The sequence below is a fragment of the Bidens hawaiensis genome, unplaced genomic scaffold (genome assembly GCF_021521415.1).
Source record: "Bidens hawaiensis isolate Kalapana, Puna unplaced genomic scaffold, B.hawaiensis_p1.1 tig00030894_1, whole genome shotgun sequence".
Lineage (NCBI taxonomy): Eukaryota > Viridiplantae > Streptophyta > Magnoliopsida > Asterales > Asteraceae > Bidens > Bidens hawaiensis.
The window spans coordinates 28,409-100,497 of record NW_027495181.1 but is presented as its reverse complement, the minus strand read 5'-3'; the positions used below and the strand labels follow the sequence as shown (position 1 = coordinate 100,497).

Sequence of the window (72,089 nt, the reverse complement as noted above, 5' to 3'; positions counted from 1 at the left end):
TTTGGGAATTTATTATTTGTCGTTTTGGACTTCCACAGACTTTGGTGAGTGATAACGGCACCAACTTTGCTGAAAAGAAGCTACAAAAGTGGCTAGAAGAACTTCAAATCACCCACACCTTTACCTCAGTGGCACACCCGCAAGGTAACGGTGAGGTGGAAAGAGCAAATAAAAGCATCGTCGAAGGCATAAAGAAAAGACTCCTGGAACACAGATCCGGCTGGGTAGACGAAGTTCCACACGTCCTTTGGGCAAACAGAACGCTGAAAAAGGCCAGTACGGGAGAAACCCCGTTCAGCCTCACTTATGGCACTGAAGCCATGGTCCCAGTCGAAATTGGTTTGCCCTCACCAAGGGTCTTGATTCAGCCAGAAGACAATGATGCGGAAAGACGGTTAGACCTTATGCTAACCGAGGAACGCAGAGACTTAGCCGCAGCGCGTGAAGAAAACTACAAGCGACAAATGCAAAAGTACTACAACACGCGGGTAAAACTCTGCAACTTCAATGTAGGAGACTACATATTGCGTAACAACGAGGGCTTCAAACCAAGAGCGCCCAGGAAAACTGGCACCGGTCTGGGAAGGACCATACATTATCAAAGAAGTTTTGGGAAAAGGCGCATACCGGCTCGAAAGGCTCGATGGCACTCCTATCCCAAGAACATGGAACGGAGCTCAATTACGCAAATGTTACATGTAGATCAATTCCAAATTTGTAAAGAAAAGGCCTAGAGCCACTTCTAATGGAAATGATTCTCCTTTCACATTGTGTTGATAGCCTTAACTTTATACTTATGAACTTCCCACGCTGATATGCCGGTATTCACCGCATAAATATGGGAAGAAGTAAGTCGTTGCGTGTGGAAGGCGGCAAAACCCGCATAAACACATAAAACGGTAAAAATTTCTAAGGAAAACCTTCACGCAGGTCAGCTATAGGTGAAGTTTGGTCATCCCAATAAATGAAAGTGATGGTCCTACCCGCATAATCATGATAAAGGAAACTGAACATTGACCTATTGGCAACCGCGCATCGAAAGGTTAACTTATTCAAAACACTTAGAAAATTTCAAAGGAAAAGATGAGGAAAACTTCCACGCAGGTCAGATATAGGTAAAGTTTAGCCATCCTACTAAGTGCAAGTGACGGTCTTATCCGCACAATCACGAAAGAGGAAGCAAAACTTTAACTTATTATCTGCCACGTTGAAAAGTTAACTTATCTAAGTACTAAAGAAATTGCTAAGTTAAATCAAAATATGCGTGAAATAAACAAGGCAAGGCATTAGCAAATAATCTTTATTCCATCGAAATTCAAATATTACAAAGATTGCTGGGTACATACCCGCATACAAAAGAAGCTATACAAAAATAAAAAACTACTCTAATGGTGGAAAGGGATCTTAAGGATCAAGCTTCAGGACCACTTCCACTTGGACCCGCACCATCAGTAGAGTGTGGCGGTTCAATGAAAGCTTTAAGGATAGCTAGCCCATCATCAGCAGCAGCAATCTCGTTCACCTTCTCCACCACCGGATGCGGGAAGGCAGCATACTGATTCACTGCTTGGTCATACGCAGCTTCAGTATCCACATTGTAAAGAGGGAAGTTGGAAGGCGGGATGCCTTGTTCAACAAACCCTAGACCAAGCAGGAAGCCAGCCTTTTCCCCATCCTCATGAGAAGCGTTGAGGGCTGCGCTCATCGCATCGTCATATGATGTGTTCGTGAACACCCGATGCACAACCTACAAAACAGAAGTTTGTCAACTCAAGAGTAAGGAAAAGCGTAAAGAAGTTAGAAGTTAGGAAGCTGCGTACACCTGCGACAACGCTTCTCGAAGAAGCCATTCCTTGGCAACCAGAGCCTCCTGGAGGGCAGCTTGAGCTTCATTACGGGCGCGTTCGGCTTCGTTCTTTGTGAGGTTGGCAAGCAACACATCTTTGGCTGCAGCCTCTTCGACGCCCTTTAGCTTACGCTCAGTGTGGTCAAGCACCCCCCTCTGGTCCAAGATCTCTTGGAGCTTCTTGGCATCTTCCATGGCCAAGGCATCATGAGCCTGCTGGAGCCTCTCTAATTTGGCTTTAAGTTCCTCATTTTCGATGCGCAGAGGCTCAGCAACAGCTTCAGCCTTGGTGGCCCTCTCGGTTGCGTTCCATGCAGTTTCCTTGGCCAGCCGAAGCTGTTCGTTAACAGCTTGGGCAGCCTTGGAACGGGCCTCCAGACGAGCCTGAACGTCAACCTCAAGGGCCTTGAAGGCCTTCTCCTTTTCCGCAGCAACGGCGGCAAGCTTCGCATTCTCTTCCCGGATGGCCCGCGCCTGAGCCACTTCAAGGCTACGCGCCGTCTTTAACTTGTCGTTTTCACGACACAGTAGCTCGACGCGCGGCTGCATCCGGGCGAGAAGGATTCGGAGCTCGTTGGACAGCCTACCTTCCTGGTAGCTGGCCATGGCCTCCCCCAGCGCACCGCTTGGGGCGGCGTGACGCGCCCATTCGACGCAGTCCTCAGCAGTCCGGAGGGTCGTTCCCCGGCGGATCTTCCACCGAGGAGCGTACACCTCGTTGGAATCACGAACTGCAATAAAACAAAAAACAGTTAAGAGAAAGAAATGATGAAAGGGATATAGGCCAAAATAACCCTACGCACCTGTAGGGTTGACAACAGGCCGATAGCCACCAAACCCATCACCTGAACCTAAGGGATATCCATCCAAAAGGTCAAGGAGACGGGAAGGAGGCAAGGATTGGCTAGACGCCCCAACCCCAAACGTACCTGAAGGACTGGCCATAGTCGCAGGCGCCGGAGGAGGCATGGTGGAGGCTGCCGCGGTGGAAACCAACGGAGGTGAACTCACCGGAGGTGAACTCACAACCGTGGCCGCGGCTGCGGAAGAACCCGCAAGAGAAATCACCGCCGGCTCAGTGATGGATTCTGTGAAAATGGCACTGACAGCCGGCGGGGATAAGGTTACAGCTGGAACAGTTTGCTCAACGGGATGAGCAACTGAACCAGTACTGCAAGCAGGCCTAGCCGCCTGGGTCATCGCCTCGGGTAGGTTGACCAAACCTACCTTCATGGGTCCAGAGCTGCTCCCTCCCGCTCCACTTTGGAATGCCGTAGCATCCACGCCTGCACGAAGACAAGATATATAAATATAATAGCAGAAAGATAAGAAGTTAAAGTTATGAACACTTACGGGTCTTTTTGAGCCTGAAGGTGCGAACAGGCGGGGACGAACCCGATGGAGCCGGCCTCTTCGTACCGGTTACCGTCGTCGTCCTGGGCTGCTCGGAGGTGACAGCCGTTTCAACCTCCGGAGCGGTGGTCTCAACACCACCTGGGTTCCCCGCCGCCTCTTCACTCTCGGTCTCTGACTCAGACCGGTTCACCGGGTCGGCGGTGGAGGCTACCTTCGCCTTGCCCTTCCCGCCAGCAGCCTTCTTCCTCGCCAAGAAAGGACCATCTGCGGATTCCTCATCAGAAGATGACAAAATTAGAGGAATTCCCGCAGAGGTTTGAGCACTGAGAGGGCGAGGGTCAAAAAGTTCTTTACCTGGCCGCCTGGCGCTCAGGATCTCGTGGCCTTGCGGGTAGACCTCCACGAACCGATCCGCCGTTTGCTCAAGGATGGGCAACTCGTTCTCATCTAGAGCACGAGTACCCATCCGAGCGGGACCATCACTCTCCCGCGGCTGCAGGAGAGACTGCAAGTCGTTTCCCTCTGTAAACAAAAAGAAAACGGTTAGAACAAAAACCCTAAATTAACGGATAATATGAAGCATACCGTAAGGGACAGAGTTCAAACCGTATTCAAGGACGATGGGAATCTGTGACGCCTCCTTCCACACCCGGCTCATCCCGAGCATCACCATCCCGGACTCCGCAAAGCGGTACACCAGAGTTTGGATCCGGGAGATCTTGGCGAACCATTCCGCCTCCTGGTAGTTGGGGGCGTGAAGGGCGGGGAGTGCTCTCCCATTCTTAAACGTCATCGCAAGGGGGATGACGCGAGCGGAGATATAGAAAAACTCCCGCTTCCACGACCGAAGACTGCGCTGGGTAGCGCAGATCTTCACACCCTTGATCCGATTGACCAAGGTGTACCACCCCTGGATGCACCTCCAGGAGTAGAAGGTCATCAACCGATCAACGTGGGGCTCCACACCCAGAATGAGTCACACCCACTCAAAGTGGCGGATCTTGGCGATCGCCATCGGGTGTACCTCCGTCAGATGCACACCGTGCCTCTCCAAGACACGGTATACAAACTTCGTCAATGGGAACCTGAGATTCCCATAAACGAAGAATGCAGCATACACCCTATTTTGCCCTTGGGGGCATCGTACATCGTCTGGTGTGGCTCCGGAAACTCAGGCTCGAACGGCTCGAGCATGAACTTCCGGACGATGTACCGATAGAGCTCGATGGGAAGAGCACACTGGCATTCGCCAGCAGTGCTCTTATCGTCCTTATCGGAAGTGGACGACGGATTCTCGACGAACACGTCAGACTCCTCGGCAGTAGCCTCAACATCATGGGAAGAAGACATTCTGGAAAGATGAAAGGCAACGATTTCAGAAAGAATATTCGCCGGAAATCGCTTAGAAGGAGAAGATAGAAGTGAAAGTGTGGATTACAAAGGACCCTCTCCCCCTTTATATACTCATCGCAATGAATGCGATGAATTTAATGCGGAGGAGAGAGAAAAGAGCTGGTGCAATGAAACTATGACACGTGGAAAAAAGCAAGCTGGCAACAGCTGTTGACGGGACGCGCGCCGTAAAATCCGCACCCACGCGCCCAAAAAATCGCGCCCACGCGCCTGAAAAAGCGTCTGGAATGACCATGTACTGTCACGTCGCCATAACTTCATGCACGTCCTGACACTGTCAGAAGAAACCGTCGGACGACGTTTCAACAGTTTGGACTGTTCTTATCCTTTCACCAACTCTTCGAATTTCAAAAAGATTCAAAAATAGGAGGGAATATACCCCCCTTACCTGGGCAACCAAGTAACTATAAGACAGGTGCGGGTACAGTGTCAAGGCAAAACCCTTCACATACTTAGCACCCGCAGGGAATGGACGCCAAGAATACCTTGGAAGTAATATAACTATAAGACGAGTGCGGGTACAGTGTCAAGGCGGAACCCTTCACATACTTAGCACTCGCAGGGAATTGAAACCAAGAAGGATCTTCTGGGCAATGCTTGCGGAAAGGGAAATAACATCCCCGCATAGCGGGAACGTTGAGAACTAGATTGTTTGAAGCACCAGGATGGAATTAGTTCTTTAACATAATTGATCACTATGTTTAAAACTACCAAAACCTCGTGGAAAATCTACACAAGTGAAACTCAACGCTCCTGACTTGCGAGGAGGTTACACACCTACCTGCATCATACCCAAAGATCAAGCAGAAAAGTCGGGAATTTCTGCACGTGACATTAGGGAAACCGCGGGAAGAATCCCCACGGACAACCTTAAAACTAGATCCTTTTCAAAACCCCTTGCTTAAGTCCAAAGTTCACCTCACTTATTAGCAATTCATGAGAAGAACATTGGACTGGGGGGACTTGAAGAGGTAGGTCCCAGCAGAGCCCAGTTGGACCCGCAAGACTCACCTTGAAGAGGGACGTCTGCGCAAGGACCAACTGGTTCCGCAGGACTCACCATGCTCAGAGATGAAGACCTTACGCGCAGTACGCCAGCTGTTACCGCAGGGAAAGCCTCCCAATGGTGAAGTACCCTGCCTGTCCCCGCAGCTGCGGATACAAGCCATCAGGGAAGGCTACCCGCACTAATAGCAAGGCTACACGCACAAGGCACTCAATAATTCAGTGTCACCTGAAGGAATGAGCAAGGCGGGAATATTCCCGCCCAAATGAGCCAGTCCGTATGCTTCTGGAAGATCTTTTGTACTATACCTGCCAAGGTATGGACAAAATAGACAAGATCTGACCAAAGCAGCCCATGAACCAATCACAGGGTGACAGCTCACCGACAAACAGTACGAGGAGCATGCTCTAGTACTGTTTGTCACTATTAGCCGCTGCCTACTCACCAACCCTTGTCGTGGCACGCACATAGCCTGCAGTTGGTGGAAAAGGAATAGTACACAGCCGGCCTGGTCACTATCAGCCGCTGCTTACCCACCAACCAGCATGGCACGTGCGTAGCCCGTAGTTGGTAGAACAGGAATATTATACAGCTGGCTGTACCTGCTTGGAAACCTACCTTCGGCTATAAATACTCCAACACCTTGGAACGGTATGACCATCTGGTATTTTACCTTCACTATCTATTTCTCTCAATATACACTTATATTCAGAGTAATCTAGTCTGATTCTCACGCCGGAGGGTGGTCACAAGGAGGAACCCCCCCCCCCCTTCTCAGTGAGGAGCTCACGGTGTCTGTTTTGCAGGTCATCTGAAGAACATCCTTCTTTGCCGGACCTAACCCTCGTGGGAAACATTACTTAACCCCCAGATTATCCGTAATCAGCCCGGGGTCACTTAGTGTTTCTTCATTTCTAGTTTTCTCAGATAAGTTTTTTAATTGTGTTTTATAGCATTATTAAAAACTATGTCAAACTTTTTGAAATTACTTCCTAAGTTCATTAAAAATATAAGAAAGAAAAACTCGCATAGTATTTTTATATTTCTGATTAATAATGGATAGAACTAAATAAATTATAGAAACTTATATATTGTTACCCGTATCAACTTGCACACACAAATTTGTTACTTTCACACGAAAGTTCATGTTTCGTTTCAGTTTAGCATGTACAAAAGTTGGTTTTGTATTAGATAGTTCGTTTGCTTTGCTTTGTATATAAACCGTTACAATCTTATTTTCAAGTTAACGAATCAATACAACAAAAGTTTCCTCAATTTCTTTCTAACACAAACATGCGTGTAACTAGGGATATAAGCTTTCTAATCTTGATACTCGTAAAGTTCATGCTTCTCTACATACTTCTGATCCTTCGTTTGTTTTCCCATCTCTTAATGATATCATTTATTCTCAGGATCCTATTGTTGGTCATTATTCCTCTTCTCCTTCTGTTCCTCATTTTGATACGTTGTCACAAATTCCTTCCAATTCTTCATCTTCTCATTCATCTCCCGCTCATGTTGAGGTCAGAAGGTCTACCAAAACTTATGTTCCTTCTTATTTGCAGGATTGTGTTGGCAATTCTGCATCTACTTCTTCTATTGATTGATTCTGTTCTCACACTCACCACTCCAGTGCATGCACTATTACTGTTTTTGTCAATCTTATCTTACTCCTCCTATATATATTAAGGGTGTTTAGGCAATAGGTGTGAAAGAATCAAAGAGTACGTGTTAAAAGTCCTAACTCGGTCATAATTTTCCAAGATGGATACAACATTATAATGTTATCATGTGTGGTTAAATATTGTTCTTCCTTTGAACGTGTGGCTTTAGACTTAAGTTATGTCAACGAAACATCTTTAATGTATGCTTGATTACTGATTAGACGAACATACACAATTTGTTAAAGACGCGCGTGTCGTAATTATGCATATAAAAAACAAAGCTTTTCGGTCTGAAATTATGCAAGCCCATTATTTAGGCCATGTGTAATGGGGCATTATAGATGCGGATAATACACTTACACCATCCCCAGGGCATTATGGGGCGTTATAAGGGCATGATCGTTTCTACAATAAAACCCATAAGTATGTTGAAGTGGTAATGATTGAAGTTAAGGAGCATTATCCATTATATATATATTTGACTGAAAAAGGATACTAATGATGATGTGATGCAAAATGAATCTCAAGAGGCATTAATCATTACGCATGTTCTTGGAAGCTCTCGTTTTGTATAACGTGATGTAACTTAATTACACACACTTCAAGATTTCTTCATACAAATACCCTATTTTTTTATTATTAAATTACGAAAGTAGGTGTATCAAAAATCAGCTGATTTAATATAGTAGATGCAATCATGTAACTACGACGTTTACCAAGGTTTAGTCACATAAATAACAAATCTTTACCAAGGTTTAGTCACATAAATAACAAATCTTTATGTCCTTGTACATTGTACGAATTGGAATTGGAAAAAAGTAATAAATAAAAAAACAAGATCGAAAAGTCATTCATGACAAAAGACAAATGCCGTTCAAAAAAAAGAAAAGAAAAAAACAAGCATACAACTTTCATTCACAATTACGTGTATTAAGAGAAAACTGCAAACAATCTACATAGGATAAATGATATTAATAGCTAGTGCGAGAGGCGCTCGCCTATGAAATAATAAGCTTAGGCTCATATAGGATTCATAGTTTTAGATTTATATTCGTTTAACTTTCAAGCTATAATATAAATATCAAATAATTAGGGTTGTATTTTCACTAAAACTCATTATAACTCTACATGTGTAATTACATGAATTTTATAAGCTTGTTTAAAATCCTCTTTAGACACTCTATATGGGTGTTGTAAACTTGTAATTTGGTAAGCTTGATGTAAAAGATTCAGATATGCATCCTAGAAAGATGAATATCTACACCGTAACTTTAGGTAGAGGTGTACAAAGCCGATTTTAAACCCAAACAGCGCCGGTTTGGTCAACGGCTGGTCAAAACCGGTTTGACTCAAACCGGTTTAGAAGCAAGATAGGCCGGCCTGTCACGTAGGTTCGGTCCAGTTTATAAACCGGTTTAGTCGTTTTTTCTCAAACTGGTTCGGTTTTAAGACCTGTTTGGTAGATCTTAAGGGGAACCGATCCTAAAACTGACGGTTTGGAACTGGTTTAGGTGAAACCAGTTTTAAAACCAAACCAATTCGGTTCGCTTTGGTTCAGTTTACCTAAAACCGGTACCAAACCGGTTTTTTTTACACCGCTAACGTTAGGTGCGTTGCCAAACATTTTTCTTGTTAAATAAGTGTGAGTGACCATTAAACTATAAGGCTTAAGCCCAATAGACAGCACAATAGTCAAGCCCATATATTTGATAGCCACCAAAGCCCTGTTACTTTCTTTATGCTTTAAATTGGCCCATCAGAAAAGAAATAAAAAAGACCCAGAAAAAGACATTTGTGAGTTGTTTCTTTACTCGCATCCCACAAAATGTTTCTTACTTTCTTATGCCATGGCCAAAAATGAAAGATTCGAATAACAGCTTATTTGACAAAACATTGGGTTCTGTTTAGGGGTGTGAGCTTTACTCACGACATGATAACATTATTGGACCAATATATTTAACAAAATATATTTGGTATTATTAATGTAATTATTTTGTATATTTGAATTGTAATTTATCTTTCCTAATTTTGAGGACAGTTCATTGCGTTGGCTCCTCTCACACCGTTGCTCAAACTGGAAAAATGGGATTAGACCCATTGCCGTAGGTGCCATTTGAAGGAGATTGATCTCTAAGGTGGCTATGAAGGGTGTTGGAATGGAAATGGCCAAATACCTTTGTGACTTTCAGTTTGGGGTGGGAGTCTCTAGTGGTGCGGAGGCTGTGCTTCATAGCGCAAACAAGTTTTTAAATAAGTTTCATTCTGATGGGTCATTAGCTATGCTTACCGTTGATTTTTGTAATGCTTTCAACTTGGTGGATAGGACTGCCCTTCTAAATGAGGTTCGTGCTCGATGCCCGTCTATTTCCTTATGGGTAAACTTTTTATATGGGCAGCCGTCCAGGCTATATGTGGGGGATGACCACATTTGGTCCACCACTGGGGTTCAGCAGGGGGATCCCTTGGGACCTCTTCTTTTCGCCTTAGTTCTGCACCCACTTGTTCATCTTGTCCAGGATTCCTGTAAGCTCCTCTTCCATGCTTGGTACTTAGATGATGGTACAATTATTGGAGACACTATTGCTAAGGCTTTGGATATTATCAGATTAGAGGGCCCCCGACTGGGCCTTGAACTTAACAGTAAGAAAACAGAAGTATTTTGGCCGTCATGCAATGGGGTTATGGTGCAGGAGGGGATGTTTCCCTATGAGATTGGAAGGCCGATGCTAGGTGAGAAACTCCTTGGGGGAGCCGTTAGTCGGGATGCAGAATTCATCAACGGACTTGCTGTGAAAAGGGCTTCGCAGGCTGTAGAATTGATGAGCCATCTCCCACGTTTGCGGGACCCTCAATGCGAGCTTCTTTTGCTTCGATCATGTATGGGAGTAGGTAAGTTGTTGTTCAGCCTCAGAACGTGCCAGCCCGAGTATGTAGGGGAAGCTGTTTCTGTTTTTGACAATGGCCTTCGGGGGACAATTGAGGATATCATGGTTTGTGGTGGTCCCTTCTTTGGAGATTTTCAATGGAGGTTGGCATCACTTCTGACTCATTTTGGAGGTTTGGGTTTATGTTCAGCTTCAAACGTATCTGCATATGCGTTTGTGGCCTCGAGGGCACAATCTTGGAAATTGCAAGACCACGTTCTTCGAGATTGTGGTATTGATGATTTTGGCTCCAATTATGGGAGTGTGATAGATCGGTTGCATATTTCACTTCCTGATTTTGATATTAGTGGTTTCTCTAATAAAGACACCGCCCCACCTAAAGCCCAACATGCTTTGGCGAGTGCCCTTTATAGTGGAATCATCCAGAGTTTGGAAGTGAAGTTTGATTTATCTCCTCGTCAAAAAGCGGTGTTTGAGTGCCTTCGAGCTCCACAGGCCCAAGATTTATTAAGTGTTATCCCTATTGAAGGACTGGGCCAACATATGTCGGCTTTGTAGTACCGGACCATCCTTAAGTATCGGCTAATGATTCCTTTGTTCCCGGTAGATGAGCCATGCCCAGTTTGCCGCAAGGTTTGTTTGGATTCTTTTGGCGAGCACGCAATTCATTGCAAAGAGTTACCTGAGTTTAAGTACAGACATGATTTGGTGAGGGATGTTCTATGCGATGTTCTTAAACGGGCCGGAATTTCAGCTAAAAAGGAGGCTCCCGTAAACTTTTTTATGGATCCTCTTGAAGGAAGATCTACGTTATGACCGGCCGATATTCTTGATTTTGGGTGGCTAGGGGGGAAACACGTGTGTGTGGATCTCACAAGAGTGTCCCCCTTTGTTGGGCTAAGGGACAATGGGTTTGTAGCATGTTAGGCAGCTTTGAAGGCGGCATCGGGCAAGGTTGTTAAACACGAGAAAGCTTGTTTGGATAATCAACACGTGTTTATCCCATTTGCCTTTGACACTTTTGGTTACTCCGTGGACCTTCTAAATAGAGTTCAAAAAGTCATGCGTAGCAATTTATCGACCCATAAGAATCAAAACTTTGTTTTTAGTATGGTTGGGTTTGCTATCCAAAAGGGGGTTGCGGCGCAGCTTGTTGCCCGCTTACCTGCCACTTCATTGTAAATCGTTTGGTTGTTTTTGATTATTAGTGTATATATCACCTATTCATGGAATGGAAAGATTCATGGTTTGTTACCAACTAATAAACATGACACGAACGTAACACGAAAATTCACGGGTTATGAGTTAGTTTTTTTGGTCAAACCCCCATTTCGTTACATTTGTGCGCATTATCTTATATTTGGGTTATCATGATGTGAATAAAAATAGAAAATTGGTCATGGGTGTCGTCAAATTAGTTTTGGTCTCTATAAAAGATATAGACTGATAACACAATTCAGTTCGGTTAGTTTAAGTTGTAAATGATAGTGAAATAAGAAAACTTAATTTTAGAAAATTAAGCACCGAACCAATTATTTGATGGATTTGGATAGACCGGTCACAATGGTTTTGTTGATTTGTAGAAGTTGAAGTCGTTAGTTGTACATGTTAGGACAGAGATTTGGTGACTGGTTCTGTTTTGTTATGTGAGATCAAGAGAGACGGTTTATACTTTATAGGGACTTTTGAAAAACTAAACTATATTTAATTGTAATTTGGGTTTCGTTATGATAGCAATTTGAAATTTGTCTAGGCACCTGACGTGAGGTCGAAGACTCACTCAAAAATAAACCAAATACAACTAAATAGATAGCAATAAGTGGGTGTCGAACACAGAGAGTTTGTGGAATGTGTGTTTACCAGTAGCTTTAACAGACTATGAAATTAAACTACAATTGCATAAAAAGTAAATTCATATTTTATTGTTTGGTTTTGAGATTAACTAAAATGAAATAGAACACTTGCAACAACTATTAAGGTTTGTAAACTGATTAAGAGAAAGCGGTCATCTTAGATTTCAGGTTTAAATCAACATAATATTCATGCTTATTAGAAAGAACCACATAGACATAGTTCATGTTTGATTACTTGATTGTGATAAAAGGGAACTAAGTATTTGGATTAATATAACGCAAGGTTGTTACCCAATAATCAATTGACTAATATTTAACCCTAATTCTTCCCATGATATCTCAATTGCCAATGACACCAAGAACGTATGGTTTAGATCATGATCAAACACAAGCAACAATTTACAAACAATTAATCAAACACCATAACAACTAAACTAACATTGCAAAGTCATTGTTCTAGCAATCAAAGCATAACATAGTGTATCAATTAAACCTTACATCCAAGATGATCACCAATGGAGTTAGCCAATCATGGTTTGATAAATCATCATAGCTTCAATAGTCTTGATCATAAGAATCAAACACTCAATATAATTATTAGAATCACCAAAAACAATGTCTTGGACTCTACAAATCGCCCTAGGGTCATCCCAATTGAAAGATATGTTAAAAGACAACCAAAAACGACCTAAAAAGTGGACCAAAATCGGCAGTTACGAGTCGGACCGTGGTCCACGGTCCAGACCATGGGCCACGGTCCATCCACGGTGCATAGAATGACACGGTATGGTGAAAACTGTCTGATTGGAGCTGGGTTGACCGTGGTCCACGGTGTTGACCGTGGGCCACGGTGGAGCCTTTTCTCATTTTCTTGTTTTCTTCATATCTTTCTCGTTTCAACTCTGTTTTCTTTGCCGTTTTCGCCCACGTTCTCGTAATTTCATCCTCTACCTCCTGCTACCTGCAAACATATCAGTAATCATAGTCAACCAATTCCATGAAATTAAGTTGGTTAAGCCATTGCATTTATATATTTTAACTCGATTAACGACTTCCCTACTCGTCACTCGTCACATCCCCACACTTAACCGTTGCCTGCCCCCAAGCAACACCTCAAACAACCAACTGTTTTTAAACTACAACCACCATACATACCAACAATTCTGGTTTAGTCAAGGTCCCAAGTCATACCCTATTCCCTCGTTACTATAGGTTTGCACTAGTATCCTTGATAATATATTTTAACCTTAGAATTCTAATCAAACCTTACATGATTTCGGTTTTTACCCACACATAACACACCTCCACACATTAACTCTCTTCTTGGTGATCATTCACATGTATTCAATCATAACCAATTCTCCTTACATACGCTTGTACTACCATCAAATCTCCACTTATATATGTTTTGACACAAATACAAATCAAGAGGACTTAAAACGGGTTATAACGGGGCTAGGTGTAAGGGTATGGAATGGGAATATTGAAAGTAGCTCAGGCGATCCGATCCGGCTTATTACATCAAAACTAAATAAACAATAATATAAAAAACTACAAACATTACTAACTTGCATCTCAACACTCACTACACCATACTTCGAAAATTGACTCACAACTTTTTCTTTTTTATCTTTTTTTTTCTTTTTTTCATGTTTTTCTTTTTTTTCATTTTTTTTCATTTTTTTTTATTTTTTTTAGTAAACATAATACTTAATACTTCCTATTGATTAGTATTATAACAATTACAAATACAAAGAAATACCTACTAAGTCGGATCGTCTCGCAACATAACATCGGGGTTGATTAAATAAAAAGAATAAGTCCAATAAAGTTTTCTAAGGGAACCAACCCCCCGCCCCTCTCATTGCCCACGCTTATATGTGTAATGTATGAGTCCCAACCCCCCAAAACCCACACTCACGCTCATCCAGACGAGGTTTAAACCTAATTGCCTCTATCACTTTTGCACTTATGCCAAGCTAAGGTCTCAAAATGCATTGATAGCACAAGTTCTAACGGAGAATAACCAATCCATCACTGCTCTTCACTTTCCCAATAAACAAGTGGATATGGACATGTTATGAAGGTTATTGTACCGAAAGCATGCTAACCTTGACTAGAATACTACACAACCTCGTTTTTTAAAACAACTAAGAAAACTTGACCTTTAGGGAATTATGACCATGTAAAGGGACCAAAACCTTACCCCGCCATCTTACCACTTTCCGACTTTCTTTAAATTTTTTATTTTTTCTCTTTTCTTTTTCATTTTGTTTTATGAAAAATTTTTAAGAACTAAAAATTCCTCCATCCCCGCACTTGGGCTACATTGTCCCCAATGTATGGTTTTGAGAAATTAAAAACAAAGACTCTAGTAATTAAAAACTCCACTTCCATTCATGAAAAACCCGTGTTGTCCCCAACATAGTGTCGAAGAGAAATCCATAAGAATTTCCACACACTTGGTTTTTGCTAAGATGGTAACTTAATATACCATTAATAACAAACAAACTAGAAATTATAGAGCAAAATAAAAATAAAAATATACAAAATGTACAATTACCATCTTTTTGAAACTTTTATGACATTCAAGGTGGGTGACTGGCCCACTCCCGTGCAGCCTTCTCGTTATAAGCATGCTCCTTTTCAAGCAACTGTTGCCAGTCTTCCGGCAAACTAGGGTCAGGCCCGAACATCCTCATCCTCCACCCTGGATCATTTAGGTTAGGTGGATGTCTCACTTTTATCTTCCTTGGTCGGCTATCTTTTTCTGCCACCTTCTCACTCTGTTGATGCTCAACTTCTTTCATCTCAACTGACCTGTCAATCACAAAACACTTCATTTTTGTGTGATCCTTGCTCAAGGATACACACTTGTTAACAAAATCGGCCTTCAGGCTTTCCTTGTCAATAAAAGGGTCAGTAGTATTTTCAAATAATAATAACCGTTTATCACGATTCCCGCATTTAATTCCCAGTGTTCCCTTAGCACAATCAATTACTGCAAGTGAAGTGGCGAGGAAGGGTCTACCCAATATGACTGTGGGTTGCGTATTAGTTACATTTTTAGCATAATCAAGTACTAAAAAGTCAACTGGGTAACATAAATCCTCCACATGTACCATCACATTATATATCATGCCTCGGGGAAGTGTATGGGTTTGATCCGCTAAAACCACGGTGGTGTTTACTTTTTGTAGCGGACCAAACTCATACCGATCATATAAACTACCGGGCATGATACTAACACAAGCTCCAAGATCTAGCAGTGCTCGATCAGTTTTAAATTCACCAATTTGGATTGATAAAAGGGGCAATCCTGGGTCTTGAAGTTTACTAGGGATAATATTATTATCAGCCCTATCATCCCTTATTTTGGTTAATTTGTTTTTTAAACATTTATCACAAGAACAATTTTCACAAAAAGATGTTTTCGGTTGTAATTCAAAATTATTTTGAAAAATTGTTTCATAATTACTCACATTTTCAATCTCATCACTAATATCTCCCACCACCCCCCTCAACAAACTGGGGTGTTGGATCAACTTGAACACTAGAAATTCCAAAATTAGATAAAAGACTTACCACATTGATATGCGCGTTGTTCCCCTTCTTTAAGCTCGAGTTGTTTTTCTTCAAATTCTCAACATCGTTTGCAAGTTGACCTATTTGAGTGGTCAACGATTGAATGGCTTTATCACGGACTTCATCCTTTTGCATGCGCACTTCATCAAGTTGATTTCTCCTTTGCATGTGTTGTTGCATCATCCTAAGCATATCCATGATTTCATTCCCACTTGAAGAACTTTGACCCGAAGACCCACTTTGACCACTTCCTGTTTGTTGAAATTGACTTTGAAAGCCTTGATTGTTCCCGCCTTGAAAATTGCCTTGATTGTTATATTGTTGGCGAGGAACATAATTTCCTTGATTCCCTTGGAAATTCGGATTGGTTTGAGTAGCCGGATTTCCATAACGAAAGTTTGGATGATTTCTCAACCCGGGGTGGTAAGTGTTTGAGTTCATATTATAATTTCGACCACCTCCCCCTTGACCTTGAAGTGCATTCACCTCCTCCACTTGTACTTGTCCCACCGTACACACATCCGCTGCATGACCCAACTCATTACAATTCATACAAACATCCATTCTTTGATTAGTGGTTTGTACACCTACATCTTCTACGACATGCACTTGCGGTCTTCCAATTGTCGGCCTTGCTCTCCTTGCGGTTTGATCCTTTCTTTTTGATGTGACCGACATTTGCTCCAAAAACGCCCAATCATCTTTCTCATACTTAGTGCCAAATGTACCATTTGTGATTGACATTAAATCCCGCTCATCTTTCGCATTCAACCCCTCATGAAAAGCATTTAACAACTCCCAAAGGGCTATACCATGGTGAGGACAATTCTTGATCATCATATTGAACCTCTCAAATGCTTCATGAAACATCTCACCTGATTGTTGTTGGAAGCTTCTCAAACTTCGTCTTGCATCATTAGTCTTTTGGGCCATGTAAAACTCTTCTAAGAACCTTTGTTGCATCTCAGCCCAAGTATAAATTGATGCGGAAGGCAATGTGTAAAACCATCTCTTCACCTTATCTTCTAACGAAAATTGAAACAACACCAACTTAACCTTATCCGGTGAAAACCTTGACCTCCGATTGTGTTACAAATCGAATCATATGCCTCCAAATGAAAATAAGGTTCTTCCATTGCTAGACCCTTATACTTTGGTAAACTTTGGAGCGCATTGGTTCTAACCTCAAACGTTCTTCCATTTTGATTTTGAGGAATAACCACCGGAGATGGGTTATTGGTGATGAACGGTCGAAAATGAGTTTCAATTCCCCTAACCATATCTCTTGCATGCCTTCTTGGTACCCCCTATGGCACTCTCGATTGGCCCATTTGCCAGTACACGGGTCTTTGTTGTGTATATTGTTGAAATTGTGGTTGGAGATTTGGTTGTTGAGGTTGTTGATATTGAGGTTGTTGTGGGACTTGTTGCAATGGTTGTGGTTGTTGTATTTGATTGACATGTGGTCCACCCCATTATTGCATTTGTTATTGCGGTTGTTGTTCGGGTACATACCCAATTGCCCTTGAATCCTCAATTGATTCCCATCAAACCCACTTGAATATACCTCTTCAAACTCTTCATACCCTTCATTATTATCACCATAACGTGGACCACCAAACGAATGCGGGCCCGACCTAAGACCCGGTTGTAACACCCCGGCTAAAGCGGAAACGCCCGAGTGTGACGAACAGATTGCTCAAACACACATGACGCTATTAGGTGACCATAATAATATTATTTCATTTAAATCATCATTTAACACAAGTTTATCAAATGATACAAGTTGTAAACAAGTAAATAAACAAAACAATAAGCTATTCTTTAAATATCCTATAAGCATGCTATGTGTCTTCTAACCTTCATTCTCGTATCTCTATACCTGTAGCATATGTATAAAAAAAGTCAGCTATGAACATAGCTGGTGAGAATCCCACAATTTGATATAATACTTAAAAATCATACAATTCCATAAAACTTGTGAAATGAGCACATAAGGGTTCTTTACACTCGATGCAATGGACCTGAAAGAACAAACGAAGGTCCTTTCCAATTGGAGCTACCAACGTACTCAGATATGAGGTCCCTTTTCCACTCGATACAAATGGACCTGAGTGCAAAGGGAGGCGTATGATCATACTTATTGAGGCAACCACTTGAAATCCACGTATATAACAAATAAGCAAGTAAGCACACAAGTCCATAATATGAATTGTAGTTTGTAAGCAAAATTGTAAATCTTGAATTTTGATAAGATACATATACTACCCCCAAAGATATGAAAACGTTGAAAAAGGGGGTGTGAGAAACTCACCTCGAAATCGAAGATAACTTGAAATGTAAATAGAAAGCACAATAACGGAACCGAAGCAACCGAACATCTCGAACTATAAATAAAATATGAAAATGTAAAAGGCTATCTAACGGGATAATAAGAGTTAGATAATTTGGTCAACGGAATATTGCATTTTTTTAATATATTCTAGTAGCATTTTATGGCATTGTAATATTATATTATTTTCAAGCTTTAACGGATTTTTAAATAGTAATCATAACTCAAATTAAAGTTATAGGATTTAAAAGCTAACGAATTATAAATTTATCTTTAATGGTTAAATGAAATATAAGCTAACAAATTAATGTTTAACGAATTAAAGTTTAACGAAATTTCAACGATGTTTCTTATTTAATTTATAATTTTTAACACAGTATAAGAGTTACGATATTATAATGTACGTTTTAAATGGAATTATATCTCGAAGACTAATTAAATTACCGAATTAAAAGTTAACGAATTTTAACTCCAAAGAATTAAGGTTTAACAGATTAAAGCTAACAAACTAATTAATATTAACGGATTAATGATTAATGAAATATAAGCTAACGTTTATAATATTTAAACATTATTTCAACTAGTAACTTATCTAAGAATTATTATTTTATTTACCGGTTTTAAAATATAACTTTATTTCCGAATATAATTATGTTATCGTAATTGAAGATATTAACGAAATAAAATTAAAAAGTTAACGAGAAAAGAATTATAAAATAATATTTGGGGGTTTTCACAAATCGAAAATGAAAAGAATTAGTTTTTAGGCGGAAAAAGCCAACCTTTGATTTAAAGTTGATTTTTATTTAGTTTAAAATGGTTTTATTTGATTTATTATGATTTTTAAATAATTTATTTGATTTTTAATAATAAAGAAAATGGTAAAAAAAATATAAGAAAAACTTATGTAATGACCAGGGTACGAACCCGGGGCCAACCAATGGACTAGACCTGCTTGTTGGTTTTATTACAGGAATACAAATGTTTAAATTATAACCATAGTTCATCTTCTACACAAAGAAACCCTAGACTCTTAATCTTCAAATCCGTTCCATGTTTGTCAAAATTAGTTTAGGGGTTTTGTTTGTTGGTTAAAAACTATTCGAAACCATATAAAATTTACCTGGTATCGTGGTGGCTTGATGAAGAACGATAGCTCGCTGGAAAACGGGCCTTGAAAGATTAATCCGAGACAAAGAGAGTATTTTATGTTATTTTGAGGTTTGGTACGAGTTTAGGACCTATTTATACTAGTAATTGCAACATACACTCGTTAATGGGTGTTAAATGCTCGTGTCTGGAAATCCGGCAAGTATCACAGGTCAATTGACGTGTTAATGGACGTTGTAATATACTTAGGATGTTGATTAATGTTTGTTATCGACCTATAAATTCGTTGCACCAATTTAGCGGGTCAAAAGGCGAAGAATTAGGGGTCGTTTGGGATCGCCGCCGGACACCCTTGCCGGAAAATCAAGGAAAGTGGGTGGGGGCTGGGAGGTTTCATATTAATATTATAATTTTAAAGTATTTACACTATAGGTCCCTGTAGTTTCAAACTATTTTTAAAATCAGAATTAAAGTTATAGTTACAAAATGAACCTTGATCTTTGAATTATATATAGAAGTAATAATAAATTATAATCTTGGATATTTTTGGTGTTAACCCGAAAGTTTACAAATCGATTAAAGTTAATAAAACGTTAAATGGCAGAGTTTCGTTTATTGAACCAAACGAATAGAAATTAAGCATACGATGATCATAACTCATCGTGAACACAATATCAACGATGAATAATGAACAATAATATGCGTAAACGATAAATTGGGGTGATTTAACAAAATCAAGAAAAAGCGACGAATATAAAAATACATTAGAACAAACTTGATATCTATATATATATATATATATATATATATATATATATATATATATATATATATATATTTATCTTTATAAACAAAATTGAAAATTTAAACTGAGTCGGGTTTTCGGGTTTGAAAAGTAACGAATGCTACACCGGTGAAGTATGGATTATGGGTGGGTCTTGCGGAAATGTATTTGGCTGATTATAAAGTGGATTTTGTTGAGATTGGAAAGATGATGGTTGTGGTGAGTTTGATGATTGTCCTTGAATAGGCATGAAGTTGGTCAAGGGGGTGGAAGGTTAATTGGTGGTTGAAAGCTAAACACGGTTGAAGTAGGTATACTTGTAGAAATTGAAGTAGTAACGGGTTCAATGGATGGTGGGTATACGAAGGGTGGATTTTCTGAATTAATGGGTGGTGGCATTGGTGGTACGGATTGAGTTGAAGTCATGATTATTGTGTCGGTTGTTCGGCTTTGTGTGCTTGGAGACCCAATAATCTTATTCTCCCTTTGAAGAATCCGATTCTGACAAAAAGTGCGTTCGATTTCAGGATCAAAAGCTAACGGTGATGAAGACCGAGAGCTTCGCGTATGCATATATCTATAGATACCTGCACACTAACACAACCCGTGTAAAACTGGCAATAACAATTTAACGCAAACTACAAAAGTAACACACGTTGCGCACTACTCCCCGACAACGGCGCCAAAATTTGACATGTGGTCGAAGACTCGCGCAAAATTAAATCAATTAAAACTAAATAGATAGCGGTAAGTGGGTATCGAAAACGAGGAGTTTGTGGAAAATGTGTTAAATAGTAGCTTAACGATTAAACTAATATAAATGTAAATAACTCAAAGTAACTTCCAAGTTGGTTTTGATTTGATTTTATTAACTAAAATAAACTAAACGAAAGTTGTAAACGATTGATTAAACACGTACTTCTCTTGGAATTCGGGTTATTACGCAACACTCTTGTAACACCCTAGGCAAATCCCACATCGTTCATGGACAAGATAGATCATTGGTTCATAAGCAAATTTCCCGCCTCTTAAATCACCAACGCGTTTTGGGCTTAATGGTAGTGGACGAGTGGAGAGCTCCATAGTTAAGCGTGCCCAGGTGGGAGTAGTAGCAGGATGGGTGACCTCCTGGGAAGTCTCCACTCGGGGCAACCAAAAACAAATCCGTGAGGTCTTCGTGGGCAAAGCGGACAATATTGGTGATGCGAGGGGCCGGATGTTACAAGTGGTATCAGAGCCACTCTTATGCCGTTCGGGATGGTAGGGCAAACCTCATCAGAGACGGTGAGTCCCCGGGGGTGTCGCGAGGTACACCTTAGGCAAATCCCACATCCTGGATTGGATGGTGGGGCAAACCTCATCGAGGACGATGAGTCCAAAAGGGGGGGTGTTTGTAACACCCTAGGCAAATCCCACATCGGTCATGGACAAGAGAGATCCTTGGTTCATAAGTATATTTCCCGCCTCTTAAATCACCAACGCGTTTTGGGCTTAATGGTAGTGGACGAGAGGAGAGCTCCATAGTTAAACGTGCCCAGGTGGGAGTAGTAGCAGGATGGGTGACCTCCTAGGAAGTCTCCACCCGGGGCAACCAAAAACAAATCTGTGAGCTCTTCGTGGGCAAAGTGGACAATATTGGTGATGCGAGGGGCCGGATGTTACAACTCTTGTTAAAGTTCAATGGATAAATCACAATATCTTGATTTTGTGTAAATGTGATTATTTGTAATTAATCAAGAACTAAGTACTCGGGTTCCTAGAACGCGAGGTTGTTACTTGGTAATCAATCAATATATTTCTAACCTAATTCCTTCTACTAAATCTCAATTGTCAACAACACCAAGAACGTATAGAATGAAACTAGGTTTAAGCAATATGGACACGTTACAAACAATCAAATAAACATCATGATTATACTAGCATGACAATTTGATAATCAATCCAAGTTCTAGAACAATAAACAAAAGTGTTTTGTAAATAACCTTACATCCAAGAGAAATACCAAAGGATTAGCCACTCATGGCTTTGTTGATCATCATAGCATCTATTGTCTTTAACATACGAATCAAAAGCATAAACAATGTTTTCCAATCACCAAAAATAATGACTTGCACCCCCCAAATCATCCCCAAAGTGTTTCCAATTGAAAAGATGCCCCAAAAGGTAGCCAAAACGGCCTAATAAAGAAGAAACAATCGGCAGTTACAGACGGACCGTGGTCCATGGTCCAGACCGTGGGCCACGGTCCAGGTCACGGTCACCTCCTTCTCCCACGGTACGGTGTACTCTGGAAGTTTTATTCTAGTTGGACCGTGGTCCACGGTGTGCACCATGGGCCACGGTGGAGCCCATTTCCAGCTTCTTGTTTTCTTCATAATTTCTTCGTTCCAACTCCATTTTCTTTGTCGTTTTCACCCATGTTCTCGTAACACCGTCCTTTAGCTCTTCAAACCTGCAATCACACAACATAGTGTAGTAATCCAAGTCCTTGAAATTAAACAAAAACGCACGTGATTTAACTATAATTACTACACTTAAGAATTAAGTTGGTTAAGCCAATGTATTTATATCTTTTAACTCGCTTAACGGCTTCCCTACAAGTCACTCGTCAGCACCGGCCATTATACTACACCATGCCTACTATATAGCCACCACCTATATAAGCCTAATATTGTTCACTCAGCACGCCACTACATTATGTTTTGTTAGAATTAAATCGATTATTATAGTAATCCTGAACAGTTTTACGGTAACCCTAGCTCGTCGGGCCTCCCAAATTTGAACTCGGTTTCCCGTACTATTACCGTTATTGCTAAATTTTTAATTACAGTATTACTAGTATTATTATTAAAATATTAATATTATTATTAAAATGTTATTGTTATTGAAATGTTATTATTGTATTATTATATTATTATTATTATTATTATGAATATTATGATTATTATTACAATATTATTTTTTGTTATTAAAATATTATTATTATTAAAAAAACATTATTTTAAAGATATAATTTTCTTCTTATTATTATTTTAATATTATGATTATTATTAAAATATTAATTTTTATATTATTATTAGTATTAAATTGTTATTATTATTAGGTATCTGGCGTTTACGATAGTCAGCCGTCGTACCAGTCACTAATTAGCACTGTAATATAAAAATTGAAAGTTTGCCAATGTCAATTTTCCCAAGTAAGCATTATAACTGATTCAAGATGCCCATAACGAAAGCAGCTAATAAATTGAAAGTTCGTTTCGCAATGTCAATTTTTCCAAATAAGCCCTACAACTGAATGCCATTTGCCAAATTTTGAATAATAATAATATATTATTGATAAATAAATAATATTAATAATAATCATAAATAACAATAAATATCAAAAGAAAAGAAAAGAAAAAAAACATAATAAGACAAAACTGGTGGGTTTTTCTAGAAAAACCCACCAATACGCCGCCGCATAGCTCTATACTGTAACGTCCGTAAATTTTGGTAAAAAGGGGTATGCCTAACAAAGCTTGTATATTCTCGGGATTTATCCGGCATTCCTCGGAGACCTTCTCGTCATTACCGTAAGCTAAATTTATTAATTTCTGTTCCAAGTTGTTGCACCTTTCATAGTTGAGGGGCTAAAATGTTAATTATTATATCATAACAAGAAAAACCCTAGCCCCCACCATAATTCCAATCAGCAACAGCTAGGGGAGGCTCCTCCTCGATTTTCGTGCAGGTTCCAGCCATTCTCCGGCCTCCCAAGTCTAATTCAAGGTCGGTTCTATCTTAGTATAACTCTTTTTCACAATTAAACCTTTTATTGAACACGTTAGGGTTGAGTTTTGATTATAACAATTTCTGACAGATTCGTACTCATTTATTTCTCGGTCTATAACTCGATGAAAATATAATGTTTTTGATCGATTCTTGTTTCTATGATGTTCTACTTTGAGTCTAGTTTCCAGAAAGGTATAATACGTAATTTTTGGACGAGATTTGAATACTTTTTATGATTTTATAAGATCGAGTGTCAAAGCTGATGCGGGTTGACGGATTCTGGTCTGTTTTCCCGACATCATAACCCTTTTTCGACAAGTCTAAATTGGTTGGCTCCACTTCTGGAATTTAATATTTTGAGTTAGGAACCAAAACCAATTGGAATCGTTTAATTTGGCTGGGTAATGATTTTTATAAAAATAAAACCATTTTGTTGCGCACTGAAATAGCTGCACATACCTTTCTGTGTTGGAGGAATTTTTATGATTTTTGTGTTCACTTGACAAATATAATAAAAATATTTTTATAAACCCAAGACATTTATTTAAGTCTGGTAAAAATTTAATAATTTATTTCAAAGGTTATCCTATGTAATTAAATGCATCTTTGCATGCTAAAATCTGCATGTTTTACTTGTTAATGATCGATAAGTTCATTTTAGGCTTAATCGGTGGATGTTCAATTGTGATCGTGTCGGGGCTATTTGAATTGAGTTTTTGCACCAACATTTTCCTAGGTATGTCTAGTATTACATACTTTAAAATCATGTCCTTTGGTGTTCGTTTGATTGGTCAACTAGTTGTAGTTTGAAAGATTGTTTTCGGTTGGCTAGAATAGTGTTTTGTTGCGTTTAACGCGAGGGATGAAGTAAGTGATGACTAATTCAGTTCGGATAGTTTCAGTTAATGTACTGGCTGTTGGAAAATGATTTTTTATGGTATAGGGGCTGAATTGGTTGTCGGTTACTCAAACGGGTCGGTACAACGCGCATTCGCGCTTATTGATTAGTTGGTGCGTTGTGCTTCGAGTTACCGACCCATTTGACTCGTGTGTGGACTTGTTGGCTGTGAAATTATCATAACGGGTCCACACGGGGCTGAGTTGGATGTTAATTGCCTAAACAACTCTTAAACGCGCATACTAGTCCCACCTAGTGCTTCCGGGGGTAATTTGGGAATTCTTTATTCCCAGGAGTATCTAAGGGTTGTTTTGGTGTATACAAGGCCTCGGGGGCTGTTATAATTGAACTCATTGAGGTCGAGGCTTTAGGTGACTCGAACCATGTTTGAACGCCTCGTAGGATAAACGAGTCATTTCGGTGTCGTTAGTGATGTTGTATGTAAACTGACAGGCGTTTGAGTTATGGGGATACTTAGGGGTTCTCTAGCTCGTGGTGATTTCGTGCCTTGTGTCAGGTGAGTTCCTGATGCCCCTTTTTAATCTTTTTACGTTTTGGGCTGGCATACACACTCAATTACAGTTTTACCCGATTTTACTCGTTAAAATAATTTGAAGGTCATTGTATTGCTTTGATAATATTTGTGCAATTATGAAAATCCAATGTGAGTTACATTCTATGCCTTAGGATATTTTAGACTCGTTTGGTCATAAATTCCTTAAGGTTGTATACCTGGTTGGTCTAGGCTCGATGATGTTCATAGGCTTGGTAGTAATTGAATACGAGTATTATATATTGGACTGATTATTATATATTACCTTATGGCTCATAGGCTTACTTGTAATATGGTATATTTTGGGATGATATATATATATATATGTATGTATGTATATATGTGCACGTGTGACCCTATGGCCTATGGTTAGTGGTGTTAGTTAGCCATTCGTGACTAAGGATGGCTTACGATGTGGTATATTTTGGGATCATATATATGTATGAGTATGTGTTACCTAATAGCCTACGGTTGTGTGATGACATTTAGTTCCTTATGACTAAGAATGATGTGAGTAGGCTTATTGATGTGTGTGTGCATGGTGATTACGGCCGGGTCAAATGTACTACTTGGGTTTTCAAATCCCATGGTGGAGAGGCCTGTGTGGCGTGATCATCATTTTGGCGGGTCAAATATATTACTCGGGTTTTAAAATCCCGTGGTGAAGAGGCCCGTTGTATGTTAAACCGTGATCGGGTCAAATATATTACTCGGGTTGTACTCGTGGTGGAGAGGCCCATATCACGTGTTTGGATGTGTAAACTGTGACCGAGTCAAATATATTACTCGGGTTTGACTCGTGGTGGAGAGGCTCGTGTCACGTGCTTAGGTCTTACCGCCTCCGGGTCAAATATATTACTCGAGTCTTGACTCGTGGTGGAGAGGCTCGTGTACGTGTGTTCGACGATGAATGTATTATTCGGTGAACTAGAATTATTTATTTTTTTATTATCCTCTCTTCTGTTTAGAGCTATAACTTTGAAATAAAGCATGAATTATTGTTTATGAAAACTTGAACTCACTCAACTCTAGCTGACTTTGTGTGTATGTTAGATTGACTTTCAGGTTAAGGAGTGTATGTTACCGCTTGGACGTGCTGGATGCTACTCGGAGTTGAAGGCATTTCTAGACGAGGACTTTAAAATAAAACAAACACTTCACTTTATATTCAGTTTTGGGATTTAAGATACTTAACTTTTTCCCACTGTTTATCATTTGGTATTTTTCCGATTTTGGGAATTTTTGATGCTTATGAATTTCCGCTGTTAAATTACTCTAAAATGGTTTTAAATGAAATGAAACGTTTGGTTTTAAATTTTTGGGGAAATTGTGGATGTGATTACCAACTGTATGATTCCCGAGATTCGGGGTCTTACATATACGTGACGTATTAGTCGGTTTTTTAGCAATTTAGGGGGTAGCTGTAGAAAACTCGATATCAAATCAGCTGATGATTTAATACAGTGGATGCAAATACAATCATGTAACTAAGACGTTTACCAAGGTATAGTAACGTAAATAGCAAATCCTTATGTCCATGTACATTGTATGAATTGGAATTGGAAAATATTGGGTTCAGTTTAGGGGTGTGAACTTTTTACATGACACGAATGTAATACGAAAATTCACGGGTTCGTTAAATCCTAAACGGTGTTCGGATTAATTTTTAGGTCAAACCCCCCATTGTGTTACATTTGTGCACATTGTCTTACATTTGGGTTATCATGATGTGAATAAAAATAGAAAATTGGTCATGGGTGACGTCAAATTAGTTTTAGTTTTGGTCTCTATAAAAGATATAGAGTGATAACACAATTCAGTTCGGCTATTCGGTTAGTTTATGTTGTAAATGATAGTGATATAAGTAGACTTAATTTTAGAATTTTAAGAACCGAACAATTATCTGCTGTATTTGGGTAGACCGGTCACAATGTTTTGTTGATTTGTAGAAGTTGACTGCTATCATTTCATGAAATCCGTTTATCAGTTACAATTAAATATATTTTCTGTTGACAAAATCACAAGCATCTTATTTTATCCTGTTATCTAACCCGGCCCTTTTTCCAATACCACCTCTAGTGTAAATTAGTTTTAATATTGAGATAATAAAAATACAATGTTAGCTTAGAAACTTAGTAGCATGTCACTAAATCTAGAGAAATTAGTTAAAAGTCATTAAGGTTTCAATGTTACATAAATCCCAAAGAGAGTTTTGATTAAAATCTGACTTTTATCAGTAATATGGGACTGAGGGATCAAACCCCATAGTAGATGAGTTAGGTTGATTTAGGAATATATTATTAATGCCAAGTACATTCACTAATTTAAGCAACCATTACAACAGTTACATCCAATGACGAATACTGCGTCTATGAACTAACAACAAATTCATACTACTTGCAACAATAATCGTCAACTATCATAAGACGTGTCACAAATGCTAGCACACCCATAAATAGACCAGTTAGACAGAGGCAAATAGACAACATCATATCACATGCCTCTTTCTCTATTATAAACATAAGATTTTGTAGCGTATACAAATATAACAAATGCCGCTGCACTAATTCCAGCAAGGAGGTAATAAAAATAATCAATATGCCCTTGATTCAAGTTATCTGAGATCCAACCATCTTGACCATTACCACCGGTCGTTTTAACAAGGATTGAGATTATAAAACTGCTCAAAAAGTTACCAATTCCAATAATACTTAGGTACAGTGCTAAACCTATACTCTTCATATCACTTGGCATTTGGTCATAAAAGAATTCTTGCATACCCACCATTGAAAACACAGTGTCAACTCCTATTAACAAACATTGAGGTAATAACCACCATATCTTCATCGGGACCATTGCATTCGGATCATCTGATAATCCACACTCACGAGCAATGTTGAGTCTTTTTGTTTCAACAATGGCTGCAACAACCATTGAAACGATAGATATGAATATCCTGGTTCCAATTCTTTGAAGCATTGTTATCCCAGATGGCAAATTTGTAATTGCACGAGCAAGAGGGACTAAAATGGTGTCGTATATGGGAATGAGAATGATAACAGAGAGGCCGATGAAAGATTGTAGTGTGGCGGGTGGAATCTCAAAGGTTGACCCGATCGACCGGTCCATGGTGGCTCCTTGTTTGGTTAATAATGTGGAAGTTTGAGCAAGAACTATTCCATACCCTAAGCAGCTGACCCATATTGGAATTAGTCTAAGAGCCGTCTTTGCTTCTTCCACCTCATCAACACTTAAGCAGGTCCATTACATTTGACCCGTTAGAGGAAACCAAAGCTTTATAAACAAATATGCCATTAACCCAATACGAACAAAGTATTAGAAAGTTATAGCATATTACATAATTAGAAATTAAGAATATATTACCTGATCTGTTGAGAATCTTGATGAGCGATTATTTCATTAGCTTCCTCTTCTGCAGACATTGTTGAAGATGTAACCTTGCGATTCAGACCTGCTATAACAAACACGCAGCTGATTCTTGCAAACATGTTTTTTTCTTGGGTTTTCTCACCAAACCGGTAAGTCATGGTTCCAAACAAGAATATTATGAGGGCAAGCCCCATGATAACACAAGGAATCCCAAATCCAAGACCCCAACTGAGGTTATCTTGAATATAACTTAGAACAAAGATCCCAATCGCAGGCCCTGCACACAATCCCAAATACCACCAATTGAAGAACGAGCTTTTAGATTTGAGTTCTTCGGGATCATTTAGATCAAATTGGTCAGCCCCAAAAGCTTGCACACAGGGCTTGTGTCCACCTTGAGCAAATGCCACAAGATATAAAGATACGAAAAAGATAATAACTTGAATCTTTGGAGAGCATGATGAGTCGTCAATGGCAGTTACACAGTCAGATTGAATCAATGTTGAAAAAGCCAGCAATGCAAGTGCCTGCTCGTAATTTATTTTGTGAAATAATAAAAACACTCTAAGATATTGTTAATAAGCAAAAATGAATCGTTAATACCGAAGAGCAATCAATCGAATTGGCAACAAAGAATGAACTCAACAACCAAATTACTTTAGGGCTTTATTATTTTAATGATTACAATGAAATGAATAATAATTTATAAGAAAGAAGAAGAAAAGAACTAGCCGTTAATAGCCCTAATTACAGCTTATAACTAAGTGACTAACCTTTAAATGGCTAACAAACTAACTAATCACATTTACACAAAAGACCCTTCAAGTTTCAGAAGTTGACAGAAATAACTTAAAAGTTTCCTAAACTAGTTTAATTTCTCTCTTTGACTTCACAGTTTACTTTGTTTGACATAGAGCATTCTCATCCCATCCATCATCTTCTCCCCCATCTTTAAAATTTTAAAAGATTTACTAAAAACTAACTCCATCCCGTCCACTATTTGTTTACCCCAACCCTAAGTTATAAAAAGTTGCTACACCAACTTTTTATATATAAAAAGTTACTATTCATCAAATTATTGTGAGTGTAAAAAAACAAGAAACATAATAAAATAATTTTTTGTAAGTAAGATAAAGATAAAAATAGTGGATGCTCTGGGAGATTTTTAAAAATGAGTATTAAATTTTAAAAAGTATGAATTTCAGTTAAATTATAGGGTAAAAAATAAAGGATAGAATGTAAATGCTTTTAGACATAACATTCAATACGTATTATGCTGCAATAAGTATAATTACAAAGAAAACCTAATCAAATAATTTCTTTGCAGTTATTAACTAATATATATTAATCGCTAACATGTCTTAATCCTATTTGTTTAATCTGGTGATTATTCCAATTTCAAAATAAAGAAGGAAAGATGCAAACCAGAATATAAAGTAGAGAGGCAATTTTAATGGTTAGGTATCGGCCGAGAAAACCGTCCGCGATGAAAGCTCCGACTAGGGGAAGAAGCGACGCCGTTCCAGCCCACACATTGACATTCTCGGCTGCTGTTGCCGTCGATTGTCCCAATGGTCCGGTCAAGTAGGTGATCAAATTTGAACTGACTCCAAAGTATGCGATTCTCTCCGCCACTTCCACACCTAAATAGAACGTCGTAAGTGTAAAGCTTATATTAATGTGAGTGTGCTTTTGGGAGGCCTAACGTTACCAATGACAAAACATGCAGATCGCCAGCAACCAGATTTGGATCTAAGGACTGGACGACCTTTGTAGTCAACGGCGCCGCGAACAAAGTTATTGAGCAGCGGAGACTCACAGCCGGTAATGTGGTTGTCATTCATGTCAATGTCCCGGTTGCAGTCTAAACTACTTCATGAAAGTGTAGCATGCATAATTGACTGTCCCCATATATAGATAACTAGAACATTGACAGCCATCCACATTTTCTCCTTTAATCAGCCATTATCCCAGTACAAAAAGAAAAAGGCCCACCAAAACCAAAGATTCCAAAACCACTTTATGATTGAAAACTCATTTTCAGCATTATGTCTTATAGTGAGAGAGTAAAGAGAAAAAGGTAGGCAATCATTAGTTATATTGCTGTGTTACCATAAGCTAAGTGCCAACCCAGTACAATAACAAATAATGGTTATCTTTTGTTGAAATTGAAAACCGAACCGAATTCGAATTTGGTTTGAAACTATTTGGAAAAACCTTAAACAGAATAAACCAAATTCATCAAACTGATGAACACTCAAAAGTTTTAATTGAGAACAATTCATATATAGAGTTAGTAACAAAATTTATATGTACAGAGAGACTTGGGGAGACATAATTTGTCAAAATTATGGTAAGTGCGCTGGCAAAATGTACGAAGACGAAAATGGATCTTTGAAGAAAACATAAAGTTGGCAGAGGCATTTCGTATGTACAACGAACAGAAGATAGTTGTTTATATATACATCGGTTGTAAGGCTATACAATTTACCAGCATATCTTGCAGCATACTTGAGTTTCAGTGCACATGAACATATCTTCACAATTTCATCATTAGCAAACATCACAAGGCTCTTCTTCAACCTTACATGTGTTTTGATTACTAGTAAAAATAAAGTACATCCACTAATTTATGCAACCATTACTACATTTACACCCTGTTGCATCTTTGAAGTTTGAACATCAATTCACAACGTATATTCTCCACTTACAATATAAGTCGGCAACTATCATATAAGACCATTTGGTCAGCTACATGCCCCTTCTTAATCCATTATAAACATAAGCTTTTGCAACATATATAAACATCACAAATGCCCCTGCACTAATTCCAGCAAGAAGGTAGTAAAAGTAATCAATATGCCCTTGATTCATGTTATCTGAGATCCAACCCGTCCACCCGTCATTTTCTCAACAATCGAGATTGTAAAGCTGCTCAGAAAGCTACCAATTCCCAAAACACTGAGGTAAAGTGCTAAACCTATACTCTTCAAATCACTCGGCATTTGGTCGTAAAAGAATTCTTGCATACCCACAATTGTAAACACCTCACCAGCTCCCGCCAACAGATATTGAGGTAACAACCACCATATCTTCATAGGACCATTGCATTCGGATCATCCGATAACCCATACTCACTAGCAATGTTGAGTCTTTTTGTTTCAACAATAGCTGCAACAATCATTGAAATAGTAGATATGAAGATCCCGGTTCCAATTCTTTGAAGCATTGTTATCCCGGAGGGAAAATTTGTAATTGCACGAGTAAGAGGGACTAAAATGGTGTCGTAGATGGGAATGAGGATGATAACCGAGAGGCCAATGAAAGACTGTAATGTGGCTGGTGGAATCTCAAAGGTTGACCCAATTGACCGGTCCATTGTGGCTCCTTGTTTGGTGAAGAACGTGGAAGTTTGAGCATATATGATTTCATACCCTAAACAACTAACCCATATTGGAATTAGCCTAAGAACCGCCTTCGCTTCTACCACCTCATCAATGCTACAAACGGGGTTTCGTTTGACCCGTTAGGGGAAGCCAAAGCTTTGTTAAGAAATCTGTCAGTAAACCAATATCAACAAAACATTTGAAACTTATCCCATGCTACATAATATGAAGATGTCAGTTTGGGTTGATTAAAGGGGTCAAAAGAGAAAAAGAAACTGGTCACAGGACTTGAATGGGCCGAAAGTCGCCCTAAAGTGTGCTATTAATGCATACAACCTTTTAAATCAGTATTTTAATTTAAAGCTGGAATTATGGTTGCGTTATAAGTTTTGTTAACATAGATGGCTAATTATATATAAAACAAATTAATTTTTTTCATGAAAAAAAAAACTAAAGCTTTACACTTTGTACCCGCTACCCAATTCTGTTTTCCACCTCAGTTAGACCTAAACACTAAACACGAGTTGTACTTACATTAAATTAAAGCAATTTCCAAAATCAATACAATAAAATAAATATAAATAATTTATTTACTAAGTGTCCTAATAGTAATATCCAATATGATTAATATATCCCACCTTAACAGTAGTTATATGATATAGTTTTGGGAAATCAAATAATGTGCAGATTTGGGTTATTATTTTTAGAGTTAACAGGTCAAAAAGTAAAATGAATAACATGTAACCTAATAAGAAACTGGTCAGAGGACTTGAATGGGTCGAAAGTATGGGTGTTAAACGGGCCTAGTTTACAGGTAGCGGGTTCAACACGATACGAACCTAAATACCACTAGAACCCGAAAATTGTGTCGAGCACGTGAAGCCGAACACAACACGCATATTCACAGTTGAACCGAACTCCCGTTTGACCCCGAACGTTTTTTATTTTTTATTCTTTTCACATATTAATCCGTTTTAACTGGTCAAAAGAACTTTTCACTTTTGACCCGTTACCTAACTTGCCTGGATGAATAAAGCTTATTACCTGAACTCTCGAGAATCTTGATGATGCATTCTTCCAGATGCTTCCTCTTCTACAGATATTGCTAATGTCCGATTCCAAGCAGCTGTTGCAAACACTCTGCTGATTCGCGCAAACGCGTTTATTTCTTCAGTTTTCTCGCGAAACCGATAAGTCGTGGTACCAAACAGGAATACTATGAGGGCAAAACCCATGATAACGCAAGGAATCCCAAATCCAAGACCCCAACTGAGGTTATCCTGAATGTAACTAAGAACAAAGATCCCAACTGTTGACCCTGCGCACAATCCAAAAAACCACCAGTCGAAGAAGGAGCTTTTAGATTTGAGTTCTTCCGAATCATTTGGATCAAACTGGTCAGCCCCAAAAGCTTGCACACAAGGCTTGTGTCCAGCTTGAGCAAATGCCACGAGATATAAAGATATGAAGAAGATAATAACTTGAATCTTTGGAGAGCATGGCGAGTCATCAATGGCGTTTACACAGTCGGACGGAATCAAAGTTGAAAAGGCCAGCATTGCAAGTGCCTGCAATTCATAATTTGTTTTGTAAAATATTAATAAGGTATTTTGCAATATTAATCATCTTTAGCAGTGTTAATAGGATACAATGATATCTCCTAGTCCTAATTAATAATCATAATCATAATCAAAATTCAAAATTCGTATATGGAAAGATGCAAACCAGAATATAGAGGAGAGAAGCAATTATAACAGTCAAGTATCGACCGAGAAAAGCGTCCGCGATGAAAGCTCCGACTAAGGGAAGAAGCGATGTCATTCCGGACCAGACGTTGACGTTCTCGGCTGCTGTTGCCGTGGATTGCCTCAATGGTCCGGTCAAGTAGGTGATCAGATTCGAACTAACTCCAAAATATGCAAATCTCTCCGCCACTTCAACACCTGAATAAAACATTAAATTGCTAAAGATATTCTGCAAATTAGTAATTGAAGTGTGTTTTTAACGTTACCGATGATGAAGTAGGCAGATCGCCAGCAGCCGGATTTGGATCGGAGGACTGGACGGCCTTTGTAGTCAACCACACCGTTAACCAAGTCGTTGAGCAGTGGAGACTCCATTCCGGGACCGGTGTTGTTGTGGTCCTCCATGTCAATGCGATGCCAATGTCAACAGCACTTTAAGGTGGCCATACCATTATAACATCATATCATGTCCGATTTTATATTTTTTTTAATCCAAAATTATTGCTTCTATAATATATGATTTTATATATTTTCTTCCTATACCTGATCCGTGTCACCATCGTGTTAATATATAATCCCCACATGTACACGTACTTGGTATGCAGGGCCGTCCTCGAGAGTGACAAAAAAAATCTAGGCCTAGTGCGAAGTAAAATTTTGGGCCTCCTCTTTATAATATAAACTCATCATTTAGTTATATATCAATAAGCCACAATACAAATACAGTTGTTACAAAATAAACAAAACAAAAGTAGGATATGAAAATAATCGAAATTACTTAAGCGAATCTTGAGACTCTTCTAGCATTTGGGAATGGAAGAGGTATATGTATTTGAAACGGGAGACATGATTTCTAAAAAATACGAAAAATATTTAAAGTTTCAAACATTAAGTTTCATCTTGAAAACATTAAGTTTCATCTTAAACTTTCAAACATCAAATGAACTTTATAAGTCTTATATTTAAAATAGCTATAAAATCAATTATTTTAAATCTTTTAAAAATATTTGTATACTTTGACTTGAATTTAAACCTAAAACAGTTAAAACGATAGAATTAAATGTAATTAATAATCATGAAATAATGTAATTACATTAAATGAACTATTTAACTGTGACGACAATATGATAGAAAATATATTATACAAATTACAAAATGATAAGCCAAATAAATCAATAAGTAATGTAATAATGCAATAAGACAATAAATATTATATTAATATAAATGTTTAAATTCCCTGTGTAGAGTTCTTATTTACTGCTGTTAATTGGCCGTCCCAAAAACCTTTTTTGACACATATTTTTAACTTTTTATTTCAGATAATTTATTCTAACAGAGAAAACTTATTAGTGGGCCTACAACTATTTAACAAAAAGTCCAGATTTAAAACCTAATCTGTTAACCATCTTTTTTCTTCCCCCAACACAGTCACAAGCAGAAGAACAGAGCTCTAATGGCTGCTCGCTATAATCACCTAAGAAAACTCCGGTGGTGCTTCTTCACCCTTCTTACTTCAGAATCACACATCATGACCCATCTTAGAGGGTCAAACTATTCAAAAACGTTAATATAATTCCAAAAACCTTTGGGCCCCTTTGCATTTTGGGCCTTCGTGCCACTACACAGTTTGCACAGCCCAAGAACCGGGCCTGTTGGTATGTCTGATGAATTTGAGACCAATTGTAACATTTTATCTACAGATGTTTAGTATACTGATTTTAAAGTCGTCATCTAAGTATTTGTTTGTTTTGGCTTAAAAGGTCTGCAAGGGGCTTACGTTTGCAGGCGCGCAAACATAAGCTCTGAAGACTGTTTGTTTTTTAAGAAAAAAAGATCTGAAAACTACTTTTATGGTCTAAAAAAATAAGCATTGTTCAACTTGTTCACACTTCTTAACGTCCTACCAGCACCCAATGTCCAACACTACCACCACCCACCGTGAACCGCCACCACCACCCACCGTCCACCGCCACCACCCACCACCACCGGTCGTCTGCCACCACCAGCGTCCACCACCCACCACCACCACTGTCCGCCACCCAACACCACCACCACCACCCACCGTCCACCGCCGCCACCACCCACCACCACTTTCTGCCACCACCACCACCCACCGTCCGCCACCACCACCACCACCCACCCACCGTCGGCCACCACCACCGTCCACACCCACCAAAACCGTCCATCACCACCACCCCACCGTCCACCACCACCATTCAGCTTATACAGACGTTACCCAGTTTATAGGTAACTAATTTTCAGCTTATGCAGACGATATCTAGTTTATAAAACAAACAGTATTATATTTTCAGATTGGAGACCTTCATACCACATCTTCAGTTGCAGACATGAAATCAGATGAAATAAGATTGCAGACAGTTTTTGTCTTCAAAAACAAACACCTAAGTCTTTAATGTTATGTGTAAAAGAGACGAGCGTGGGTAGGATAAGCAAACTTTCTAACATCTATTTCAATTTTAGTTGGAGCATTCTCAATCCGTTCCCTAAAATTATGTGATGGGAATTTGTAAATTATGTGGTATGGTTATGAGTAGAGGAGAGAGAAAATTTATATGGGTAAGTTAAATTTGAGATTTTATTGTATATACTGTATAATTTTTTAATATTTTCATGAAGTAGTTGTGAGTGAAAGAGAGAGAAAATATGATGCTAAAGGTATAAAAATATTATTTAATTAAACATGAGAGAGAAAATACAGTACTTTTTAGTGTAATTATATGATATATGGATATAGGGCAGGGAACGGGCTGGGAATGCTCTTAGTAGGTTATATAATCATCAATGTCGATAGGCTCTAAAGCCTAGATTTGCTTCCGAGTTGATTATTAGGTGATTATTATAAAAGTCTCAGTTTTACAGATTAGCTCTTGATTATGTTGCTATCATTTTAAGGATTCTAAGTCTGTAAGAGTTGGTGCGGTATGGTGTACAAAATGTGTAATCGGAGTTAAATTTAGAGTAAAATTTAATGTCCATATGTCATATGTCATAAGAAACTTAGGACATATTTGTAACATTCGTTACTTTTCAAACCCGAAAACTCGACCCATTTTAAATTTTCACGGTTTGTTTGCTAATATATACATACATATATATATATATATTATAATATTAGTTTTCATTGCATGTATTATTCGTCATTGCTTACGTATTTGAATTCATTAAACCAACTCGTTTATTCGTTTCGATATAGTATTGTTTCTCGTTCGTCATTAATATCATATTCCTAACAATTTATACTCGTCGTTAGTTCGTTTTTATAGTACTTTGATCAATTATTAAAACTCCGAGTTTTAACGATTCGCAATCTAATCGAGTATAATTAAAAAACTATCCAAGTTTATAAATTTATTTCATTTATATAATATCTCAAATATCAAGGTTCAATTGGTAATTACATTTTAATTTCTATTTTAATCTAATATGAAAGAACAGGGGCTTAAAGTATAACATTAAATTCAAAATCTTATCTTATTTTATCTTACTCTACTAATAAACAAAAATAAAGATGATGATTTGTCATAATCACATTAAATCCTAATTTCTAATCTCTATTCTTCTTAATCCATGCTATCCATGGATTATGGGTTAAAATCATTTTGGCAATTGGGTTATAAAATAGTCAATTTTCCATTCTAATATTCTAATATTTCATCTCATTCATACTAGCCATCAATTGGTTATGAGCCAAAATCATTTTGGCAGTTGGGTTATAAAATAGTCAAGAAATTAAAAGTAAAATATTAATTGAAGATCAAACAAGTAAAAATATGAAAAAGAAGTAGAAAATAGTAAAGAATGAACAACCTTTTTAAGATTGTTCTGTTCCTTCGATGTTCAATTTTTTTTCGTGAACATTATATTTTGCATTATTCAGGATAACTAGCAGGCATGGTTAAAATTTGTTTATATTGGATGACAATTTGAATATTTGTGATAAAACAATAAATGCTAATACAAAGAGATTTTATCAAATTTATAAATTTGAGATTATAGACTTCTCATTGTTTGTACAATACATTTCATTTATTTTTTACCTTTAAATTTGTTCATTTATTTCAAATAGCAAAACTTTTTTTTATTATTTGACCAATCCCGTGTAATGCACGGGTATAAAAGCTAGTAATATTATTATAATAAAATAATCCAACCCAGCCGCCCCCCCCCCCCTCTCTTATACGTTTTTCCGGTGACCCAATTATCCGGCGAAGCTCCGACGACCTTCAAGCAGATCCGGTGACTTAATTAGACCCCTAAAACGCACAATAATCCAATTAAACGCTTGTAAAGACCATAGACCGTAATGGAAAAGCTTTTTCATCGTTTGTTACGCATTATAACATCAAATTTTGGCCGATTAATCTCCGTAACACGCCGGAGTATTATTAAAATACATTAACGAGCAAATTTAACACCTACATTACAATTAAGACTATAAGAAGGTACTAGAGCGTGTCTAAACTCATTACGATCTTTCTATTAATCTAAAACACTCCCAATATCGTGAAACTAATCCATCAAGTTAACTTTCCGGCGACCATGGTTCACCCTCTTCTCATCACACAACAGGTAATAATTATTTGCTTTTTGATTGTCTTGAACCAACAAACAAAAATCCTAACCTAATTTGAACGAACATGGAGCGATTTAACAAGATTGAATCTAGGGCTAGTAAGGATGAAGATGATATCAAGTTAATGGTCAAATATTTTTGGTTTTGTGCTTAAATCAATCTGGCAGGCTAGTTCAGCTGGTTTGATCATTTGATTGTGGTCTTAGAGACTCGGGTTCGAACCCAAGTCAGACCTTGTGGTTTTTATTTTTTTAAAATCATTTTTCTTTTATGTTTAAAATCAAATAAAGTTATTAAAAATTATTATAAATTAAATAAAACTTCTTTAAGTTAAATAAAATTATTTAAATTTTATCCTTTTCATCTAAAAACCGGACTTTTCTTATCCGTTAAAGTTTCGTGAAATCCGTTTAATATTATTATATTATAATTACGTTTCGTTACTATCTTCAAATACGCTAATGTAACCATATTCGGAATAATATTAGATCGATAAAATTCATGTCCTTAAATATTATAATTCTCATATTAAATAATAATTAGTTGAAATAATATTTAAATAATATATATTCCGTTAACCGTAGTTCAATTGTTAGCTTTATAACTCGTAGTTGTAATTTTAATTCGTTAACTTTAATTCAATAGCTTAGTTATTTGTTCGATATGAAAATTTCTAATTAAAATCCCTACATTGTATTATCGTAACTTTCATATTAGTGTTAAAGTTATAATATTAAATAATATAAACCTATAAAATTATCGTTAATTCTAAAAATAATATTAAATTAATCCATGCCTTAAAATAATAAAAGTCAAATATAAATAATATAAATTTCCAATAAAATTAGACAATAATTAACTTTAATAATCCCGTTAGTTAGATTTTGTTTTTGTTTTAATTATAGTTCGTGAAGTTCGATTGCTTCGGTTTCGTTAACGCGCTTCAGTTTCGTTTCTCGTTTATCTTCAATTTCAAGATGAGTTTCTCACACCGTCTTTTTACTTTTTGATTACTTTTGGGGGGTAGCATATGCATCCTATAGACTTTAAGTATTTATAAATTCGCTTACAAACTACAATTCATTACATGGACTTGTGTGTTTACTTGCTTACTTGCTTACGTGTGTTGATTTCAAGTGGATGCCTCAATAAGTATGATCATACGCCCCCCTTTACGCTCAGGACCATTGTTTTGAGTGGAAAAGGGACCTCATTATCCGAGTACGTTGGTTGTCCCCAACTGGAAGGACCTTTGTTTATTGTTTACACTCAGGACCATTGATTCGAGTGTAAAGAATCCTTATTTGCGCTTTTCACAAGTTTCATGGAATTGTATGATTTTTACGTATTATATCAAACTGTGTGAACTCACCAACTATTAATATAGTTGACATTATTTTATACATCTGCTACATGTACTGTTAGTAGAAGATGGTACACGGAGAAGACACTAGAATTAGGTTATTTAAACAATTGGACAAAATGTTTAGTTGTATTTATGTTTTCCTTGTATGTCTTGTTTAAACTTGTGTATTTAATTAATTAATGATAATATTGTCACTTAATAGTGTAACATGTAAGCCGGGGTGTTACAATATTTAGACGAAATCACATTATATTAAGTATATATGAATGGATCTCTTTAAGACCATGAACCATAGAAGTCAGATTAGATACAAGTAGATTGTCTTTAAATGATAAATTATGTCTGAATATTCCATTCGGAATGAGTTCCTCAAATGTTAGTGAAATATAACTCCGGGTGGCCCATACTTATTCCTTAAGCCTAGTAATGCTTATGGCATCTAATATATGGTTTTAAAATCACTTAGAATGAGATTAGATGAAAAATCATCCTCTTCAACCATGTTATGATTTCTCATAAAATTTTGGTTTTAATGGAAGCCATTTATAGGTCTCATTTGTCTTTTGTTAAGTTCACATTTGCATGATAACAAAAGTTGTGAAACTCTATAGGATCATCTAGTTCTATCCAAATATTGACAACAAATACTATGAGAGTTTAAGAAAAGGGTGACCTTTTGTTAGCTATGCAAATCTCACAACTGTCATAATGTAGCTTAAGTATTGATACTGAATTCTGAATAATCTCCAAAATTTTGTAAGGTATCATAAAGCGTAAGCAGAAGACAACTTATTATGGGTGTAATAGCCTTAATATTTAAATTTGTCACTAACACTCATGTTCGTTTTTTGTTGATTTTAGTAAGGAAAACGTATAGAACTAGACTCAACCTCACATATGTTAATTGGAATATTAGGATTAGCATACTTAAATATCATGAATATGTGACTACTGATTTTAGTCAACAGTTCTTTTAAATTATGGAAAGTCTCGTTGCTTATGCCTAGTATAATGACATATATTTGTAGTGAGCCTTTTCTTTAGAGAACTAAAAGCTAGAAGTAATACTTGTATTTTGTCTATGAACCTTTGAATTATTGTCATTTAGGTTTTAGTGGTAGTGAGTTGAATAACATCTTATTTTTCAACACTAGATATTTATTTTCTTGTACATATGTTGCTGATCAACACACTCATTTTCCTTTAGTACTTCTGAGTGCTATGGCTGATCCTTAAGGCATCAAAATTGTACCATTGAAGAAGTTAGTATGGTAATGTACTGAAAAATTATACTTATTTTTATGTGTGAGCCCTTAATTTTATGGGTCATGATACTGCACATTATGATGTATTCAATAATGCCATTTAGCCTTATAGTTTAGAATTTTAAGGAGTCCATGTATCTTAGGAGTTATTTTAATTATTTCACAAAAATAGATTAATCTTAGGAAAAACTAAATCTAAAATAACTCTGGTGGCATCTTTTATTTAAATGAGTTCTTGATTATCATAATAGACAATATGTTTAACTTATTCCAGTTGTCATGCTCTATTTTTCTAATAGTATGATTATTATTATTAGAAAGAGCAGGAAAATCGCCATATTATGCCTTGAGGGATAACAAAAAAAAAGAAGAAGAGCTAAATGTTATTGAAACTCTTTATGAGCCAAATCTAATATTGTGTTTTGATATTATAGTGGATGTTTTGGATGAGATACTAATTTATGTAAGGAAATTATAGAGAGTAATGCAATGAGATATTAAAGTAAGACAGACTAAAATCTTTGATCATTAGATTAATGAATAATCATTAATTGTGAGGATCATTATATTTTATTGAAGATGTGATATGTCTATTATTAACATCAAATTAATAGACTATATTAATTATTAAAAGTTCTACTTAAATGAAAAATAAATCACTTTTGTGCAGAATTAAATTTTATTTCAGTATACGTGCAAAACAATTGTAACACGTCACTTTTGGGAAGAAGTGAGACAACCATTTTAATTATGCACGAGTTAGTTTTGCTTGATGTAAATGTAACATACCACCTTTGGGCAGAAATGATAAATTTAAATCATATTAGGCTAAACTAACAAAGCTTGTATTAGACTTGAATGATATGCTAGATGTAACATATGATCTTTGGTCAGAAATGTACATAAAAAGATCATTCAAGTTAAGCTTTATATGCTTTGTAATTTTTTAAGTGTTTACAAATCATTTAATTTGTTAATTTGTTAGCACATAACTGTCTATGGAAAGGTTTTATTCTCGGGAATTTGGGTTTTCTTTTTTATGTGTTTTTGGAAACTAGTGTTTTCGGAAACTTAGTGGGTGTTTGTTTGGCACTTGATGGAACCATTCAGATGCCCATGTCTGATTCAGTCATATATAGATGCGTTTGGTTTGCTAAGATAAAACCTCTTAATGGTTCAATATACTCCTGAACCATTCAGCTTCAAAATATAGCCAAACCATTCAGCAGACATATATGCCCATTATAGCTAACATACAAACGCTCTTCTTCTTCTTCTTCTTTACCGTCGATCTTCATCACCGCTCTACAACTTCGCACTGTCGACCACCCCTGAACACGATGTCTATCTTTTACTCCGTCGATTCCAGCCACGTTGCTAACCAGGTTCAATTTCAATTTCTGATTCAATCGACTTCTATTCCATCCTTAAATCGATTTCGATTTTATTGGTTTCTGATTTATATGTAATCGATTTCTATTTAATCCGTTTTTGATTTTTGATTAAATCGTTTCAGTTCAATTGATCTTTTTTATTTTTATTTATTTATTTTATTAAAATTCATTCATTAAACTCAAAACGTTTACAATTGATTTCTGATTGTTTGATTCAATCGATTCAATTTAATGTTGAACTAAGTAATCAGTGTATGTTGTAGAGATATGTGGTCGATTTGATGTAATTTGTCATGCGAATTTAGTTATCTCGGCATGAAATTGGTGCTTAAGTTAATAACTGCGTTGAAAAGTAGCTAAATTAGGATGACTATGGATGTTACCAAGATTAGTATTGTATATTTGTATAGTTACAGTTATTAGCTTGATTGGTGAAACATCCTGAAAAAACAATAAAATTAATCCTAATAATAAAATTAATTATATACGTGTGTGTATATATATATATATGAGTGTAACAATAATTGACATAATAAGAAAATGAAAAAAAAACCTCAATAATTGAGAGGATGACATTAGTTTGAATTTTTGATATCAAACATCTCCTGCAACAAGGATGCGTGTGAATGCATATAACTGACAAAGCCTCTCTATGAGCAAGAAGATTGCATGGATAGAAATATTGTCAAACATGATATTTTTACACATTATTGTAGACAAACTCTGGAAACCCATTGCAACTTGGTTTTACTAGAAACTTCATAACATCACTATAAAAGCGATGGACTCATCGTTCTCCACGTCCAATACCCTCCGTTGCAGCTTCCCCTTAATTTTGTTGGGTAACCCTCTCATTATCGAGCTCAGGTTTCAAGGAAGAACACCCAAACCATTAACCACCCTCGTGTACACAACTACCACCATACTCACCACCTATGGAAGACATCGAACGGGCCTTAAATCAGCAGAACCTACTTGTTTTCCTTTCGGTTAATCTTCTCTACCTTGGCGGAAACACCGGAACCCATCCCGTCATTGCCTTCTGTATTCAAGTAGCCTGTAATATTTCGGAAACATTTTCGATAATCTAAACCTTCTTCACTATCCTTGGTTAATGGTTACCCTGAACCGACCACCGTAGAAAACAAAACTGATCGCCGCCACCATCTTTTTCTCGGCGACCACCAGCAACAACCGGAGACCCATCGGACGTCACCAAAAACGATTGGATGCAACCACTATCAACGAAATCAGTACTAAACGACCCATTCCCGACCAATGGTCGTTCGAAATTGCGCCACAACCACCACTGCTTGTTTTCCGGCGTCAGCAATAAACATGCCGCCACCACTTTCGGTTCCAGCAACTGTAATTGTCACCGCTGCCACCTTCGAACACTACGCAGGTAACCCTCGTCCATTGGATATGACCTCTGAAATGTATGCGTGCGTATACACACCTGACTTTAAAACCTACTTTTAGTTATAAAGGTAACTCTGTGTTAGTATATAACAAATGGGTTTTCATAAACATAAAAAAATAATAATAATAATAAAAACACAGCTGAGATGGTTTAGACACCAACTTTTAAAACAGCGGGTGGGGGGTGTTCCGTTCAAAACCTGCTGGCCGCTTTTATTTTATTTATTTATTTATTTATTTATTTTTTTTATAATAACTAACAGCTCTTTTAACTAAATAATGAATTTCCTTTTACTAAAATGATTTACTAATATGAAGTTAATTGATCAACTAGTAAAAGTTATTACTTAGAAACAATCTGATCGTGAGTTCGAACCTTGCTTTTGCATTTATGTTTACAAACTAAACTACGCTGCTACAGCCATATATAAAACAAGTTGGACACAAATGAGAGTACTCACACTAGCTTATACGTTTTATAAACATTAAGTCATGGCTTATAAACACAAATGAGAGTACTCACACTGAATTATCTATTACTATTCTGACTCACAAATTATTGTTTTGACTTATTTAGAAGTGTTTTGACTTACTGTTTACACAAACTCTTTTATTAACTATGTACCGTTTATCGAAGATGATTTATTGTTACCGAAAACTTTTTGCTATCGTCGTCATAAACTATTTTTAAACTTACCTTTGCCATTTTTTTACTCGAGCCTATTATTCCGTACTAGGCATTTGGCTCATTCCGTAAATTTTTCCCCTCTCAGGTTCACACAGGTTACTTTGGGCGGGATGAATAGAGTGAAATAAAATTTTAGGATGCTTATGAAGATTTCTAACTAGTGGAATTATGTCTTCTGCCTCTGCATACCTCCGTATATTGTGACACGTCAGCCCTATTTTGGGTCGGGGTGTTACAATTGGTGTCTTGGAATTTGAGTTTTTTAAGTATTATTTTTGAGCATATCAGTAGTGTTTTGTACTGGTTCATGTTTGGTTGGGATGCTTGTATCTTATTGGTTAATTCACAAAGTATCGTTTAGATAATATTATAATACTTCAAACAACAATTCAACGCAGATTCGCTAGGTTAACTTTAATGTGTTGACGCAACTGGTTAGATTTGGAGTTATTTGCTATATGTCATTATTTGTTAATATTCAGTCTTGAGTTAAGTTGTTAGCATATATTATAGAGATATGTGGTTAAATTGATGTAATTTGTGATACCAGTTTAGTTATCTAGACATGAAATTGATGCTTATGTTAAATTATGTTGACTATAGATGTTAGCAAGACTAGAATTGTATAGTTATAGTTTCCATTGTAAGAATAAATATGAGCTCAAGATTGAATAGGATTTTAAGAGCTGTCACGATCATTCTTCACATCCCTTTCAGTAGGCAGGAAGGACGCGGAAGCTACCGTTTCTAGAATAGAATGCAAGCAAGCTAGCTAGCTAGCTAGCGACTCTCCTAGTAGCGAATGAAAGGGACATTCGGGGAGTGACTAGTCGCTTCTGGCGAAGCTTCTAGAAAGCCGGTCTCTACATAGAGAGATCCATATACTAGTCATGAGCGAGAGCGAAGCCTAGAGAGGCGCATGATCCAAGAGCTTCTAGGACGAATCCTGAAGCCACTGTGATGATGCTTGGGAGGTATGTGTATGTATTTTAGAGATTGGAAGCTTGGTTCTGTGTCTGCATTTCGTTGATAATAATAGAGAGGCTTACAATTGGTGTTGTTCAACCTTAGGTACAAGGGGCTGCATATTCTTAGAGAAATAACAAGGCATTTCAATTCTCATATTTGACTCAGCTTTCAGATTGTTGGCTTGGGAGGATGTTTGTACGCCCTAAAGGGAGGATTAGGCATTCGTCAAATGAATCAAGTGAATGAGGCCCTGCTCGATGCTTGGAGAGACTCTGTATCGACTGAATCGTATTGGGTGAAAATATTCTCATCAAAGTACAGGCATAACAACCAGGACAGATCTTGTATTAATCTACTATAACTATAGGATAGAAGGATAGAGTCCAATGAACCTAAAAAACTCGAAGAAGAGCGACAAGTTCTCGAACAAATAGCGGGAGAAGCAGACTGAGCCTGCTACATTGATAAAAGGCAGTCCTATGATCACCATCTTGAAAAAGAAAAAGGACACATACTACGACCAGTAAGCTTAGCACGAGTATCGACCTACTAAGGCAATGACCATGCACCTAAAGCCTCTTTACATAAAAGTGCATATTGAAGGAGTCTTGGTCGATGGAGGGGCTGCGCTATGACAATCTTGAAATTTGAGATTTTTAAGTATTGTATTTGGAGCATGTCAGCATTGTTTAAATCAATAGTTCATGTTTGATTGGGATGTTTGGATGTTGATTATTTCACAAGAGTGTTGTTTGCATAAATATAATATTATAGTACTTGATTTGTTTTCCATGAAGTTAATAAACTAGAAACTTCAATTTGCTAACAAGAGGTGCATCTGTTATTTCAAGTGTCCCTAATTGTAAATATGTGCGTACATGGCGAATAAATGACAGATGCATCACTGGATTAAATTGGATAAATATTTTAGGAAAATACGGATGCTCTTTTGCGCTTTTGCTATCATTGTTAGTTCGCTAGTTATTTTCCTGTTTTCTATGGATTGATAGTATAAGATGTTATCCATATGCACTTGGTACTGACTGCTAATTATCATAAATGATAGCGTGTCAAAGTATATTGACTCAATGATGATGGAAAATGGGATAATCAAGGAACTGGTCACCTCACCATTGATTATATGGACTTCTGCTTTTATAATTTTCGACTAACATTAGTAAAAAAACATTTATAATTTGAAGTTATTTAAAAATACTTTCTTTGCGTTGATGCAATAATTTCACTATTCAAATACAATAATTTGATGGAGGTATTCTGAGTATTCAAGTGAATTAGCTCTTAGCTTTCAAGAGAGTACAAGCTGCTCATACATATGGTATCCAATAAATACTAACGCAGATCTTTTCTTGTGCAGAGTTACAAATAGACTTTACACACTAGATCAATACCTCTACATATAAGGAGCTTGCACCATATGATCCTAACTGGTACCACATGTGCACGAGTCGCGTAGCACGGGTGTTGCTAATGAAAATACATATTTATAGGAGAAAAGTGGTGTAGCTGTTTATGGAAACCCAAAACTTTTGTACTTGATAGTTTTATGGTTTTGTTAATTTCTTAATTTGGGACCAATGTTTATCATCAATAAAGCAACTGTTATCGGACGCCCAACCAAATCCGACCAAATAGATAAATTCCTTTAATTACAAAATAATTCAGAGGGTAAAATGATCATTCTGCACAGTCATTCAAATGTCTAGTTAAAAAACACTTACTGGTTCAGCACTTACTGACTCAGAGCCTCTTAACCAGTCAGACATCTTATAATGGCTCAGCACTTGCCAAGCAGCCCCTTAGAGTTTCTGAAAACTGTTTTAACCGAAGACACATACACCAATAAGTTTATAAACAGTTGCGTGATAAGGTTTGATCTGAATTCTTGGGGATTGTTTACTTATCCAAGATTTATTTATTTTTGAAAATAATTCTTTTGAAAAGATATGACTATTTTACTTAGTCATAACTTTTAAACGTATCATAATTTGTTATATAACTCCATAAATAATCTCGTAAAATTCGACTTATGACCTGTGGCTTAACAAATATTTGTTTCTTGGGTCTACGTCGTTCCCAATTAGAAAACACACAATATTATGATAATGACATCCCAATTACTTAGAGCATTCCCAGTCCGCCCTCATCCTCATCTCTTTAATTACATTAAATAACATTACATTTTTATCTCATGTTTTCCTCTACTCACAACCACTTCAACAAATATTAAAAAATAAATAGGGGCAAAAAAAAGTTTCCTCAAATTTACAAAAAATCACTATCTTTACTTTCTCCTAGGACTAATCAAAGGGTCGGGTAGGGTTTACCCGACCTGAACCCGGTTACCCTTTTAGGGTGTGTTAGGAGACCGTTGACCCTACCCTAATAAGTATAAATGGGCCGGGTTCAAGGGTCCTTGTGAAATACCCACCGTGTATTTTATAAAAATGCAAGAGATACAAGATTCGAACCCGGGTTGCAAGCTTCAAAGTTCCAAGTGCTAACCACTGCACCATAGAACATCTGTTGTTTTGAAACAATAAGAAACAATATTAACTAAACAATCAAACCCATAATCACTTCACCTCCAAACACTCAAAACTGAAGGAAAACTCATATCCAAGCACCCCCTATATAATCATCAACTACCTAGCCAACACGAAACAGAAAGTTTTATTTGACGAGTGCTTTTTATGGAGCACATGAATAATAAAATTTCCCAGTGTACCCATCCAAGGTTCACAAACAACACTCGATGAAGAACCAAAAAGTAATAAACAAATAAGTGAGTTTTGGCTAATAAAAATAAATGATAGATTCAACAAGAAAAATACCACCTCAAATTGTAAACCGGTTTCAACCACATTAATTCATAATAAACCAGCAGGTTGTGAACTGATTTCAAACCATAACCGTTAACTAAAAAAACCATCTCAAACTCATAATAAACCACATTAAAGTCATAATTGTAAAAAGAAATGTTATCATTAAAATGCAAATAAACATTGTTTCTTCGGTCTTCCCGCATGCTTCAAAATAGATATTCCATAAATCCTGATGCCATCTTCATTGACTCGACCTTCTCAAAAACATCTAAATAATGCTAACGATTAGAATTTAAACAAAAAAAAAGTAAATAAATAAAGGAGTATTTGCTATCGATAAAAAAATAATCTATATATACCTTTTGCGAACTATCTATTAGAACTTACGTTTATAAAGAGTCTTCGAAATTGAATCGGCTCTAATAGTTGGCGATTGATGGTCGATGATGAATAATCCTGAAGAATGTCGATGAGATGATGATCGATATTATTGATGTTAGGAGTATTTATAAAGATTGATGCTAACATATTTGATTTTGAATCCAATTAGGTTTAGGATTCGTTTATTTAGGAACCAAATCAATATCAATCTAGAATAGAATTAGAAGATAGAGGGATAGGATTATCATAATTTCAAATAAAGAAACAGAATCAATATTGAATTATTATGGGATTTGGCCTGCATTGCAACGTTGATTTCTATCCGGGTAAAAGGGTTTAAAAGGGAACCGACCCTTTTATGAAGGACCCGACCCATTACCCTTTTTCAGCTAATATTATAACCCGGGAACCGACCCCCTCTTTTAAAAGAGGGTCTAATACTTGGTTAAAAGGGTTAGGTAACCGGGTCTAACCGGGTTTAACGGGTCTTACCCTTTTCTTGCTCACCCCTACTCCATCCTATAATTTACAAATTCCCCTCACATAATTATAGGGGATGGGTTGAGAATGCTCTTACCCACAAACTCTTTTCTTATTAAAGCTTATTAAAAAATATCAATAAGTTTTCTGTTTTACATGAAAATACCTCAAATAAATTTGACATTTAATTGTATTAAATTGGTTACAATCTTGTACAGGCTACATCGATTATGTATTTTATTCTTAGGGTTTAACAGGTTTTAGTCCAACTCTCCCTAATTAGATCCTGATTTTATAGAAAACATGAAGAACTGATTAATCAACATTGCTTTGATACCACATGTTGATCAGTTCTTCACGTTAGAAACAGAAAACATGAATAATATGATAAATCTATAACTAAAACATACCATACCTGTTCCAGTAGGAATGTAGTAACCGCAGCAGAGAAGGATATAGATGACATGGTTGTCAGCTTGGTCGAGTTCCATTTAGAATGTATATTAGTGATGGGGATTAGGGTTCTTGATGAAACCAAAATTATGGAGAGAGAGAAGTTCATGAAAATTCTTATGTGAGGATTAGGTTTGTGTTATGATGCTAATTAATCTCTCCATATATTTATATACATTCAAAGGGAAACTCTTGATTAACAAGAAATGGTAATATGATTCATCAACAATTACCTAGCTAATATAATAATAAGGTATAATTTAATTATTTTGATCTATATAAATGATAATGATGACCATATATATATATATATATATATATATTCTTACATCCATGTCAATGTCCGGGTTGCAGTCTAAACCAATTTTTTCAGACCCCGCCCAGACGTCGACCTGGGCGCCTTACCGGGTCAAAGGTCGGACCGACCCAGGAGGGCTGGCCGGTGTTTGACCCGGATGACGTATAAATAATTTAAATATATATTTACATACATACATATATATATATATATATAATTCATATACATATAAAAATAATAATAGCTAATAATAACAACAAACTTTAATTTTTATTTATGTTTTATACATTGCTTTTTAAATATATAAGATTTATGTTTGATCAATAGAGCCATCAATAAAGCTTGGTTGGTTAGCTCATGGGGTTATTATTAAAGCTTTTATCTCTGAAACGACCCAAGTTCGAATCCTGGCATGCACGTTTTATTTTGAATTTAATGAAAAAAGGGATTTTACCGGTTCACCCGCCGGGTCAACCGGTCCGGGCCGACCGCCACCCGCAAAGCCCGGCCGTCACCAATTCATATATAGAGTTAGTAACAAAATTTATATGTACAGAGACTTGGGGAGACATAATTTGTCAAAATTATGGTAGGCGCGCTGGAAAAATGTACGAAGCGAAAATGGATCTTTGAAGAAACCATAAAGTTGCCAGAGGCATTTCGTATATACAACGAACATAATGTTGGTAATTTCCATCTTATTAGGCCCATCACGTGTATGTGAACGGGTTGGACCTATTGAGCCTATGGAATTCATTAATGATGTAAGGGTTTATAGGGTTACAATTGGGCTTTTATATCTGGGTTTTACTTGTTGGCCAAGTTTAGGTCACCCTATAAATACATAGTCATGTTAAGGTTATTGTATATATAGCCATGTTATGGTTATTGTATTATGAGAGGGATTATTGTATTCAAGTTTTGTGCTACTTTCTTAAGTATAATAATACGTGAAGTTTACCCTAAAAATTGTGTGCTTATTTCTGTTTCTGTTATCAATTCATTCTTGAATTGGCATCAGAACAAGGTTGAAGAAGCAAGCCAATCAACAATTCCGTCACCCATATATTGCCGTTCAAAAGGATATCGTCGATTTAGTAAAGGCTAGCGAACTAGTTCAACAACAATTAAATCTTAAAGTCAAACTAATAAGTTTGTCTTCTTGTGGTCTGATTAAAGCATCGAATAAAGCCATTGAAGAATTCATTGCATCTTTTATCTTAGTTTGGTAGTTATTAACATTGGTATTAATATTGAATTCAGATATATTAGTATTGAACATGCACATGGTTTGGTATTATATTGAATTCAGATATATTAATATTGAACATGCACATGGTTTGGTATTAACATTGAATTGAGATACTTATCTTGAATTGGTAATATATCTCAGTTCAAGCTGATAAGAAGGGTTTGAACTCAGTTGCGTGGATCAAATTTTTCGGGTTAGACAAAGAACGATGGGTGATAAAGAAACAATGAAGACGAGCGGTGGGAGTGGAAACCCGAATGCGTTCCAAAGTCCCATGCTTATCTCTACCAATTACACGGTATGGGATATTCAAATAAAGATACTCTAGAACGTGCATAAGGTTTGGGATACCATTGATCCGGGTGCAACCGATGATGATAAAAACAACATCGCGATTGTGTTGATTTATCAGTCGATCCCGGAAGCAACAATCATGCAAGTGGGTAATCTTGAGTCGGCCAAGGAGATTTGGAACGCGATTAAGACGCGTAATCTGGGGGCTGATCGGGTTAAGGAAGCAAGATTACAAACCCTCATGAACGAGTTTTGATGGTATGAGGATGAAAGAGACAGAGACCATTGATGAGTTTGTGGCGAAACTCTCGTGTACGTTGTTGAAGGCGGCGAGTTTAGGAGAGATGATCGAGGAAACTAAAATGGTCAAGAAGTTCCTTTCAAGTCTACCCCGAAGTAAGTTTATTCAAATTGTTGCATCTCTTGAACAAACTTTGGATCTCAAAACTGTTGCGTTTGAAGACGTGGTGGCACGTTTAAAAGCGTGACATGCATTTCGAAACCCATGGTAAGCTTATGTTTCAAAGGTCTGAATCCTCAAGTAGTCTATACAATAATCGTGAGTCCACTCGTGGAGGTCATGGACGTGGAGGAGGGCGAGGACGAAGTGGTCACGGGTCGGGTCAAAACCGTGGTCATCAAGAAAACGCCATGAACCGTGAAAACCGTGAACATAAGGGCAAAACCCGGGACCTCTCAAAGGTTCAATGTTATCGATTTGATGAGTTTGGACACTTTTTCCACAAATGCCCCAACCGAAAACAAAAGGTTCAAGTTGAAGCAAAGTTACCTTAAGCATACGAAACAAGGGATCCAGCACTGTTTATGATGAACAGTGTTCAAGAAACGGTGTTCTTAAATGAAAATAAGGTTATACCTTGAAACTACGAGTCCAAAGATGGTGATGAATGGTACCTAGACAACGGCGCGAGTAACCACATGACATGTAACATGTCTTTCTTTTCTGAACTTAACAATCATGTCACGAGAAAGGTTAAGTTTGGTGATGACTCTTACGTTGCTATAAACAGTAAGGGGTTGATTTTATTTGAGACTAAAAGTGGTGAACATCGTTTGCTTACGGATGTTTATTTTATACCGAATCTTCGAAGCAATATTATTAGTCTCGGTCAAGCCTCAGAACACGGGTGTGATATTCATATAAAAGATAACTACCTTATGATGCATGATGGGCAAGGTAGGTTATTGACGAAGGTGACTTGTTCCCCTAATCGGCTATATCGAATACAATTAAAGATTGGTAAACCGGTTTGTTTACTTAGCTGAATTGAAGAAACAAGTTGGCTGTGGCATGCTAGGCTTGACCACTTGAACTTTGAGTCAATAAAGCAAATGACTAGGAGGGAGATGGTTGAAGAAATGCGTGGCGTTACCCATGAAAACATGTTATGTGAATCTTGTTTGGCTGGGAAGCAAACGAGACAATCCTTTCCTAATTCGGCAACTTTTAGGGTGACTCGAGCTCTAGAAGTTGTGCACGGTGATCTGTGTGGACCGATTACCCCTCCAACAATAGCGGGTAACAAGTACGTTTTTGTCTTAATCGATGATTACTCACGATTTGTTCGGACGTATTTGTTGAAGGCTAAAGATGAGGCTTTTGAAGCTTTTAAGAAGTTTAAGGAATTGGTTGAAAGTGATGTCAGGAAAAAGATCAAGATGTTTCATACTGACCGAGGTGGTGAGTTTACCTCATATAAGTTCAACTAGTTTTCTGACATGGAAGGCATTCGAATACATCTAACCAATGTTTTTAGACCCGACCCGGACATCGACCCGGACGTCTTACCGGGTCAAAGGTTGGACCGACCCGAAAGGACGGACTGGTGTTTGACCCGGATGATGTCATATATATATATATATATATATATATATATATATATATATATATATATATAATTACTAATTTTTCTTGAACTTTTTTTTGTCATATTATAGTTACTAAAGTAATATAAAAAATTAAATTCACATTTAATCAATATTGGTAAAAAAGTAGGTAGATATTAGAAATAGTAATACAATAATTCAACTTACCATCTTCTTCCTCCTATTTCATGTTATCAGAAAACTTGCAGGAAAAGTTCTCCGACGACGTTATATTTTATCTTCTCTCTGCACTTTGAACACGTCATGAGAGTCTATTTAGAGGGTCAAACATCAAGGAAGCATCTCAATGATATTTTTAAGGTTAATATAAAATCCGGCCACCATAGGGTCACCGAACCCTCCCTTGATTCCGTCGATGAGAGCAGCATTTAGAATGTTTTTGGTTAAATATTTTTATTCCAGAATCTGTTTTTGAAAAAATTGTCGGTTCGCCCGCCGGGTCACCGGGTCCGGTCCAACCGCCGCCCGCAAAACCCGGCCGAGCTATTAGAAAACGGTTCTAGTACCCTGACGTGGACCGGTATTGGTACTAGGTCCCGATCGGACCGGTCCCACCGGTCGGGCCAGTCCGAGTTTCAAAACACTGCATCTAACAGCACCATACACACCTCAACAAAACGGGGTGGTTGAAAGACGGAACCGAACCTTATTGGAGATGACACGTAGTATGTTAAAAGCAATGGGTGTTCCGAATTACTTATGGGGTGAGGCAATCCGACATGCAACGTATATCGAGAATCGGATTCCTACTCGTGCCCTAATGTTAAAACAAAAGAAATCGAATATTTTCATCTTTAAGTATTTGGTTGTGTGGCGTATGCAAAGATAGTAGGCACCTCACTTGAAAACGCTTGACGACCGTTCGAGGATTTTAGTGCATATCGGAGTTGAGACCGGATCCAAAGCTTATCGGTTATTCGATCCGAAGACCCAGAAGGTTGTGATAGCTCGTGATGTGGTTTTTGACAAGAAGAAGACGTGGGTTTGGTCTAATTCGGGTCAAACTAATAAAGAAACGGAGCTAGCACCGAGTTTATTTTGGGTTGATTGGAATGGGTTTATTGATATCAGAGTTGGGCAACTTGTAACCAAGCTTATGGGAAGCAACAACATTAGCGACAAAAATTCAGCTTTGTCGCCAAATTCAGCTACAGAATCAGTGACGGCTTCTGTCGCTAATTCAGATAGCCCATCAGCACCTTTAGTGACAAATTCTGTTATTCCGGTCGCTAATTCAAGCAACTCAGCAACTAGTTTAGCGACAGCAGCACTTGACGAACCAGAAATTAACCTGCGAAGATCTCCACATGTTCCGATCGCACCGGTTAAGTTCAATGATTATGGCCTATGTTCGGAAGTGGAGGAAATTGAACTTCTTTTGTTAGAAGAAGGTGAATCGAGGAATTTTGGTGAAGCAAAATCCAAACCGGAGTGGGTAAAGGCTATGCAAACGGAACTCGAGTCCATTAGAAGAAACGACACATGGAAGTTGACCGAGTTACCGAGAGGGGCTAAAGCTACCGGATTGAAGAGGGTTTTCAAGGTGAAAAGAAATGCAGATGGTTCGATTAGTAAATATAAAACAACACTCATGGCAAAAGGTTATGTGCAACAACTCAGAGTCGATTTTGACGAGGTCTTTGCTCCGGTGGCGAGACTTGAAACTGTACGTATGCTCGTTGCCATTGCAGCTACTGAAGGATGGCAATTACATCATTTGGATGTAAAGTCGGCAATTTTACATGGGGAGCTACAAGAAGAGGTCTTTGTTTCTCAACCAGGTGGGTTTGTTAAACCCGGGAAGGAAAACAGGGTCTACAAACTAACCAAGGCTTTATACGGTTTGAGACAAGCACCACGGGCGTGGAATACCAAGCTTGACGGTATTCTAATGGGTTTGAAATTTGTGAGGCGCTCGAAAGAACAAGCGGTGTATCGGAGATTGATTGGAACCGATATTATTATTGTCAACGTGTATGTCGATGATTTGGTCGTTACGGGTTCAAACAACGATCACATTAATCAGCTCAAGCTTGCGATGTCCAAGAAGTTTGAAATGTCTGATTTGGGAATTCTCACTTACTATCTCGGAATCGAAGTCTCACAGTTGGAGAATGAAATTCGAATCCATCAAAGTGCTTATGCTTGTCGGTTATTGAAAGAAGCCGGGATGGTGGTTTGTTATCCTGAAAGTGTACCCATGGATCCTAATGTGAAATTGTCTAAAGCCGAGGATGATGTGGATGCAGATGCAACGGAGTATCAAAAATTGGTTGGGTGTCTTCGTTACTTGTTAAACACTCGACGTGATCTGGCTTTTTCGGTTGGCATGGTCAGTAGATATATGCAAACTCTAAAGAAGTTTCCCTTGGTAGCAATTAAACAAATTCTTCAGTTTATTCAAGGAACTGTTGGATGGGGGATCAGGTATAAACGAGGTGGATCAAAGGAGTTGATTGGGTACAGCGATAGTAGCCATAACATTGATGAAGATGATTGTAACACCCCGTAACCGCAGCGGAAACGTAAACGGGATGCAACAGACACCTCTGATATCAACCACATTGTTTATAAAGAAAACTGAATACATTAATATACTTCAAATTACATTATCTTGTATTTCATTACCGTCTAGGTGATACACACATCATACAATACGATACACAATTCTATTTGTTATAATGTATCCTAATATCCTGCACGCAGATCTTACACACATCAAGCACTTAGCACGTAAGCAATCACTTCATCTTAATTGTACCTGAAAAGCATGTGAGAAAACGGGTCAACTACGAATAGTTGGTGAGTTTCACAATTTGAGTAAACCATGATAAATCCATATCAAAATATAATATTATCTGGGGACACTGTTAACCCAGTACTGTACTCATTCCGGGGGCAATGTTAACCCAGAATTACGATGTAATTATGCTGAGCCCACAAGTGAAACCTCTGACTATCACACACAACCCCCGTGGCATATCCTCCGCCCACGGGCCCGTGGCATATCCCCCGCCCACGGAACTGCCCCAAACCGCTATGTCTAACATTACATAGCAAAATAAATAACAACAAAATAGACATGTGCAACTGGCTGGGAAACATCAGCAAATCCATGCCGGACCAGTTGGGTTTGTCAAACCAATAGTACTATCCACACTCTACCGGCTTTCAGTTAATCACTCGTGTTCCGGGGCCTTAGAATGTTAGCAACTCAGACAATTACCATCTTAGTACATTTCCGTACGATTCCCGTACAATAAAATATATATAAATCCACGCAAGTCCATGCGTTCAGTATGTATTTAAACATTTCAGTAAAAACATGCTTCCGCCCCGAGAAAATATTCGAAAACAGTTCAGAAAAAGGGGCTCGTGAAACTCACCTTAGCACATGCAAGCAGGTAACAACAATCATTATCAGTTAACACGTCCAATCTGTAATATGATCCCTACGAGCGTTACTATACACTCATTATTAATATAACTTTAACCAAGTTAACCGGTACATCTGGGGACACTGTTAACCCAGCACTGTACCCGTTCTGGGGGCAATGTTAACCCAGAAACACTTCTCCGGACTCAGATTGTGATGTCGTTTAGAGTTTGTTGGTGCATTTTGTGACCGTCGCTATGCAATTCTGACCAGCGGAACGCCACAGGCGAAGTTAGCACAACTTCGCCTTAGGCGAAGTTAGAACAACTTCGCCATAGGCGAAGTTATGAACAACTTCGCCTACTGACGCCTACTGAAGTTTATATATATATACGTGTGTCTTGTTTAGGTTAAGAAATCCAGTAATTAGTGTGTGTTTTGAGCAGTTTGTTTGTTTAGAGAGAGTAAGAGATAAGGAGAGTCGTGTGAGACGACCCGAGGTAGAGCTCACCTCGGGTCAGTCGTGTTTTCTGTTTATGTTCTGTATGTCTCGTGGTTAATTATTATATATAAGAATCTGCAGATTTGATTATCCCGTTCTTGTATTTGTTCGTGTACGTGTTTGTGTTCTTCATCTTTACACCAATAAACGAGTCTAGGAGGATTCCGCACTCCTAGACCTCGTGCGGATCTCGTATCGATCGGCGACGCCCAGGGGGGACCTACATGTGGTATCAGAGCCTTAGGCTCTTATGCTATGGTTCGAGATCTGCGTTTTGGTGTTTCTGGCACGTTTCTGTGCGTTTCTGGCCGAACAGCGCCGCAGGCGAAGTTATTGTTCATCAGGCGAAGTTGCCGTCACTGTTCGTAGGGTTTAGGCGAAGATATAAGGTTAAGCGAAGTTATTCACAACTTCGCCTATCTCACAAGTTCGCTTATCAGCCAGACGAAGTTATGGACAGGCGAAGTTAAGGAGGAGCGATGTTAACTTTAGGCGAAGTTAACGAGTTTAAAAAAAAAAAAAAAGAGTATTTTGGTGTTTTCGTCTGTATGGCCAGGTGTACACGATTATTGTGAGACCGGAGATGTTGTTCCGTCAACGAGTGAAACTTGTTATCTCTGGGTCTTACGTGTGAATAAATACGTGTCAACTCTGGATATGAAGTTGAGTTTGTGAATGGGATATTGATTGAAACTGGATATTGACACATATTTGGGTGTTTGTGGACAATGAAATTGTTGTTGTTCGTGGTTGACCAACTGAAGAAACTCAAATTGAACTGAAGGTTTTTGTCATTACTGGATTGCTGTCAGAGCATATTATTTATGTTATTTTCAAGGCGTTCGAGAATTGGATCCTGAAACGTGATGCTTATTTATTAGAGTGAAAATTCTGGAACAAGTTGGATTTAATCGGGAACTAAAGTGTTTATGTTCTTGATCGTTATCCCTGGTGATTGAAGATGCTTCGGATTAATTAATGGTCATGTGTTAGATTCTGTCAAGGTGGTTTTGTGATGAAATTGATCACTTGATGTTGAGTAGTTGAAGATTAAACCTTATCGTATGCCGACGAGTTGGTGAAGTTGTGGAGGAAGCCCAACTTCACGTGTTGGTGAAGTCAGATGGACTCACGTGATTGGTTGAGATGATCTATTGGCACGAGGATTCATGCATTTCAAATACCTCAATCATTATAGTCGGAGAAGCTTACACTGAAGGGGAGATCTGATATGGAAGACGCTGGGTGATTGGTAGATTTGTGAAGCTACAGGACAGTTTCAGACACGGCTGGTTGTTGAGCAAACAGAAGATCATCAGTTAAGAGGGAGTCTGTTGGTGCATGTTTTGTAACAGATGATCTTTTGTGTTTGTTAGAATTGAGAGCAACGGTCAAAGGGGAGACTGTTGGTGCATTTTGTGACCGTCGCTATGCAATTCTGACCAGCGGAACGCCACAGGCGAAGTTAGCACAACTTCGCCTTAGGCGAAGTTAGAACAACTTCGCCTTAGGCGAAGTTATCACAACTTCGCCATAGGCGAAGTTATGAACAACTTCGCCTACTGACGCCTACTGAAGTTTATATATATATACGTGTGTCTTGTTTAGGTTAAGAAATCCAGTAATTAGTGTGTGTTTTGAGCAGTTTGTTTGTTTAGAGAGAGTAAGAGATAAGGAGAGTCGTGTGAGACGACCCGAGGTAGAGCTCACCTCGGGTCAGTCGTGTTTTCTGTTTATGTTCTGTATGTCTCGTGGTTAATTATTATATATAAGAATCTGCAGATTTGATTATCTCGTTCTTGTATTTGTTCGTGTATTTGTTCGTGTACGTGTTTGTGTTCTTCATCTTTACACCAATAAACGAGTCTAGGAGGATTCCGCACTCCTAGACCTCGTGCGGATCTCGTATCGATCGGCGACGCCCAGGGGGGACCTACAGAGTTCCATGGTCACAACTAGTATTAGTCGTTTTTCTCGTTTTGCGTGCCTAGCACGGTTATCCGTTTTTACGTTTCAAAAATGAGTTTGGTCACACACGACCCGAAAGTAGTGGTTGACTGATAATTTAAATAAAGTTGTGAGATTTGAGCTCGGTTTAGACGCCCCGATTGGCCGCGGGTCCCGTTTCCGTCTTTGACGTACCGGAAACTGTTAAAATAGGTTAAAATTACTCAAATCATCCGAATTATGTTCGGATGATTTATTTTTACTTGTTTAACTCAATTATATTAAAATAGTTCATTTTTAGGTTTTTTATACACCAGTCAGCTCGCTTAAGCGAACTTCACCGGTTTACGCGTTTTAACTTTAAAAGTTTGATAATTAGCACAAATAATTATCCGTTTAATCTCGGATCTTGAAATTTTGCACAAATCACTTTTTAACAGTGGGGAATTTTATAAAAATATTTCCAGAATTAATTCTTATATTTAAAATTTATTTATCTATTTTTAAACACCATTTAAACACTAAATATGTCGTAATTACCAAACGATCTTAGAAAAATCCCAAATTTCTCCTGGATGTCCCCTGCCATCCACTTAGTCCCCTGTAATTTTTCCAGAACCAAAATTCTCTTTTACATGCCATTTTCACTAAAACCGAGCTAGAAAACCCTATAACTCGTTTAACCGAAAAGTCTACTTAGACTTCTCCAACGGACCTCAAATTTTATGTGTGACTTATACATGATATAAAACGCTTATCTGCAATTTTCCAGAAGTTTTCATGATATTTAACTATTTTTCAACATTTTTGGCCAAAACCGAGCATTAAATTCACCAAATATTCATCCTTTATTCAAAAATTACCAAAACTTCACAGAACTCATATTTTCATGTGTAGAACATCCCTGTAAAATTTCATGACCCAACTCTAAACCATCAACAATCTGTCCCAAAACACATACACCGAACATAACCGAATATACCTTTCGTTTTCCGCCACTACAAGCTACAAACTCGTCTTTCCGCCTTATCTACCACTAAATACAGAACCTACAACCAACATACCACAATACCAAGCAAGTTACACTCACGATCAAGCCTCTTACACTATAGTTTCGATTATGATTCAAAAACAAAGATTTAAACCGTAAAAATTTGTTTTTGGTTCGTTTAACTCCTTTCTTGGACCAAGATCCCTTGTATAACCCGTATAAATCACTTGATCATGCAAGAATCGGTTTTCATCTTTGAAACCTCATTTTCTTACAAACCAACTCAAGAAACGAAGATGGAAACGTGATTAACTCGATTCTTTACCTTGTTTTCTTGCTAAAAACTCTCGGTTTTGGATCATGATCTTGAGAGGATTCATGGATTGTTGAATGCTTGTTTGGAAAAAAGAAAATAAAGGATAAGGGGTTCCCCTCCCCCCCATCCGATCGGAATTATGTGGGGGTGGGGTGGGACCCACCTCTTCATTCTTGGCCACTCATTTGGATATCGGATATCCGGATAATGTTTTGGATAATCTGGTTCAGTTCGTTTTTCGGTTAAATGTTTAATTCGGCTTAAAACGAGGCTAAAACGGTCGTTTTTCGGCTTAAAAATGAAATTTATATAAAACCGATTTAAAAACTTCAAAAACTTAAACCATGACATTTATTAACTTAAAACATCATATCATTAATTATCGCGCATCTTTTTCGGCTTGATCGATCGTCTCTTGCTCGGTTTGGTATTAAAGGTTTCGTTTAACGTACCGACGTACATTAAATTGAAAATTCTTTTTCTGTGCTTTAATTCACTTATCCCGAAGCATTAATGCTTCGTAACATCACTAAATATTATAGATATCGTCTATAATTGCTCGATTCGTTCGGGTTTCAATAACTATCGATCGTTTAATCGCATATTCAATACGATGAATTATATATTCACGTACAATCAATACAGTGAACCATGTATTCTCGTATAATTACTATGGTAATTCATGTACCCGACATTAAACATGACGTAACTATCGTCTACCGGTTAGGGTATACCGGGTTTCGTCGGAATCGTTACATTCTCCCTCCGTTAATAAATTTCGTCCTCGAAATTTTACACGCTCACTATCCCTTTCCGAGAGAAAGGTGGGGGGTTTTTCCTTCAGAATTCACCCTCGCGTTACCAGGTATAATCTGGTCCTCGCTGTGAATTCCACTTAATCTTAATCAATAAAGCTTGGTGTGTCCAAACTGTTTAGTTTTTCCCGTCTACTATCTCTACAGAATTATTTATGATATCAAACATGTTTTCTATGAGTACCTCCCTTACTAGTACTTTCGTTGCCTCATCGTTTAGGTACTTTTTAATCCGTATACATGGCAAAACATCATGTATAGTACTTAGCCCCTGGAGTACTTTGATCGATAAACTAAATGACCTATCATGGGGATAGTCTCATGAGGTCCAATATATTAAGGAGCTATTTTCGGTTTTACCAAACCTCATATCACCTCTCTAAGGTGATGCCTTAAAAATGCCTTGTCACCTCTTTCCAGTGACAATGGTTTCCTATGAACGTTGGCATAAATCCTTTGCCAGTATCACGCTACTTTCAACTTATCTTAAAATATTATAAATCCGATTGGTTGATTCTCGAATCAATCCAAATATTATGGCTTGAGTGACGCCCATTTTCGATTTAACAAATTGGTGATAATTACTTTACCCATAGAAAGCTTCAAGCTCTCGATGCTTCCTTCCCCGTCTTCCAATATTGGAAGTAGGATGACTATTTCGATCTGAGATCATAGAAAATGGTACTCCACGACGAGATACTATTCCACCATCAGGAATTTGGGCGAGAATTCATTGTGGTAATCATCATGGATTGGGATGAAATGCAAGGATTGGTTAATCGATCCGCGATTACCCAATTTACACCATGCCTTTGATATATCTTGGGAATTTGCGTCCCGAAATCCATTGTAATTTATTCCCACTATCATTGGCGAATTTTCTGTCGTTGTGGCGTTCCCTAGGGTTTTCGGTATGCAGCCTATCTCTTGCATAACATAAATATTCGCCCACATACGTAACCATATCTTTCTCCATACTCGGCCATTAATAAAATTCTTTCAGATATTCGTATTATCAATAGTCAAATCCGATCCCGGATGTATGGAATATTTCGAGCTATGCGCTTCGTCCATGATTAATTTACGAAAGTCATGGAGGGTCGGGATCCAAACCCGATTTTTGAAGTAGAGAATTTCGTCCACGCGCTGTTCGAAATTCTTCTCATTGCCGTAAAGTCCCTCTTTTTTCATTTGTTCCTCTTTCAACGCCTCACGTTGAGCGACTCGTATCAGGTCCGAAAGGTTCGACTGGACTATCACCCCCCGCGCTCGCACTCGCAATGGCTTAACCCGATCTTTCCTACTCAAGGCATCGGCTGCGACGTTAGCCTTGCCGGGGTGATAACGGATGTCACAGTCATAGTCGCTTAACAACTCGACCCATCTTCGTTGCCTCATATTCAGTTCTTTCTGATCGAATATGTGCTGCAAGCTTTTATGATCGGTGAAGATGGTGCACTTCGTACCGTAGAGATAATGTCTCCAGATTTCAAGTGCGAAGATAACCGCTCCCAATTCTAAGTCATGAGTAGTGTAATTTTTCTCGTGTACTTTTAACTGTCGGGAAGCACAGGCTATAACCTTATTATTCTGCATCAACACGCATCCTAACCCTCTACGCGATGCGTCACAATACGCGACAAAACCATCGTCTTCATCGGGGAGACTTAAAATCGGCGCTTGGCACAATTTTAATGGTATCTATCTTATTTGAATTTATGTGAAATCCTTGTTGCTTTACAACATGACCAAGGGATTATGCTTTCTGTATTCAAAATCACATTTCGAAAACTTCGCGTATAGCTCATCTTGCTTTAACACTTCCACAATTTTCTTAACCGTCGTTCGTGCTCTTCTTTACGTTGCAAATATATCAAAATATCATCAATGAATGCTATGAAAAATTTGTCAAAATAAAGTTTATAGACTTGGTTCATGAGGTCCATGAACACTGCCGGCGCATTTGTTAGCCCGAGAGGCATAACTAAGAATTCATAATGGCCGTAACGAGTCCGAAACACTGTTGTTGCAACGTTCTCCTCTTGGATTTTTCATTTGGTGATAACTATATCTAAGATCAATTTTCTAAAATAAATCGCCTCTTGCAGTTGGTTAAACAGATCATTCACTTCGAGGAAGTGAATACCTATTCTTGATCGTCACTTTATTCAATTCTCCCTAATCAATACATATCTTAACACTTCCGTCCTTCATTTTGCAAATAACACTGGTGCACCCCATGGTGACTAACTAGGTCGTATGAATCCTTTATCCAACAATTCTTGTAACTGATTGGATAATTCTTGCATCTCGGACGGTGCAAGTCGGTAGGGTGCTTTAGCAACAGGACCAGCTTGAGACATTAAATCGATTCTGAATTCGACCTGTCGGGTTGGCGGTAATCCAGGAAGTTCTTCTGGGAAAACTTGTGGAAATTCGCGTACCATCGGGATATCTTCTATATGTTTTCTTTTAAATACTTTGGCAATCGCGTTTTTTAAATACACCACGTCTTCTTGTCGTAAATATTATAACATCTCAAGATGAGATTAGAGTGGTAACATAATACCGTACACTTTTCTCTGTATCTAATCGCTTCATCGTCCGAAGGAGAGCTTCTAATCATCTTCTTCTCATATTTGATTTCAGCTTCAAGTTGAATTAGCCAATCCATGTTAACTATTACGTCAAAACTTCTTAACCTTACTGGTAGCAGGTTAATAAGGAAAGGTTAATCGTTCCGAATAATAGGACAATTCCGAACAATTTAGTTAACCATTAGGGGTTTACCGATAGCGATTCTACAGTATAGGGTTCTATAGTTTCACTAATCGGTATCTTTCCAAATGACAGGAGGTTAATAGGAACTAACTTCTATCGGCGACCGTAAAAATATCACTGAAGCCTATTGATTTAAAACTACAACATACTCAATACCACCTTTGGATCATGATGTGCTTTATTCGAATTACTCATAAAAGCTCGGCTCCTTGCGTGATCAGAGGTTGATGCTTGTCATGAGGTTCGTCTTCCAACGACACCTTGGTTCAACTTTGGGCAATTTCTCTTGAAACGTTCTGTACTGCCACATTCATAGCAAGTACAACTGTTTGGCATAATTTGATTTCTTCGGATGGATTGTTATTGAAGCTGTTGGGTTCGGAGTGGTTGTACACGAATGGGTTAGGGTTGCCGGTTCACATGGCTTCAATTGGTTCTACAATTAGGGCATTACGTCCATCTTTACCGCACCTGTGGCCTACTATCACTCGACATTCTTCTTCCTGCCGATAACCTTATTTTCCACATTTAGGGAAGGACCCTTCATGCGGTTCATGTTTTCACACCAGAACTAGTCTTAGTATAATCCTGGGTTGTAGGACATACCTTTATCATTTCTCTTCTTGAACACTCGACGTTTCACCTAACGTCCTTCTATTCCGCTTCCCATAGAGTCAAATATATCAATGCTGGCTTGTGACACAACCCATCCAAAGGTTGTATATTTTACAAGATTGACTATACTCCTTATCGATGGAGTTAGTCCCCAATATAGCGCTCACTTAGCTCAGTTTCAGGAGTAATTAGCCATGTTACCAGACATGACAATTCCTTCAAACGATTAGCATGATCTAAGTGATCAGCACACAACATTTCTAACTTCCATAGCTCAGTTTCCAACCTCCGAACTTAATTACTCGAATAAAAGTGCTCTAGCACAAGAATTTCAAATTCTGACCATATCATCTGAGTAAAAATTTTCTAACTATACTTTTGTACCATCGTGTTCCATCACGATACAACATAATCTACCAACATATCTGTAGCATATTTCACTACACCATGTTCTAGACTCTTACCAATATCCTTAACCATTTCGATCTTTACTATCCCCTCGCTAATCTATTCCTCTCTTTACCATCAGTAAACTATTAATAATTTCCTTAACACAACCAACAAACATATCCTTCATACCGGATCTAATTCATTACGACTACTATTCATGTTTAGTTTATAACTAATACTTGTAGTCATAATAGTATCCGGTGGAACATTATCACTCTTAGTAATACCACTAAGAATTGAAATATTCATATTCATGTGATTGCTCGATCTATAATTCTGCGATCACATTCGCATCAACACTAGCAGTGATCTGTGATACGACATTCGGTATCATCATCTGCTATCTTTGAGCAATCAACTGACTCATATCAATCTCCATCGTTGGAGTTATTCTTTTTATGTCATTCTGCTGTACTCATCCCGTACGCAGTAATCAATACTAATCTCACCGTATAACTCGTTACCAGCTCAATCATATCAACAGGTACACATACACACCAAATATTATCATACATATTACACATACCAGTATCTAGTATATATATATGTCCCACAATATAATAACATACGGACTTAACCTGACGTCGGTTAACGTTTAAATATATTTCATAACCCTTGTCACCAATTGACATATAGATCTTTCTCAACAAAGATTAATGTTTAATATACTTGATTTCAATATCCTTCTGCATGTCAGCATAACCGATACATGCTCACCGTGCGCACCAAACGATTACGTACCACGGAGTTATAATATCCGTGTATATTCGTATATCCGGCATAGACAGTATACCACCTACGAACGAATAACCAACTATGCTATAATGATTCCAACACCTCTTTGTGTATGGGTAATCATTCTATTCGAGTATACATGGGCATAGGCATCTAACGGATGTAAGGTTAACATAGGGAGTTGCAAGGTTCAAGGTAATCGCGCAACATGGGTTGCCTTCAATATTATTAACTACCATTATGGGAAACTCTATCACTTGCTCAGTCAATGTTCTCATGCGTTCTAGGTTTGCTAAAATCAGTAATTCTCGATCTGGAGGTGGTATGACTCATATGTTTGAGAGTGAGAAATACATATATATATTTCTATATATTATTTTTATCTGCTCAATTATTATCAAATTTATTATTATTATTATTATTATTATTATTATTATTTATTTTATTTATTTATTTATTTTTCTTAATGGAATAAGAATGGGTTCAGGTACCGGTCCGTTCGTACGTGCGGGTCGGCGATTCGGGTGAACGTATGGGGTTATTAGGATATACGGTACCGGTGTTGGTAGGGTAAGGGATTTATCAATTTTGGTTGGGAGTGACGGTTACTAGATATTTCTGGTTAATGTCAAACGGGAGATCTAACTTGGTACTATCATAACTATGGCCCGATAAGTCAGACTTATCATCAACCGATGCTCTAGAAATCTCAGCATCCTCGGTACTTTTATTATTTCATCCCCCGGTTCTTTATCCGGGTCCTATTTCTCAATACATGAAACCACAAGATATATATACATATATATATACACACATTAGCACGCATAAATAATATTATATACTTTACACATATGTTGCAATTTTTACCTATTAATGTTCCCCGTGACTTCCCCTGAGTTCCCTCGTGCGGACAAGTCTGTTATTATGTTCCGGACCATAATTACTCACTTGTCCGTCCAAGTTCATCCAGCTCTCGTCACTATAAATTATTAGTTGATATTCAGATCCTATAATACTTGAGCTACTGGTTATATTTTAGGTATCTTTTAAAGACATCCTAATTCTTTTGTAACCAATGGCTCTGATACCAACTTCTGTAACACCCCGTAACCGCAGCGGAAACGTAAACGGGATGCAACAGACACCTCTGATATCAACCACATTGTTTATAAAGAAAACTGAATACATTAATATACTTCAAATTACATTATCTTGTATTTCATTACCGTCTAGGTGATACACACATCATACAATACGATACACAATTCTATTTGTTATAATGTATCCTAATATCCTGCACGCAGATCTTACACACATCAAGCACTTAGCACGTAAGCAATCACTTCATCTTAATTGTACCTGAAAAGCATGTGAGAAAACGGGTCAACTACGAATAGTTGGTGAGTTTCACAATTTGAGTAAACCATGATAAATCCATATCAAAATATAATATTATCTGGGGACACTGTTAACCCAGTACTGTACTCATTCCGGGGGCAATGTTAACCCAGAATTACGATGTAATTATGCTGAGCCCACAAGTGAAACCTCTGACTATCACACACAACCCCCGTGGCATATCCCCCGCCCACGGGCCCGTGGCATATCCCCCGCCCACGGAACTGCCCCAAACCGCTATGTCTAACATTACATAGCAAAATAAATAACAACAAAATAGACATGTGCAACTGGCTGGGAAACATCAGCAAATCCATGCCGGACCAGTTGGGTTTGTCAAACCAATAGTACTATCCACACTCTACCGGCTTTCAGTTAATCACTCGTGTTCCGGGGCCTTAGAATGTTAGCAACTCAGACAATTACCATCTTAGTACATTTCCGTACGATTCCCGTACAATAAAATATATATAAATCCACGCAAGTCCATGCGTTCAGTATGTATTTAAACATTTCAGTAAAAACATGCTTCCGCCCCGAGAAAATATTCGAAAACAGTTCAGAAAAAGGGGCTCGTGAAACTCACCTTAGCACATGCAAGCAGGTAACAACAATCATTATCAGTTAACACGTCCAATCTGTAATATGATCCCTACGAGCGTTACTATACACTCATTATTAATATAACTTTAACCAAGTTAACCGGTACATCTGGGGACACTGTTAACCCAGCACTGTACCCGTTCTGGGGACAATGTTAACCCAGAAACACTTCTCCGGACTCAGATTGTGATGTCGTTTAGAGTTCCATGGTCACAACTAGTATTAGTCGTTTTTCTCGTTTTGCGTGCCTAGCACGGTTATCCGTTTTTACGTTTCAAAAATGAGTTTGGTCACACACGACCCGAAAGTAGTGGTTGACTGATAATTTAATTAAAGTTGTGAGATTTGAGCTCGGTTTAGACGCCCCGATTGGCCGCGGGTCCCGTTTCTGTCTTTGACGTACCGGAAACTGTTAAAATAGGTTAAAATTACTCAAATCATCCGAATTATGTTCGGATGATTTATTTTTACTTGTTTAACTCAATTATATTAAAATAGTTCATTTTTAGGGTTTTTATACACCAGTCAGCTCGCTTAAGCGAACTTCACCGGTTTACGCGTTTTAACTTTAAAAGTTTGATAATTAGCACAAATAATTATCCGTTTAATCTCGGATCTTGAAATTTTGTACAAATCACTTTTTAACAGTGGGGAATTTTATAAAAATATTTCCAGAATTAATTCTTATATTTAAAATTTATTTATCTATTTTTAAACACCATTTAAACACTAAATATGTCGTAATTACCAAACGATTTTAGAAAAATCCCAAATTTCTCCTGGATGTCCCCTGCCATCCACTTAGTCCGCTGTAATTTTTCCAGAACCAAAATTCTCTTTTACATGCCATTTTCACTAAAACCGAGCTAGAAAACCCTATAACTCGTTTAACCGAAAAGTCTACTTAGACTTCTCCAACGGACCTCAAATTTTATGTGTGACTTATACATGATATAAAAGGCTTATCTGCAATTTTCCAGAAGTTTTCATGATATTTAACTATTTTTCAACATTTTTGGCCAAAACCGAGCATTAAATTCACCAAATATTCATCCTTTATTCAAAAATTACCAAAAATTCACAGAACTCATATTTTCATGTGTAGAACATCCCTGTAAAATTTCATGACCCAACTCTAAACCATCAACAATCTGTCCCAAAACACATACACCGAACATAACCGAATATACCATTCGTTTTCCGCCACTACAAGCTACAAACTCGTCTTTCCGCCTTATCTACCACTAAATACAGAACCTACAACCAACATACCACAATACCAAGCAAGTTACACTCACGATCAAGCCTCTTACACTATAGTTTCGATTATGATTCAAAAACAAAGATTTAAACCGTAAAAATTTGTTTTTGGTTCGTTTAACTCCTTTCTTGGACCAAGATCCCTTGTATAACCCGTATAAATCACTTGATCATGCAAGAATCGGTTTTCATCTTTGAAACCTCATTTTCTTACAAACCAACTCAAGAAACGAAGATGGAAACGTGATTAACTCGATTCTTTACCTTGTTTTCTTGCTAAAAACTCTCGGTTTTGGATCATGATCTTGAGAGGATTCATGGATTGTTGAATGCTTGTTTGGAAAAAAGAAAATAAAGGATAAGGGGTTCCCCCCCCCCCCCCATCCGATCGGAATTATGTGGGGGTGGGGTGGGACCCACCTCTTCATTCTTGGCCACTCATTTGGATATCGGATATCCGGATAATGTTTTGGATAATCTGGTTCAGTTCGTTTTTCGGTTAAATGTTTAATTCGGCTTAAAACGAGGCTAAAACGGTCGTTTTTCGGCTTAAAAATGAAATTTATATAAAACCGATTTAAAAACTTCAAAAACTTAAACCATGACATTTATTAACTTAAAACATCATATCATTAATTATCGCGCATCTTTTTCGGCTTGATCGATCGTCTCTTGCTCGGTTTGGTATTAAAGGTTTCGTTTAACGTACCGACGTACATTAAATCGAAAATTCTTTTTCTGTGCTTTAATTCACTTATCCCGAAGCATTAATGCTTCGTAACATCACTAAATATTATAGATATCGTCTATAATTGCTCGATTCGTTCGGGTTTCAATAACTATCGATCGTTTAATCGCATATTCAATACGATGAATTATATATTCACGTACAATCAATACAGTGAACCATGTATTCTAGTATAATTACTATGGTAATTCATGTACTCGACATTAAATATGACGTAACTATCGTCTACCGGTTAGGGTATACCGGGTTTCGTCGGAATCGTTACAATGATGGAAGAAGCACTACCGGTCATGTGTTTTATTATGGGGAGCCCCGATTTCTAGGTGCTCACAAAAGCAATGCACCGTAGCGCTTTCATCATGCGAGGCAGAGTACATGGTGGCAAGTTTAGCTGCGGGATAAGCCGAATGGTTAGGTGAATTGTTGGCAGAATTGACCGGAAGGAAATTGCAAAAAGTGGTGTTAATAATTGACAACACATCGGCGATTGCCTTGGTTAAAAATCCCGTTTTTCATAGTCGGAGAAGCACATAAAGTCTCGATTTCACTATATGCGGGAGTGTGTGGAGCGAAATGAGTTAGCGGTGGAGCACATTAGTGGCAAGGAACAACGAGCTGACACTCTTACGAAAGCACTTGCGAGAATCAAGTTTGACGAGATGAGAAGATTGCTCGGTGTTGAAGATCTCCTAGTTTCGAGTCGGAAATTAGGGGGTGATTGTTGGTAATTTCTCTTATTATGCCCGTCAAGTGTAGGTGACTGGGTTGGACCTATTGAGCCTATTGAATTCATTAATGATGTAATGAATTTATGGGGTTACAATTAGGCTTTTATATTTGGGCTTACTTGTTGGCCAAGTTTGGGTCGTCCTATAAATACATAGCCATGTTAGAGTTATTGTATACATAGCCATGTTTGGATTATTGTATACATAGCCATGTTAGGATTATTGTATTATTAGAGGGATTATTGTATTCAAGTTTTGAGCTAGTTTCTTGAGTATAATAATACGTGAGATTTACCTTAAATATTGTGTGCTCGTTCCTGTTTCCGTTATCAATTCTTTCTTGACAGAAGATAGTTGTTTATATATACATAGGTTGTAAGGCTATACAATTTATCAGCATATCCTACAGCATACTTGAGTTTCAGTGCACATGAGCATATCTTCACAATTTCACCATTAGCAAACACCACAAGGCTCTTCAACCTTACATGTGTTTTGATTACTAGTAAAAACAAAGTACATCCACTAATTTAATCAACCATTACTACATTTATACCCTGTTGCATCTTTGAACATCAATTCACAACATATATATTCACCACTTACAATATAAGTCGGTAACTATCATACAAGACCATTTGTTCAGCTACATGCCCCTTCTTAATCCATTATAAACATAAGCTTTTGCAACATATATAAACATCACAAATGCCCCTGCACTGATTCCAGCAAGAAGGTAGTAAAAGTAATCAATATGCCCTTGATTCATGTTATCTGAGATCCAACCATCTCGACCGTTTCCACCCGTCATTTTCTCAACAATTGAGATTGTAAAGCTGCTCAGAAAGCTACCAATTCCCAAAACACTGAGGTAAAGTGCTAAACCTATACTCTTCAAATCACTCGGCATTTGGTCATAAAAGAATTCTTGCATACCCACCATTGTAAACACATCACCAGCTCCCGTCAACAAATATTGAGGTAACAACCACCATATCTTCATCGGGACCATTGCATTCGGATCATCCGATAATCCATACTCACGAGCAATGTTGAGTCTTTTTGTTTCAACAATAGCTGCAACAATCATTGAAATAGTAGATATGAAGATCCCGGTTCCAATTCTTTGAAGCATTGTTATACCAGAGGGAAAATTTGTAATTGCACGAGTAAGAGGGACTAAAATGGTGTCGTAGATGGGAATGAGGATGATAACTGAGAGGCCGATGAAAGATTGTAGTGTGGCTGGTGGAATCTCAAAGGTTGACCCGATTGACCGGTCCATTGTGGCTCCTTGTTTGGTGAAGAATGTGGAAGTTTGAGCAAATACAATTCCATACCCTAAACAACTAACCCATATTGGAATTAGTCTAAGAACCGCCTTCGCTTCTACCACCTCATCAATGCTACAAACGGGTCCCTCTTCATTTGACCCACTAGGGGAAAACAAGGCTTTGTTAAGAAATCTGCCACAACCCAACATGAACAAAACATTTGAAACTTATTCGATGCTACATAATATGAAGAGCTCAGTTTTGGTTGATTAAAGGGGCCAAAAGAGTAAAAGAAGTCAAAGGACTTGAATGAGCCGAAAGTCGCCCGTGTGCTATTAATGCTACAACCTTTTAAATTAGTATT

General features: G+C 37.8%; 1 protein-coding gene and 2 pseudogenes across 2 annotated transcripts in view; all 3 read right to left on the bottom strand.

Annotated features, from left to right (window-relative positions):
- Positions 1 to 27,512: 27,512 nt before the first annotated feature.
- LOC143581381 (protein NRT1/ PTR FAMILY 5.10-like) lies at positions 27,513 to 30,292 on the bottom strand (annotated as a pseudogene).
- Positions 30,293 to 31,158: 866 nt separating this feature from the next.
- Positions 31,159 to 33,984, bottom strand: LOC143581382 (protein NRT1/ PTR FAMILY 5.10-like; annotated as a pseudogene). The gene is made up of 4 exons (XR_013143810.1): positions 33,846 to 33,984; positions 33,560 to 33,777; positions 32,879 to 33,402; positions 31,159 to 32,004 (listed from the first exon to the last, which is right to left on the bottom strand). The product of XR_013143810.1 is annotated as a protein NRT1/ PTR FAMILY 5.10-like (transcript).
- A 37,072-nt stretch (positions 33,985 to 71,056) lies between these two features.
- Positions 71,057 to 72,089, bottom strand: part of LOC143581380 (protein NRT1/ PTR FAMILY 5.10-like) — a 2,945-nt gene continuing 1,912 nt past the window's right edge. Inside the window, exon 4 of the mRNA XM_077064190.1 lies at positions 71,057 to 71,917. Coding sequence (XP_076920305.1) covers positions 71,098 to 71,917 — 820 coding nt within the window. The 3' untranslated portion in view covers positions 71,057 to 71,097. The remainder of the gene's footprint in view (positions 71,918 to 72,089) is intronic.